General features: G+C 39.6%; 4 protein-coding genes and 1 long non-coding RNA gene across 6 annotated transcripts; 1 reads left to right on the forward strand and 4 right to left on the reverse strand.

Annotated features, from left to right (window-relative positions):
- Positions 1 to 1,529: 1,529 nt before the first annotated feature.
- TRMU (tRNA 5-methylaminomethyl-2-thiouridylate methyltransferase) lies at positions 1,530 to 10,706 on the reverse strand. The gene is made up of 11 exons (XM_027640023.1): positions 10,616 to 10,706; positions 10,081 to 10,246; positions 7,785 to 7,891; positions 7,100 to 7,222; positions 5,750 to 5,922; positions 5,012 to 5,065; positions 4,431 to 4,497; positions 3,519 to 3,619; positions 2,313 to 2,457; positions 2,012 to 2,094; positions 1,530 to 1,759 (listed from the first exon to the last, which is right to left on the reverse strand). The coding sequence occupies exons 1-11, from the start codon at positions 10,704 to 10,706 to the stop codon at positions 1,613 to 1,615; spliced, it is 1,257 nt and encodes a 418-aa protein (XP_027495824.1). The 3' UTR covers positions 1,530 to 1,612.
- Positions 10,707 to 11,174: 468 nt separating this feature from the next.
- LOC113945631 lies at positions 11,175 to 30,623 on the reverse strand. Its single transcript, XR_003527143.1, has 3 exons — positions 29,460 to 30,623; positions 12,007 to 12,015; positions 11,175 to 11,184 (listed from the first exon to the last, which is right to left on the reverse strand). It is a non-coding gene; the product is annotated as an uncharacterized LOC113945631 (long non-coding RNA).
- GTSE1 (G2 and S-phase expressed 1) lies at positions 12,526 to 23,703 on the reverse strand. The gene is made up of 11 exons (XM_027640017.1): positions 23,643 to 23,703; positions 22,563 to 22,626; positions 21,879 to 22,482; positions 20,492 to 20,662; positions 18,975 to 19,140; positions 17,421 to 17,786; positions 17,156 to 17,228; positions 16,511 to 16,759; positions 15,212 to 15,392; positions 13,955 to 14,080; positions 12,526 to 12,942 (listed from the first exon to the last, which is right to left on the reverse strand). The coding sequence occupies exons 1-11, from the start codon at positions 23,650 to 23,652 to the stop codon at positions 12,859 to 12,861; spliced, it is 2,094 nt and encodes a 697-aa protein (XP_027495818.1). The 5' UTR covers positions 23,653 to 23,703; the 3' UTR covers positions 12,526 to 12,858.
- Positions 30,624 to 31,416: 793 nt separating the features above from the next.
- Positions 31,417 to 34,214, reverse strand: TPRKB (TP53RK binding protein). 2 transcript variants are annotated; one of them, XM_027640026.1, is made up of 4 exons: positions 33,922 to 34,213; positions 33,069 to 33,191; positions 32,608 to 32,781; positions 31,417 to 31,798 (listed from the first exon to the last, which is right to left on the reverse strand). In XM_027640026.1, the coding sequence occupies exons 1-4, from the start codon at positions 34,060 to 34,062 to the stop codon at positions 31,712 to 31,714; spliced, it is 525 nt and encodes a 174-aa protein (XP_027495827.1). In that variant the 5' UTR covers positions 34,063 to 34,213; the 3' UTR covers positions 31,417 to 31,711. The 2 variants fall into 2 exon arrangements, with proteins under 2 accessions (XP_027495827.1, XP_027495828.1); XM_027640027.1 differs by lacking the exon at positions 31,417 to 31,798 and adding an exon at positions 31,942 to 31,995 and having other exon boundaries at positions 33,922 to 34,214.
- A 26-nt stretch (positions 34,215 to 34,240) lies between these two features.
- Positions 34,241 to 39,706, forward strand: LOC113945624 (putative Dol-P-Glc:Glc(2)Man(9)GlcNAc(2)-PP-Dol alpha-1,2-glucosyltransferase). Its single transcript, XM_027640022.1, has 3 exons — positions 34,241 to 34,464; positions 34,774 to 34,971; positions 37,508 to 39,706. The coding sequence occupies exons 1-3, from the start codon at positions 34,300 to 34,302 to the stop codon at positions 38,561 to 38,563; spliced, it is 1,419 nt and encodes a 472-aa protein (XP_027495823.1). The 5' UTR covers positions 34,241 to 34,299; the 3' UTR covers positions 38,564 to 39,706.
- The last annotated feature ends 31,201 nt before the right edge of the window (positions 39,707 to 70,907 follow it).

The following is a 70,907-nucleotide window of genomic DNA, read 5'->3' on the forward strand; positions in this document are numbered from 1 at the left end:
AGTCACAGGTGGCTATGTCCTTTTTCATGTCCTCACAGTTGAACATATCTCTACCAAAGCAGATTGTGAGATGACATAGTAGTATAAACCACACTAGCATAACACAAAACATTTGTTAAGATTTTAATTGGGACATTTGCGGCAAAACTCAGGTGAGGACAACATGGAGCATTAACTCCTTAAGTAATTAATTCTACATTTTGCAATGTAACCACATAAAACCACATAAAAGTCATGACCAGGACAACTAACCTAATACAAATCAGGAGTTCACATGAAGCATAAATTGTCCTTACTGTTAACCTGCACATGGATGGACAGTAGATCTAAAGACAGACTTTAAATTTAATTTATTTTAGCACCAGTGAAAAAGATGGTTTTCCCCTCTCAAGTAGATTTACTGTAATGCTAAGTAAGATTTTAACTGTCTAGATTTTTTCCATAGGGTTCCCTGAACTGTATTTAACTTTGCCAGATCAGGAGGTAGACACTGAAAAGTCTTCTCCCGTTTTTACTTTTCTTAGCAGAGGAAACAAAAGGAATTCTTAGAAGACACCAAGACAACAGAAAAGGATGTATGTGTAATCCAAGCCTTCAGATCTGCTGAAAAGATCTATTCATGCTACAGTTTTCCTACTGCCCAGAGTGCATGTAAATCTCAAAATTCTATACTCACCTGGAAAGTCCTGCTCCTGCAGAGCTGTACTTTGGAGACAGTTAGGAATTCATTTTTGTTGACTTGCTGTAATAAAGTTTTATTATAAGCTTAGGGTGTCCTCAATATGCACCCAATCCTTATAAACATAGATAATTTGGTGGGATATTCAGCTCTTCCTAATTTTGAGACATGACAAGATCCAGTTATTATCAGGTCTATATTAAGCTAGATACACAGCAAGGAAATTCCTACAAATTTGCATTTTTCTGAAGCACAACAATGCACTCTTTTCTCCAGGGGACAAACCAAACAGCCCCAGCCCTCAGCAGTCAGCAGTCAGTTGCGTGAAAACATTTAAAATTCCAGACTATTTTTAAGTCCCTAAGATTTGTAATTCTGATTTATGTAAACATGGGAAACCACTACTTAATACAGTTTAAGAATCCACAGCATTTTTTATAAAACTATATAAAATTAAAGATAAATATCTCTTGCTTGCAGTTAATTCAAAATGCTGAATTTGAACACCTTTCACTCCTTTTCCTCAGTACAAAGCACAAAGATACATTTAGAGTAAAACAACATATGTACTGTACTAGGGATAGGCACCTTTAAATAAGGGAGAAAAAAAGGCATTTCATTTCCACATAAGAGATATTTATGATTTCAGACATGATTTTTATCTTAAAATTCTTGCATGTGTAGCTACTATTACAGTTAACAATTTAAGACATCCCTTGATATGTATTAACATAAATAGCACCACACAGTCCAGCAAAATTGCACTGCACTGGCTTTAGTTTTAAACTCATTCAGTGCTAAGAGTCAAGAGCTGGGACTCTACGGTCAACTGGCCTTAAGAACATAGAGATCAACAGGAGCCACATTTATTACAGTTTTTATTATTCTCAGGCAGCAAATTCTTCAAAGTCCTTCAATAAACAATGCCACGTGTTACGTTGCTGGTTCTATTTTGTCAATCTCTTCCTTCTTTGGATTTTCCCCTCGGTTTTTGCCCTGTTGCATGGTATACACAGATGGGCCCAACCTCAGGATCTTCCCGCTGCCCAGGCACTCGTCACCCTTGTAGAACACGGCAAACTAGGAGACAAACACAGGGAGAGTCTTTTCAGCACCTGCAAACAGCATGGTGACCAACTCAAGGCTCTGCAAGACCTGTTGGATAGTGAGTACATTCATTTATTCTGACTAAATCTTAAAAAAAACCCAAAACACACAAAATAGCATTAAATAATAAATTAATTACTCCAGCTAATAAAAAAGCTACTCTGTTTCATTAGCCAGATCAGCTAAAACACAAAAAAGGACAAAAAACTACTTCTAATAACTTACCTGTCCAGGAGTGATAGCTCTTGCTGGTTTCACTAGCGTTACCCACACACTCCCATCTTGGTTTAGAGTCAGGACACAAGGCACTAGGCAGAAAATGACCAAACACCTGACAGTTAATCCCTATGTTCACATTAAAAAACCTTCATAACTAGGCTAAACAGATCTAAGTCAAGATACCGTTTTATAAGACACTACAGAAAGACAAGCCAAAACATTTCAACAATTCCTGCAAAACTGCATTAACACACTACCAGAGTTTAACAAATCAAGCAAAAGAAAAAATAAAACAAGGTTTGATTACCCAGTGCCATCTGGTGCCGAAACCTGAAATGACAGTCCATCATCTTCTCTCTAACAAGCTCTGCTGGAGGTTCCTCTGCTATCCAGTGCACTCGGTTTGTCCGCAGGAGGTCTCTGTACAGAGCAGGGTGGTCTCTTGATGGTGCCTTAAAACATGTTTATTTAATGCTGGTGTTTTTGCCAGAGTGTATAACTTGTAAAGCATGAAATAAAGAGGAAGCATCATGCCATATCAAAATGAAGGCAAAATGAGTAAGAAAGCAAGCATTTATTATCACTTAAATAGGCTAAAGTAAGCCTGAATTATTTGTCAGTCCTCTGCATTTCAAAGTCATGTCACTTCTTGTATTCTTTTCCCTCCAACCATGTTTCTGCCTTCTTCAGGTTGTGTTCAGAAGTCTACTGTCCTCCTTTCTCCTATCTCAACAAGATGCTACCTCCCTCTTCTCCAATTTTCCAAATGAACACATCCCCAACAAGTGTTGCACACACGCAACCTTACTGTAGGGCATAAAAAAATTTTCTTGGTGCTCCTGTCTGTTTCTTCTCAATTCTCATTTGTTTATGGTCTCCCACCACCACTGGCACATCAACAAGTAGCAGAACACCTTCACTATAATCACATCAGTATCAAATAAGAATAACAACTGCATGAACAGCAAGAAACACTAACAATGCTAGCAAGTTGCAGAACTCCAAGTCATCTCATATGATTATATTATCTGCACACCAATTATCTGCAGTATTATATATATTCTGCCTGAGTTTTCAAAATGGTAAAACTGTATTACTGGCTACTAATTCTTTTACTAGAAAAACAAAGCAGCAATACATAAACAAAGATATTACACCTTTTATAAACCCTATTATAACAACTTTTATAATTTTATAAAAGTTATTATCATATTAACTATGACAAAACCCTCATGCTTTAGAGTAGAAAATAAGAGCTCAGTAGACCAGCTGATTCTCTTCAGTATTTGCCCTTTGTTTGGAAAAGTTCTATGACAAAATCTAAACCAACTTGCTTCTCAAGAAAAGCCCCTTTGGATAAGATGTTTCATGTCGGCTGATGCTACACTAGTTGGTTCTTGTTTCCTCCAAGAGAAAAGCCAAGAATTCTGCCCAGCTTAGGATCACATTCCATACAGCAGCAGACACAAAATTGCTTGCATGAGTCATTTGCAACACCAGTGTTTTAACTCACCACGTAGACATCTCTAGTGCTGACATCTTTGTCTACAACAAACCAAGCTTCCTGGAGGCCTGCCAGCCGAGCCCTCTGGCCTATTGTGTAGAGGAACCAACCTAAGGAAAGATGAAAATGGAAAGCTGCTAGCAACTTTTAATCTTTTACTTTCAGAAAAATAACACTAAAATCATTTTCCCCAAACTTTACCACTAAACAAAGAATAACAAACCAAGCTGTCTTAGAGAAGGGGGCCAATTATGAACTAAACTAACATCTACTTGAAAGTTTTCATCCGCACCTGAAGCACATGATTTCACACTAGTCCATTTCAACTATGGCATTCATAGGTTTTATAAAATAAAAACATTTATTTCAGCTTCAGTTTGTGGTTTTGCTACCATTCAGTCTTGCCAGTTTCCCTGACTTTTATGTACCAGTGCAACAACCTACTACCATAAATTACTTGGGAGAGGAGCTCAGTTATGGCAGCTCAAACTGAGGACAGCAAAGGAAGGATACATGGGAGAAAAGGAAAGTTAAGCTGCCCATGTTTGGTGATGTCCTGCTGAGCATCACTGAGGTTCATGGTGCATTTTTTCTAAAAGTTTAGGTACTAAAGAACCTGGAAGCACAGTCATTTTGAAAGAATTAAGTGAACAATGGTCTCTTGGTATTAAAATAACAATCAGTATCAACAGAGCAACTCTAATAATTATCATTTACTTTCTTGCAACATGGAATAATCAATCAATAATCAGTTGTAGTTCAAAGCTCTATATTGTGTAAAGCAAGTTTCCACGATTCAACAAAAACTTGGGGAAAACCTGTAGACTTCTCTGGAATTTCACAAAATTGGTGCCTCTAAATATAAGCAGTATTGTTCCATTTACCTAAAAGCAAGCTATCAAGGTGGGTTAGCCAATTTACCTTTGTGTGTTCCCATCACCTTCTTATCTTCAATGGAAACAAAGTTACCTGGTTGAGGTTCCAAATACTACCAAAGAGGAAGAGATAAGTCACAAGATGGCCCAAGAAAACCTCACAGTATATTTTAGATTTCATCACTATATTCTCTTGAAGCTGAAAAATAGCTTTTCAAGAAGCAAACTCTGCCCAAGCAACTTTTCCTTGATGCTGCTCTAGAGAGAAAAGTAGGAAGAGCAATCCTTTTAAGAAATAATTTTAGGCTTCACTCCACCATTCTCACACATGCCAGGGGACAGCAGGATTCCGCCATTTGCCCCACTCACATCCCAACCACTTGTCAGAGCCTGGCACACAAAGAAGTGCATGTTCACTCCTTTTGCTACAGAAAGTGAGTGACTGACTGCTGGTGGAGAGGCATGATACTTCCTACAAGCTGTTGGTGTGAGCTTCTGCCTAGGCCTGGCACTTCAAAGGGAGATGGGACATCACTATGCATTGTGGGCCACAAACTGCTCGGGATTTTTTATAAAACCTGAACACCAGAACAAAACAAAGATTGTCACAGATTTAGTGCTGCTCACCTCAAGAAGGAAATTTTCGAAGTTTCTTTCACCAATGAAACAGACTCCCATACTCTGAAAAGGAAACATGGAATTGAATCCATAAAAGCACAGAAAAACATCTGAAATAATATCTACTAATAATTGCTTGAAAAAAAACTTTCAAAAACAAATAAGTTTTCTTTTTCCTTTCAGTTACTGCCTACATTCTTCAAATACCCATTTACAGAGGATGAATATAAACATGAAAAGCAATCAAGACAGCATCAGCAATACAACTACTGCCTCCACTACATTTTTTAAGATCAACTCATGAGGTGTTATTTCTCAGAGAAACATAACTTTTTTTTGTTAAAAGTAACTGTGGAAAACCAGGATGAACCAATTTCTAAAGACATACTAAAAAACAATTATAGTGAGGAAGTCTTTAAAAGATATGAAGAGTAAAGACCAAAGGCTTCTCCACTGCTGTGACAGAGGATGCTTTCCTTCAGGCTCACAGCATCCTACACATTCACCTTCACCTTAGTTCTTCAGAGGTACAATAGCAGACAAAATATCTGCAAGCTAAAATACACAACTAACCACAAACTCATAAAAGTATTTTTAAGGAAGTAGACAGCAAAGAAAAATGTTTCCCAACCTATTCTATTATGGTGCTCAGAAGCAGACAAGTTGTCACAGATCAAAGTTCAAAAAGTTCGGGAAAGTCTGATTTAGAGAGAAATACAAATCAAAAGAGTTTAAGTGTTACCATGCCTCTTTTTTCTTTAGCACATGATGAAGGTCATGTTCTGCTGCTATCTTCTTTACAAAACTTTTTGTTAAATCCCCTAAAGGGAAAATGGTTTTCCTCAAAGCATCCTGTGAGATCTGACTTAGAAAGAAGGTCTGGTCCTTAAAGAGGTCAGCCCCTTGAAGGAGTTTCACAGCTGTGAAGTGAAACACATAAGGCATCTCAACATAACTACCATTAATAGCTCAACTTCCTTTAGTATTTTGACAAACAACATTTTAGTTTTATTATTTCCAAATATATGTTAAAGACAGTATTTTACTAGTTTTTCAAAATCTAACTGAAAATGTTTGGGTATTTTCTCACCACTAAAAAGATCTAGAAATATTCAGATTTTGTACTGTGCAGAATCTTACAAAGTCTTACACTGTCTCATCTATTGCAAGAGTGCATATGTCACTGGAAAGGACATCAACAACACAAAAAAATGAAAACAATTTTCACATTTTATGTGAAAGAGAGAATGAAGATTAAAACACCTTAGAGTATACTGTTCCTCAAAAACACACTGTTTTGCCCTGAAATCTCCCTGATATAAATCAATGATTTGAACAATCAGTGGAATTATTCCCAACGCTGAGATGAGAGTTTGACTTTTTTCTTTAAAACAGATGCAATCTTCTGATTGCCCTGCTCAAATAAAATTAGAGTTTTTCAGTCACCTTCTGTCCACTCCCTTTAAAAACAAATAGCTCTGCTGTTGTACAAACACTACTTATGTGTTTCTTGATACAAATGAACACAAACCACAGGCCAATAGTTCAGTCACAACTAGTAATACAAAATCTCAGTAAAAAGGTAAAGAAGACTGTTTAGAATATCATGAAATACTACAACTGTGAATCATAGTCTGTCACATGTATAGTTGGTTCACACATATAGTTGTATATGTTAGTTCTGCTGGGGCCATTTCAACTTTCCAGAAATAAAATTAAAACAAAGAAAAAAATAAACTTCTTTAAGTCCAGAACAAACAAATGGAAGTGGGGAACCTGTAACGCAAAAACATCACCATGGCAGCTTTGCATAGTGATAGTTTGCAAGTTTCTTTCCCTTTGGGTATGGCATGCTTCTCACTATAGATCAGACATTCATCTGGCTCTTAAAACAGAAAATGTAATACTGGACAAGTCAGGGTCATTTTCAGTTATGTAAATATGCTGTTTTGCACAACCAACCTACTACAAAGGCTGGGGTTTAACTGGTTATCATTTTGTGTAAGGTAACAAACATCCTTGATTCTGTGACATCAAATATAGTTTAAATTTCTTCTTTGTATCTAGGACAAAACATGAAATGAAGACACCACTTACTATTTCTAACTTCAAAACGGTTTCTGAAAAGCCTCTGTGGTCTTTTAACATGTTTCTGTTGAAACACTTCCTCATCCTCTAAGGAGGTCCTAGCATAATGCCCAGTAGCAATTGCATCTGCTCCTATCAAGGGAAACACAAGCCAAACAAAATACAAAGGCATGTACTTGAAATTCACAGTTCAAAACAGGATTGCAAACATCCAGTAAGAAAGGCAGAAAGCAAGGAAAGAAGAAAACCTATAGAGGAGTCTTACATTGACAATAGTCGTACTCCTGCTATTTAAATAATGTAAACTATTCACCAGCATGCCAGTACTTGTGCTTCTGTGCTTTAAGGACCACCTAAGAATGTAAAACTTAATGGTCAGGTCAATGCACGTCCCTGAATTAAATCTGTTCCTACACATGAGCAACCTAATCCAGTGGAAGATGTCCCTGCCTAGGGCTGAGGGATTGGACTAGATGACCTTTAAAGGTCCCTTCCAACCTGAACCATGCTATGATTCTATTTGTAAAAGCAAACCTAAACCAAATTACTTTGCAATTATTGAAATACTGCCACAGAGACATGTGAGTTAGGCATGCACACAAACTCATGTTTTTCCCCACTTTTTAAAGAGTTTGTATCCTGTAAGCGTTTCCAGGGCACGCACTCTGTATTGACACAGTTCAAAATTCCTTACCAAGGTTATCCATAGCATAATGCAGAAAGTAGTTGAATTTGATGTGCTTGTTACACACAATATCAGGATTAGGTGTCCTTCCCAATTCATACTCTTTTAAGAGGTCACTGTAAAATAAAGATTCAAAGTCTATCAACATCATTAATATGCATAATACTATCTGAGACTGGACAATCTGTTTAAACATGAGAAGCTGAGTTCCCATCATACTAAGCATTTTATGTCAGAAATAAAATACCCGTTGGATTTTAACCTGCAAAAAAACAATGCTTGGAAGATTTTCTCCAAAGTGCGCTGAGAACAGGGTCAAATGATCATTTATAATCTTGTGACCTTGCTTTGTTAAATTAATACTCCCTCAGGGCAGATGTGGCTGTCCACTGTGCATATCCCACTCATCTCTTATGAAATACTTACTTTTAGAATTAAATGACCCTATTTAATTCTTCAAAGGGCAATGTGGTGCAGTACACACCAGGAGTTACTGTGTCACAGTGGAACAGACAGTAACTTCATCTGCAATAATGTCATCATAACCAATTAGTCATGGGCCTTAATTTTACATACTTTTTCCTGACCTTTTTCTTTCCTTCCAGAAATTCAAAGTTTCTCAAAGTTATGTTGTAGTTTTACACCGTTGCATAATTAAAGTACTTAGCATTACCTGCTTGAAAACATTGAAATAATAACTAATGCAATTAAACCAGCATACAGCAATGCCCTGAGATACCAAAAGCCTAATCATTGTATTATTTTGCTTGTCCTCAGTAGCCAGTGAAGTCAAGAGGAAATGAGGGCACAGACTGGATTTAAAAGAACAACAGCAATCCTAGTATTCAGTTTTACTTTTCACCACCTGGAATAGAATCAATTGCTTCTTCTTTACCATGTTATACATTACATCAATAAACAGGAAATAAAGTAATGTGTTCTTTATTTTGTCCAACTCCTTTTTCAGAAGTTCTGAATTTGACAACTCATACTAATAATTAAATCATCTGGGTCTACCCAGAGCTGACTCCCTCTTGTTCGCTCAGCACCACACTCTTATGGTACACTGGAAGTTTTATATAGGGCTCAACACAAAGCCAGGTTCACATTAGTTCAGAGCTTCTAGTAAAGCACAGAACTAGAGAAAGGGCAATGGAGGATGCCTACTGGATCTCTCTCTGATGTAAAGATCTGAAAAAGGCTTTGCACAAACCATGGAAAAGACAATAGTTCTGGAATAGTTCTCATGATAAAAGCTGTTTTATGATGATTAACCCTTTAAAGAGAGATCCAGAGGAGTAAGGTTAAGGTCATTGATGACAGTAAAGAAAAAGGATTCTGAAACAAAGAAAGACATTTGTAACAGAATGTTTGAAACACTGTATTAATAAATGGCGGGAAGCAAAAGCAAAGCTGAACTTCTGTGGACTTTGGTTCATTTATGGACACCCCATACACCTCAAGAAGCTTGATAACACTTATTCATTCTCTCACACCGAAAGGGAAAAATCGAGTGAACTTTCTCAGAACAAGGCTGTCCTGTTATTTTCTTCAGACTGCTCAAAGGTTTGGTGCTCAGTTTGATGTCATTTCAACATGCAGTAGAAGTAGCAGGTTATTCCTCAGTAATAACAGTACTACTTAAAGGGGAATGACGAAGATCAGGGAACAACTTCTATGTACTTATGTTCAGTGCATAAAGATCAATTATGCTGTTATACTAATGTGTCCCTTCTTATCCTTTCCCTCACAAAAAACTCTCAGCCTTTCCAATGCAGAACTTCCCCTAAAGTGCAACAAATTCACAGAAAATCTGAGCACTCCCTTTAGAGTCTAAACAATTTCAAATTTGTCATAGTTTAAAGAAGCAAGGCTAGCTCATGATCGTTTTGTGGTAAGCTGGATTCAGTACACATTATGTAAAATGCACTGCCTAAGTTATGCACACAGACAATAATAAATGATAGCACCCTATTAAATGGGGTTTTTTCGGGTTGCAATAAGGTTGGGCCAGTACATGGGTAGCTGAAGACATGAGCTGCAACAAACCAATTGCTACACACGCACAACTAGGGAGAAATCCTCTACTGATTTAAAAAATAACATACTAAAACAAGGATATAAATTCTGACCTAAAAACAAATCAGAGAGAAAATAATTACTCCAATATTTAACAGGCTTCAGGACTTCCTCTTAGCACTGATAATATTGCAGTGCATTGCCATTGCCCATTCTTGCTTTTCATCATAACACAGTACCACACTAATATACTGAAATTATATATCTACTGCAAATGTGTTTCTACCTGAATACTTCATTCCAGTATTCCTTCACGTAGGAAACCTGGTGAAATGGAATATCGAGCTTCTGGCAAACCCGGTAAGCATCCTCGCAATCTCTGTCAATGGAGCAAGCTCCCTGTTCATCCAGGGGGTCCCAGTTCTTCATAAACACGCCTGTCACCTGGTAGCCTATGAAACGAAGGTAAGAATCACTTAAAAAGTTAAATTCTTACAGCCTGGACCCAAAACCTGTGTTTTTCAAGACTTTCTTGACTAACTGCTTCCTTGAGAAGACGCGATTAGCCTGTGCTAAGCAAACATCTTACTAAGCTTTACAGTACAGTTATTGTATGGCTGTGTTCTTTCCTGTAGCTAACAACTAACTTAAACCAAGCTCTTCTGGTAGTCTAATAGGACGATATGTCGTATTAGCACCCGGTTCCCCGCGGTGCCCTGCCCGAGGCGAGGACCGGCCCAGAGGGGACGGGGAGGGGAACCGAGGCCCCCACAGCGCGGCGGGTGCGAGTCGGGGCTCTCCCACCCCCGGACACCCCGCACCTCGGCGGCGCAGCAGCAGCGCGGCCACGGCGCTGTCCACGCCGCCGGACACGGCGCAGGCCACGCGTCGCCCCGCGGCCGCCGCCAGCATCTCCCCCGCCGCCGCCGCTTCCGCCCGCCCGGGCCCGCCCCGACACCGCCGCGCGGGGAACGCGCCTGCGCGCTGGGCGGGGCGGGCACAGGCACCGCCGTGCCCTCAGCGCCGGCTGCGGCAGCGCGAGCGCGGGCCTATCGTGCCCGCACGGTGAGGGAGGAACGTACCCGGCCCAGAGCCGGCGGTTTCCCCGTTCGCTCCTTCACTCAGTGGAAAAAGCCGAAGAGCTCTCTCTGGCCCACAACCCGCCCCACATCAGGCCAACCAGAACCCTCACACACAGGCTCCCACTGCCCCTGAGCCCCAGGACCCAGCCCACTGAATGGGATAAAGGAAGACCCAGAAGAAAACATTACATCTCTCTTTGACTGCTTGATGTCCAATATCACTGTATAAGCCAAAGTTCATTGCAGCTGGCTACAGCCAATACTACAGAGCAGCTCTACCACCATTCATCTGCACAGGCAGACCTGTGCTAACCACGCTCCTGCTGTTTGAGCAACTGATTCGTACCTTGAAGATTGGAATTTGGCTCTTATATGAAGACACATCAGCGTGTTAACTCAGTGTTTGAGCCTCTGTGAAGAGTTGGGTTAGTCCAGAGAGGTGGTGAACCCTGGAAGTATTCAGCCAGCCAAGCGACCCCCTTGCTACCCAAGTTTCAGCTGGCAGAGGACTCATGGCATTCGTAAATTGTCATGGCCACACTCAAAAACAGGATTTACGGCTGCTGCCCACAAAACCATACATACACAAAAATGTAGTTCTCCATGGGTACAGAGTGCTTGACTCTCCTGCAAGTCCTTGAAATTTAGGGCATAAACCCATTTACCTCTTTTCAAAAAATAAATCACATCACTTATTTTAAAAAATTGTGGGTTTTTTCTTACTTCTCCCTCTGATTGAGTTTAGAAATATGCAACTAAACTAATTTCTCCCCTCCATTTAAAGACTTGTTCAATTATTGCTTTTAACTGCACAGCACTGTCTCAAATAGTTTTAATAAATGCTCTAGTTGAAAAAGCTCTCTTGCTCATCACAGAAGGAAAGCAAGAATAACCAAAGCAAGTATACAAATTCCATATTTTTATGGTTCCTACTTGGCAGGAGCAGGTAAGCATGGTTGTTTCATCTAAGAATCTTCAACATCTCACCAAAGGCCTTCATTGAGAACAGACTCTGACACCGCAGTAGCCCCTGAACAGGCAGATGTGTCGAGGGAGGCAAGTGCCTTCAGATAAAGCCAAGGCAGATGACTTTTTCAGCATCAAAATGTTTGACAAACTCTTCTGAACACCTCTTCCTACTTAAATCCTTTGTCTCCAATTTCCACTTCTTGAATTAATACCAACAACTGGTATTAATTGTCAAGAGATTTCCATCTTCTGACAAACTTTCATAAATATATTAAAGCTAGTATATACACAGCAGAAGTCTCTAGTCTGCAAGACAGGCTTGTCACTTCAACATTTATGAGATACTACTGTGTGCATTTTCATTTCTGTTCACTTCCCTGTATGTAAAGTCTCCAGATGTAGTAAATTCAAGTAAGAAAGTATTTTTCTATTCTTTTCAGAATGCGAAAGTTCGTCTAACCTGCAACTATTAAGACTAAACCATTTGGCAGTAACATGCTGTTACTTTCTCCTTTGCATCACAAATTCAGGTGGTGCTGTTGATTTACTTCACTGGCATTCAATAATGAAATGTTTGTTTTCAAACTTGCTACACCACTCTGAAGTCCACTAGGCTTTACCTACACATTAACATTTGTTCGTGAAACACTACAATTGAAGTCTGTAATAAAACACTGCTATTTTGTACAACAGTTTGGTAAACAACTCATTTATTTTAAATTAAAACTTCATTGTACATAGGGGATAAGGAATCAAAGGACAATTGGTAGGAAATAAAGAGACAGGTTTCCAATATTTTGCCTTAGAGCAACATAGTTTAAATATATGCATTGCAGCACATCCACGAACAAAATCGTTATCAGACTCTGACTATATCATGACTACTGGAATTCTACTGTGTTAATGCAGTTCATCAGATAATCTATAGCCATCTTCAAAAAAACCTGTATGAATGAAGAGTAACACCTAAGTAAAGATCACAGTTGCCAAGAATTCTTCATTTCAGTTCAAGTTCAGAACTTGAGTAGAGGGGAATCCAGATTTTCTTTGTTTACATCAGGACTCAGAGTGATAAGAGGCGAACTCAAATCAATTAACTGAAAGAAAAACAATAAAATTTAGCTAGTGTAGTCAGTTTTTGTACATGGCTACCATCAGCTATAATCTCTATTAACAGTCTTCTTGGGCACTTTTTTTTGTTTAGGGTTCCTATTGGAATTCCTATTCAGAATACAAGCACAACAATACAAGCACGACACTCAAGCTTTTATGTTCAGGTTTTTAAACATAAGCTCAGTCCTAGGCAAGCAAAAGGTTCTCACAAGGTGGTTATTGCCCATACTCACCGTAAAAGCCTAAAAGACTTTTCTGAGTTTTACTGCTATGCATATTCAAGTGACATTGCCATCCAAGTCAGGGCAGAGCACTTCTGAACTCCTCTGAACATGCCCCCAGAAGTCAGACTTCTGCAAGCCTCTTCTTTTGACATACTTTGAAGGACTTGATATTAAATTGATCCCAATTACATCTATTGTCAAAGACCACATCCTCATAGTTACCACCATTCATCTCACAATATCTGAAGGCATCTGCCTTCAAGCCACTAATGTACAAAACACACTCGCCCAGAAATGCTTGTGAAATTTAGAGTAGATTCCAACAGACATCTTCCAAATGAAGAGGGGATTAGGAGAGGAGCTAAACAGTAGGGACAACCCTTCTTTTTTGATTAAAATGAGCTGCTGCCAAGAACTGAAGATGTGCAAAAAGAGAGAAACAACAGTAAGCATGCCCACTCTCCTGAAGACAACATTCACTTTCTGCTTCAGAACAGTTTAATTCTATGACAACTGCTTTAAGTGTTAAGTTCTTTCTACATCCTACTCCTTTTCCTATTTGCAGATTGCTCACTGAGCTCTACTTAGGACACATTGTTTGATTTTAAACATTACTTTCTCTTTACTTAGAACACCTTAGTATGTATATCATATTGAACTAATATTAAATAGTTCTTACAGTATTGTGGAGCTGCTCTGCCGACAAGGGTATGCAGCCAGCTGACATTTTTCTGCTAACATATTTGCACCCGAAGATTTATTCAAATCTTACCTTTATCTGCCCAGAGAATACAGGTTTATTCACTTCAGGAGTGTTGGAAAGGTCAATCAGAGGTCTGCTTTCACATTCCAAAGTGTGTGAGAGACATTTGTCTACTCCAATGTCTACCAGTAAGGCCTTTAAAAGAAAAAATAGTTCGGGTTTTCCACTCTATTCACCATGCTTCCTCCATAAACATTGAGGGAGTCAATTTAGCTTATACAGATGTAATAATCACAGGACAGCCTTCATTTACAGCTTGGTTGTTTTTCATGCAGGATTGTTTGCACACAGTGCAAAAACCTTAGCTCTTGCTCTGCCAGCAATGGGGAAAATGCAGTGAGACAAAGAAAAAGAGCTCATTGGGGCATAAATCTGATTTTAAGTGAAAAATTGTTTTAACTCAAATTTAAAACAGAAGATTAATAACTCTTAATATTTAAATGACTTAACTCCAATTATTGTGCAATGTTATTTAGCCATATAAACTGTTCTGTAGAGCTTCACATTTCAGTTATGCTTTTGTCCAGTTTAACTACCCTATACATGTACTGAGCAATTCTCTAACAGATACTTTGTGTCACCAAGTAAGCTAACCAGGAATATACTAATGCAATAACATCAAGTAATCAATCTACAGATTATTCTACACCTGAGTATTTGTAAATCAATAACCACTCTGACAGTTTAATATTTCAGAACTACCAGTTCACGCCTTTCTCCTTAATGCCTGTGGAGTGCCAGCTTTCAACATGAAGCCAGTACATTCCTGAGAGAGGGGAAAAGTGTTCACTGAAAGAATTACTTAACACTTACCTAAGTTTACTGCTATGTGGACTTTGGGGTTTAATTCTCCCTTGTTGTATGCAGATTTGCACTCCTGTTAGGAGACTGAATATAGCTACAGCAGTGTTCGGGGTTATTGGGATTTTTTTATCCCCAAAAGGGCTTTACAGCTGCAACAGGATCTGCCCACTGACACTGTGTTTCTAATCAAATCCACAAGGATTTCACAGTACTTTTTCCAACGTGGAAATTCAATATAAAATCTGCAAGTATTTGACTTTTCAGCTTTGAGATGGAAACATAGTGGAAACACTGAACACATGTTCAGTGTTAAAAATAGGCACTAGAGGGTGCACACAGTTACAGCTAATCCGTTTTAACTTCATGTGTATCAAAGTGGGTTTTCTACTTGAAAATAATAGTTCAAATAATTTGGTTTCAAGCAGTTAACTTCGTTTTGTAGAAAAATGTATTGTCATTTACCTCAGGTTGTTTCTCTTCAGCCAGCTGATTTTGTACTTCAGCCTCTTTTAATTCATTTTCTACTACTTCTGTAGCAGATTTTTCTGGTGAGAAGGTAAGAGCAAGAGGTAACACAGGTGGAGGAGATACATCATCTTCTGAAGAAGATATCTGTGTCTTACTCTCTTCTTTCTGTTTAGAACTAGGGAAAAAGAACATCAGCAATAGTTGAGGTCTTTAATCAACATGAATTACTTAAGCCAATGCCCTAATCTCATTTTCTCCATTTTTTAACCACAAGTTTTAATCATCAAAAAGATTTCCATATTTCAGCCAATAGAATGCTAGTTACCTGCAAAATACAAAATATTTCATGCTGCAATAAGTGTATAGCCTACCCATGCAAAAGAAGAAGAGTTAATGACTTCAGGATGATGAAGAATTTAATCTTAATTGACATATCCATGCAGCCTAAACTTCACACATGCAGTCATTGATATTGCATATCACTGAGCAACCCCTTTCAGCCCCTGCTTGAAAGGAAGTACTGACACCAGCTGGAAGACCAGAGGCTGTAATCTAATTAGTATGATAAAGTCAATGTAGACAGACTAATTGATTCCTTGAGAGAAAAGATATTTGGGACATTTGGCCTAAGTAACATAATACAGAGTTTTCTAGCCATGAATCATTCCTGCTTTAATACAGTTCCTCTGCAGCAGCCACAGAACAAGCCTGCACACATATATATGGTCCTTGTCAGAAGATGCTGAGCTGATAATATGAAAAAGGCAATATTACTCTCACAGAAAACAAATATAATTAACAAAAACACAGGTAAACCTGCTCAGAAACTAACGTTCAGTCAACTAAATCCTTGGCTTTTTGACTGATGCTTTAAAAAAGTGTAATTTTAGAGACCATTGGTAACAGTATAAAACAAAAGTTAAAGTAATATGCATTTCAATCAGCTACTTTCCTTCATCAGAAGGTGATAGCAAAGTAGTACAAACACCAAATCTGCTTTCAGACAGAGCATCAGATACAAGTTTTAGTTGTTCCCTAGCTCAAGAAATACAAATAAATTCCTATTAAAATTATAATTCTTTAATGTTAGATATTGACTCACCTCAGTAAGGCTTACAGCATTTTACTAGTCACAAGATATAAATTTTTATTAGGCCTATACAGCATCTATGCTCAAATGCTTCATTATAAACATTTAGCAGAGGTCCTTGAAACCCAAAAGTCATCATTAAAATTAATTTAGAGGCAGTGTGCCTACAATAGTCATTTAATATATGAGGGATTCTGAATTACCCAGCTGCAAGTGTCTTTTTGGTAGAAAAGCTGAAACTTCGGTGAAGAGATGCAGCATGTGGAGAAAATGCCATTCTTGGTACAGTCTTAGGGGTCGCTGCTGGGAATGCTGAGGTCCGACGGACAGGTGTAGGTAAGCCAGATGGTTTCAGACTGGCAGGAGTCATGGAGGCAGGCCTCTCAGGAAAACAAAAATTCTGAAAGACCTTATCTTCTGAGGCTTTCATAGGAGTGCTGACTGCCATGGCACTAGAAAAGGAACATGCATTAGCCAAAACCTTCTGGAAACAGTTGGAATAAAACTATTCCTCCAAACAATAGAAATCTATTTCCCTTGTCAGTAACAGAACAGCAATCAGCTTAAAGGTGATAATCACAGCATAGTAAGGGCTTTACTTCTTAGAAGTCTTCCATGAATGACTCTAGTCTATTTAGCACTGCTAAGAAAACCGTCAGAGGGTTGTTTGGTTTAGTTGTGGGGTTTAGTTTGTTTTAAATCAGTTCCAATAGGCACTAACACATCTAACCTGGAGGGTCTCAAGGATTGACAATGAAGTTCAAACTTTTAAAGACTGTTGCAACACCCAACCACATTGCATTCTAAGAATTATGCCCCAGTGAATTTAGTTTTCAGTTAAGCCCTACCTTCCAGGTGTACCACAAAATGTTAATCCAAGAGATGATGTTGCTTTTGGTGCCATTTTGTTTGGTGTTGCATCTAAAGAGAAAAGTTTTGTTAACTGCTATGAGATTCATATTTATTTCTTTTATAAAAAATATGTTTCAGTTAAAATACTAATTCCTTCTAAAAGGCAGACAGAAGTGTAATGAAACAAATAACAAGCATTCAAGGTAGCATTTTCTTTTAATAAGCAAGTTAGAAGAGAGGACACATAAAGTATGTGCTTACCTTGAGTCTTCACAGGAACCTTAGTTTGACTTGTGGAAACAGACAAAACTCCAGCCTTGGGCTTTGGACATAGGCTTCCTTTTGCTGCACTTCCATCTTTATTCTGCTGACATATCTGCTGCAGACTGGGAACAGAGCTCAGTCTCTGAATTCCACTGCCTGCAGCCTCAGTTGATGTTGCAGAAGATGAAGATTTAGCCAAGGTTACAGCACTAGATATTTTGGGAGTACTAGCTGATCTCACTTGCTTCCTGGATTTCTCAGTATTGGCAGCCTGCAGAGATGACACTCTGGTAGGTCTGACAAGGGCCAGCCTGCTTGTACTAGAGCTACTCACACTAACTTTTGATGACATGCTTGATTTTCCTGAAATAGAAACTTAAGTTGTACTTCTGAATCATCGCTTATCGCTAAGTTTTTGACTAAGCAGAATAATTACATTCACACAGGAAAGAAAAATGGCAATTTACAGCATTTAAATTTACGTTCAAACAACTTAAGTTTATGGGAACACAACCAACTACTGAAAACTTACTCCCCAAATTTTCCCGCAATTTTATTTTAAAGTCTTCTCACCAAATTCCTGAATTACTGCAATCAAGCGAAAGAATATTCACAGAATGACAATACAGCTTGCAGATTCAAGTTACACTTCCAGCACTCTCTCCCAGCATAGCTGACTCTGTTCTCTTAAGCAGCCTTTCAAGAAGGTAGTAGTTTGAGTTACAGTGAGTAATGCCACAGGCTAAACTACCCCACAAGGGTTTTTTCCAGTTTTCTGTACAGTTCTTACTTTTGAGACTGTAGGTTACTTTCATTAATAGGATGAATCTTGACAGTTATATTGCATAAAAGAGTTCTTATTAAGCTTTTAGTAATATATTATTATTCTCCCAGAAGCAAAGTACAAAACACAAATTTGCTGTAACTTGGTATCTTGAGAGATGTACAAGAATTGTGATGCTTACAACCTGTCAGTACTTTTAGGAGACTGTTTTCCTGATCCTTTAAGACTTACTGAAAGGGTCAAATTGATTGCCTCATTATAGTATTAGCTTCTTGGCTGTATTCACTTATCTCCCCAAGAGTGTTTTTTCCAATCAGCTTGAGTAAAGCTTATCCTTTTATTAGGCCTACAGAAACTTGCAGCAAGGCCTTCCCCCTTCTTTCCAAATTTCAGTTGTTTTGGTGTTGTTCGGTTGTTTTTTCCCCTTTAATACCAGTTAGACAAGCTTAGAGCATTCAGAAGCTCACATTCTTGGTTATAATAGAGAAGATTATGTATAAAATTTTCTGAGTTTATTTTTCTAGCTGTGTCAGACCCTCACATGTAGGCATCAGGCTTTCATCAATCTAGTTTTTACAAATTATAGATGTCTAACATTTATCTTTAGTCCACAGGGATTTACAGGGCTAGCGCAGAAAATTTTATTCTCCATTCAAAACATTTCTCACTGCTCTTATATATTGGACACCATTAAAACATTCCCAAACCCACATGCTTAAATACTTCAAAATTGATTTGTGGCACAAATCTGTAGTAGGAATTATTACCTTTTTTTACTATGGGAGAAATGGGTAAGCTCAAATTCAGACTTGAATTCACACTGGAAAGTGAGGACAAAGATGATGATGTAGTCCTTCTTGTGAGACCACTGGTAACACCAGGAAGTTTCAGATATGTCATCTTCCTTAAGCCAGGCTGAACCAAAGAACATAGCTTATTCAAAAGCAAAAAACCATCTATTTAACACATTATTTTGCCATTATTTTTCTTGGTATTATAAAACTTTTCATTTGTGAATTTTAGAGGAGCTTCCTACTCAGATACAGTTTAAAAAGTGAGTTTTCTTAGAAACAGATCATTGTATCTGGATTATTATACAGACCTAGAATATCAGATCTATTTTTATTCCTGCCAGAAATTGAGTATAGACTTAAAGGGATTAAAGAATAAAAGGAGTCAGCGCAGGCAGCAGTATATGCTGGGCACCAACCAGTTGGAAAACAGCTTTGCAGACAAGGCCTTTGGGGGCGCTAGTGGACAAGTTGAACATGAGCCAGCACTGCACCCTTGCAGCAGACAGCACTGACAGTATCCTGGGCTGCACAAAGGAGAAGCATTGCCAGCAGGTGAATGGAGGGGATCCTGCCCTCTGCTCAGCACTGGGAAGTCCACACCTGAAGATCTATGTCCGGTTCCAGGCTCCCCCATATGAGAGATTTGGAGCTACTGGAAAGAGTCCAACAAAGGGCCACTGAGATGATTAAAGGACTGGAACTGGAGCACCTCTCATCTGAGGAAGGCTGAGAACTGGGACTGCTCAGCTTGGGGAAGGCTCAATGTGGATCTCAATATATAAAAATGTCCACAAGGACAGTGTCCCAGTGGTGCCCAGTGACAGGACTAGAGGCAATGGGCAGAGTGGAACGCAGGAGGTTTTACCTCTGATCATCAGGAAATAATTTTTTTACTGCCAAGCACTGGCACAGGCTGCCCTGAGAGGTTGCCAAGACTCCATGCTTGGAGATATTCAAAAGCTGCCTGGTCCTGGACAAATGACTCCAGGTGGTCCTGCTTAAGCAGAGTGTTGGGCCAGATGACCTCAAGAGGTCCCTTCCTTCCAGCCTCGATCATTCTGTGATTCAGTGAAGCAGCATACAGCATTAAAGTAGGCTCCTAAAGCTTCAAAACAACTGACAGCTGTAGGTATACTACCTTCATACAAGTTATGGCAACCTTTTCATATGGTATAGTTAACTACACACATCAAAAACTTTGTGTCTTACAGAAAACCGTTGATCACTTACCTGCAAGCTAATACTTTAAAAATAAAGGCAACTCGTGTTAATCTAACACAGTTACAGTTGCTCTTAAGTACATTTCCCTGTGTTACAGAGTTAGAGCACACACTCAAGAATGGTAATTATAAAGCATAGATTACTTTTCTTTAAAACTATTTTACACAACAGTGTAGCTTTAAATTAAATTAAAAAGTAAACTATATTAATTTTTCTTTCTATCAGAATATTACAGAAGTTATTTTCATATTAAGAATACTTGTCATTACCTTACTTAGTGCAGGAAGGGCTTTTGTGTCTTGCACTGAGGAACTGCCGCTGAACGAGGACTCGAAAACATCTGAAGCGACACTAGATTTATCAGAAATTAGATCTTCAGATGATCCCTTGCTGCTCAAGTCTCTTTTTGTAGAAATACTAGTATTTTTTCCTGATTTGAGCTGCAAATTTCAATGCAACATTTTAAAAGCTACTATTGTTTCTATTGATTTTGTTAAGAAACAAAGACAACCATCATTGAAGAAGCCTCTGAACCCAGTGAAGTCCTTGGTGTTTAGACAAATACAGTGTGAAGTTAGTCTAGTGAGTGTATTTGTGAGAACATGTTTGGACCAAGACATTGGACACTTCTGCAACAATTCATCAGCACAAATCTCATATAATCATGTTCACCAACATCCTGTTCCATACTGTAACAGCTGTTCCTTACAACAATATTAGACTCTCTATTTAATATTCCTCTGCTTTACTCTGGCTTCCAAGGGATGAACATTACATGGCAGACTGCATCATGCAGACTGTTCAGAGAGTGGGGTACAATTTGGCTAGTTAAAGCATTAAGACTGTGCCTTTTCTTATAGTGCCCAAAATCAAGAAGAGATTTATAGCACAAAGGAATCAAAGGGTCCCCTACTTTCTATAGGTGATGGTTCTTAATAAGCCAATATCACATTTCAGTAGAATCTGCAGTACATACTGGAACCTAAGACATAAAGGTGTACAGCAATAAAATCCAAAAGATATTCTACCTAGAGACTGGGATTTGTGCACACAAGGTCACTAACACAGCTGTTTCCTTGCTATCTTAGAATACATTTGCATTTGGTCACATAGCCATATGTGTGGTTATATGTAAGTATAATACCAGTAATCAGTGCTTTTCATGATTGAGACAAGTTGTGGGCAAAACTGGACCTAAAAGATTTCCCTGTCTAAATAATTGTGGGGTTTCCCACCCCTGCCTCACCTCCATTGACAAGGGTTAACAGCAAATAAAGCCATTTTTACACAGTCAGAGTAAAATTAAGTGTAAATGAAGTATACATTAGGTGTAACAGTGCGGTAATTTTACCAGGAACAAAGCAGTGTTAGAAGCCAGTTAGAACAGAACCCAGGAATTACAATATTCTCAAAACCAGAATACAACAGAAATTTGGCCTCAGATGCTCTACATTGTCGTAATAAATAAGCTAGTTGGCTACTATACCAGTGTCTGCCCTACTTTTCCTTTTTTTATATATGTTTCCTGACTAAGGACCTTATAAGGTAGAGAAGAATTAGAAGATTAAAATTCACTTTTGACGACTGTAGATTAAACATTCCTAAAGCACATAAAGGCCACGTTTAAAGAAAACATTGCCCAGAAGCTGACTTTACCTTTTCAACAGTCAACAAATTGCTTCTTCCAAGAGTACACAAAGGTTTTGCCATTGCCAGTTTGCCAGTTGCCTTTATATTTGTTTCCTCAGATTTCTGTTCTTGTGTCAGAGGCAAATTGGCAGTTTTTGTAGGAGACACACAAATTTTAACAGGGCTTCTGTTTGGAGGAGCAGGAATAACATGTATTTTGCCATCTGACAAAAGTTTATTTGATGCCTTCTGAAAACAAGGTGGCAGCAAACATGCTGGGCTATCCTGCACATTGTATGTCTCCCGTTTAACAGCTCTGGGACTTTTTTCTATCCTTTTGTTTCTCAGTATTTTCAGCTTTGACTCTGAGTCCTCCACAAATGTTTCTATAATCTTATTTTTCTGTTCTTCTGATTGGCTTGTGTTAGTCTCTTCATTCTTGCTTCCAGTCTTTATTTGCTTTGCCAACAAATGAGCTTCTTTGAAAATTTCCACAAATTTCTCTTCTTGAAGTGGGCTCCACATGAGTTTATCATCAAAAGCAGGCATGCTCTTGTTTGCTTCCATACAAGCAGCAATACATCTTTCTTTGTGTCCCACAGCTCCAACAAAAACCTCATCTTCATTTCCACTACAAAGAAAAATAATTTAGCCTGGCATCTTTCATGTGTCCATTTTGAAGGTTTTATAGGCAAATATACCTTTACTTACCTTGTTGAAGAGAGTGAAAGGTCAAAATCAAACTTTTCATCACTCAGAAGAGGAAAGTCTGAAACTATAACAAGGATTTTGTCACATTTTTTGCAATAAAAATAGTTGCATTATGCTTTGACAATTTGGTGAAGTTGATGTTCGATGGCAAAAAAAAAAAATTTAGCTACCAAGTTTAAAAAATTAAAACATGTTTTAGGTCCAGGAAATTTAAGGTACTGTTGTGCATGTCACAGAATCCATTAGGTTGGCAAAGATCTCTGAGATCATCAAGTCCAACCTATGACCAATCACCATCACATCAACTAGACCATGGCACTGAGTGCCACATCCAGTCTTTCCTTAAACACCTCCAGGGACAGTGACGCCATGACCTCCTTGGACATCCCATTCCAATGTCTAATCAACCTTTCTGTGAAGAAATTCTTCCTAATATCCAATCTAAACATCTCCTGCCACAGCTGGAGACTGTGTCCTCTGGTCCCTGTTTGCTTGGGGAAAGAGACTGACCTCCACCTGGCTATACCCTCCTGTCAGGGAGTTGTAGAGAGCAATAAGTTCACCCCACTGCAGAATATGACAATTGTGAGATGCCCAATTACCATGAAATAGCTCAATGCTAATTTTTAAGCATCCATAAGATAGAATATATCTTATCAGCAGCCTCCAATCAAGATAAATGAGAATATATAATCTACAGCTATGTGACAATGCAGTTGTCCCATCAGTCAGTTCTTTTCTGGTTCAGGCCATCACAGGTCAGTAGCAGGAGCCAGTGAGAAAGATTAGTTTTCTTGTTAGTTATTACATACCCTACATATTAATTGAATCAGCAGCAGACAGATAAGGAAGAGGGAGGAGCTCAGATGAGATATACAGAAGAAATGTTGATGACATCAGTCACTGATACACAAGCTCTAGGAGCCGTGCTACACAAGCTCCTCAGGAGGCTTCTACGTCTGAGACTGCCAACAGCTGCCCATCCAAGGAAACAAGTACACAGAACATGACACAAAGCAGATACAGGATGTCTACTGATATAATAAGGTATAAACCAAGTAGAGAATGTTGTCCACCTACCACTGCTCATGCAATGCAGTTTTTCTTCAGGCACATGACTCGAACACACTGGCGTTTCTTTTCCTTCCTCCATTGTGTCTGGAAAATACAGAATTAGCCATGCAATATGTTAAATAAAAAAACCCAAACAAAACCAACAGGGTCATGGACTTTGATGATACTGCCAAATTAGCGAGGGGGTAAACAATCCCTTTGAAAACTGTCATACTTAGGGTCTGCCACACAGAATAGTTAGGGTTGGAAGGGACCTCTGGAGATCACCCCGTCCAACCCCCCTGCCAAGGCAGGGTCACGTGGAGTGTATTACACAGGAACGCGTCCACGTAGGTTTGGAATGTCTCCGGAGAGATTCCACGACCTCCCTGGGCAGCCTGTTCCGGTACTCTGCCACCCTCGACGTAAAGTTCTCCCTCGTGTTGAGGTGAAACTTCTTGTATCTCAGTTTATGGCCATTGCTCCTCACCTTGTCGCTGGGGACCACCGGAAAGGTGGTTTATGGGATGTCACGCAGCTCACAGTCCCGCCAACCTCCCACCGCCCCACCTCAGGCAAGCTCGCACGGGTCGCCCCTTCCCCGACCGCAACGGCGCCTCGGCCGCCAAACCTCGGGGAAAAGCCTCTAGAATCCCCACCACCCCGCGGCACTGAGGAAGCAGCGGGGGCTGCCGGGGGTCGCCCCCCCACACTTACCGCTCTCACCGGGGCCGCCGCGCACCCGCCCGGCCGTTTGAAATGGCGCCCCGCTCACGTGACGCGCCCCGCGCGCTCTCATTGGCAGGTTCGAAGGATACACGAGCCCTCCCGGTGCATTCTGGGGCCTGTAGTTGGCAGGGGCTCCCCAACGGCCGCCCGGCCCGCGCCCTCAAAAATCAACACTCTCACACTTCTGAAATGAGGCTTGTACATACCTCCCTTTGCTTGCTTCAGTCAAAAAGTGAAAGCCATCAGTAAGATCTAGAAAACCAAGATGAAACTGATGGGGAAAAGGGCAAATATGTTGTAAGTGCTACTGATCTTAAGACTGAAGTAAGACAAATGTATCAAGAAAACTAAATACATACAGGGAAAACTCAGTGCATCTACCACCCTGTATATGTTACTTAAGAAAACAGAATCCAAAAGTTATAACTGCCTATATTCTCAGAATTGGGTCTGAAAAAGCTAGAACTGATTCAAGTCAGTAATTCTTTACTGATGTCCAAACTTCTTCCTCCAAGTCATTGTAATATTTATATTTTTCTGTATTTATTATACAACTAATAATTTAGAATGATTCTATGTCCTCAGTAGCTCCACTGGTTCAAGTGCCACAGTTTTGCTCACATGGGTGAACAAACTCAGTCTTAATTTTCTGGAGTGTAAAGTGATTTCCCAAGACATGTTTGGAAATTGCTAATTGTTTTAATAAAACTAAAGGAACTAGTTTTATTCATATAGAAACATAAATGCTACATGAAGGAAAGGCAAAAGCCTTTGGAAATGCACCAGAACTACAATTTCTGATTTATCTTAATAGCAATTCTATGTGACAATAAGCTGAAAGTAAAATTTAAAAGAGAAATGTGGTTATTTTAAATTTTTTTGATAGTTTAAAGATGATGTAAAAAAGTGTTTTGAGAAAGAAGGACTTTGGCCTGTCTTCACAAAGTACAAATTGAAGTGTGTTTGTTCACAAGCCCTGCATATAATTACGGGACCATTGGATTTAAGACCACCATTAACCCGTCTGATCATGCCACACCCAGCTATTGGGCACAGCCTCTTGTTAATTAATGGCTTTAGGTGGTCAGGTAATAATAGGATGTATATGATTCTTAATAACCCTAAATGTCAAAATGGGTTTTTTTGTGCTAATATATTGCTTATTGACTGCTTATTGAATGTGATCGTAAGTCAATAGTTTATAAAGAAGGCACCTACTTTTTCATAAAAGTGTTTGAATATTAGAGCATATGTAAGTGAGAGTGGCTTGAAATTTCACTCCAGCCAAGTTAAACCAAATTGCAGTTGTAGAAAGGAACTAAGTTTTACCCCAAAACAGCCTGTGATCTAATAGAAAATAATTTCCAGCAGCAGCACCCTCCATCTGTGCCTTACTTGTGGTGTTATAAATTTGGCCACACCTCAGCAGTGAGCTACTGTTTATAAGAAGAGATCCCAGCAGCTAAAAGAAGCCAGTCATTGGGATGACTCACTACTTGCCTTGTGAACTGCTCAAGGGAATTTCTTGAAGAACTATGTCAAAATCAGCTCTAGAAACCATTAATTTGAGATCTTTCATTGACACATATCAAGTGCTCCCAGATTATTGTTGGTCAAGTTCGTGGGCTTGGAAGGAAGATTCTTTTTGTCTGTACTGAGTGAAAATTTTCCCCTTTTGTGCAAGGCAATAAGAGGATAAAAAAGGCTTTTTTCCTCTCTGCAAGAAGAAATCTGACGCAGTGTGAACCCAATCATCAAGGCACCATGAACGCCTGCAGGAGGTAAGCTGCACATACTGCATTCCCCTCAGGTAGGAACAGAAAAGGAAATGACTGGCAAATTATTCCTCTCATGATCTTCACATGATGCTCCAGATGATCGTGAGCTGTGTTATATGATTTGCAGCTATACAAGCCAAATTGTTCTCATACAAGTGTTAAATGTCTATTTCTAATTCTGCAGTTACTTTATGTAAAATCTCAACTGCAGAACTTCTATTTTATTGATGAATTCCCTTTTGCATTTCCTAGTCTTTTATTTTTAACAAATCAGCTTTGACAGCTCTCTTCCAAGCATGCATAAGTATGTAATTTCTGGTTTAAAGTTCTTTTTTATTCATAAACTGTATCTGCACTAACATTTGTGGTAACCCCTACTCTTCTGCAGTAATAACAGCAGGAACATGCATGAACCAGAGCTGTAATACATCTAATACTTCTCAGACCCCTCCCTAAGCTATAGGATCACAAACTAATTCATCTCCTTTTAGCATTCCAGTTCAGATGGAGTTGTGAATATTAAGCCTTTTTTTCTCTTAAAAAAAAAAGAAAGAAAGGCAGCAGGAACAAGGACTTAGCAGTGGGGCTTAACAGGCAATTTTCAGTGGAGATAACAATAACTGGAGGTCTGTTGCCACAGGCTAACACTTCTAGCTTCAAACCATTTGGGAAAGGTGGCAAAGAAATGTCAAATGTTACTCCAGAGAATCCTGCGGATATGCTTAGTTACTCCTGATTGGTATCTTTGGCTAATGAATACCTTGACACTGCAGAGAGAAGTCCCCTCTGAAAAGCAGAGATAGAAAAACACATCAGAGCAGGATGGGAAGCTCACATAGCACATGCTGTGCTTATTGCCGTGGATGAAAGCTTTGGAAACTGGTAATTTTTTATTTGAATCCTGCCACTTTCATAATATTGCAAAATGAAAGGGTATGTTTTTTCTCATACAATGATCTGCATCAACAGTGAAGAGTAAGAGCACTGTGTGTCCTCTAACAAGCCCCTACCCAGTCTCTGCCTGTCAGTGGGAGAGAAATACCAAATGGCTGGTAAATGTTTTGCATTTCCAATTATGGAAATTATTTTATTAGCCTCATACAATTTGAAGAGCTCTTTCCCAAATCTAGTCAACAATACAATGCACACTCTGGATTTCATTACAAACACTGTTGAACTGTTAATAAAAAAGAATAATTTTTAATCTCAATCTTGCTTTCTTTTATATCAGGATACATTCTCTCCGTGCTCACAGGCAGAAAACCAACGGGAACAGAAGTGAGAACTGGCACAGCACCTCTGGGTTCAAGCACCAGCAAGATGATCTTGTTACGGTCCATACCCTTTACACAGTGATCATCGTGATCCTTCTAATGGCACTCTGGGGAGCCTGGTCAAGTAAGAATTCATCCTTATAGAAGCAATTTAGCAGCTTTCTTTGTCAAGTATTTAAATAAGTAATTCTGTTACTTATTTAAGAACAAAGAAGTACAAATAGTGGTCTCCGCGTATTTCAATGTACTTGAAACTGCTTAAATGGTTGCTACTTGTGGAAGTGAATTTAACAGGCCATGCACAGACCATGATTTGTGAATGACAGATACCTGTTTGGCCTGTACATGTGTATATTACCCTCAGCACGTATATGAAACTTTGAGGCACAATATTCTAGAAAGAAGAGTTCAACTTCTGTTTTATTGGTCAACATTTTGTACGTCCACCCCAGCTTTCCATTTATGAGCTTAAACTGTGGAGTCTCTACCTCTGCTAAGATTGCCTGTCCCAATCCATGATAAAATATACACCACAAGCAGGAAAATAATCTGCCATGTCATGACAACATAAGAAAAAAATCAATAAAACCGGCTATCCTGCAGGCAAAGAAGGGTCTCTGAACATGTGAAATTCATCTACATTGCTGAAGTGACTTTATGCAGGACTTGCATCCACATATTTTTAATTTATGGTAATGACTTTGTAAACTCAGGAATAAAACCATGAAATAAGCTGCATTTGTAAGCATCCCTTGTCACAGAACCAACTGGCTCAGTCTTCACTCTTGTGTATATTTAATTTATCTTCAACCATTGCTTCCTTTTCCGTAATTCATTAATGTCTCATGGCACCACCAGCCTCTGCATACACCAGCCTATTCTTGATGGGAAGTATTCCATACTCCCACTTTTTCAGGGAGGAGGAAGTAACCCCACTCAGACATCCTGCAAGCTTTCTGGAAGTACAGCCAGTTGGCAGTCTCTGTTAAACTCTTTGTTAGGTGTATGGTTGTCTACACCAGATGAGCGCAATTTAATGGACATGCAGTTCTGAGGGGCAGTGAGTGCTGCGGACAATAGTTCAAGCGTTGGGAGCTTAAACTCAGCTTAAACCCCAAATTTTTGCACTACCTAAACTAATAAACAGTATCCCTCCCCAAAAAAATCCTGTAAGACATTTTGAATACTCACATAGATACACATCTGTAATTATGTAGTACCTGTAGAGAACACAATTCTTACAAGTATCATGTACCCCATTTTGATATCCACCCATTGTCAGGAGGGGTACATAAACTGAAATGCCTCTCAGAAGACCTCCACGGCACAGCTCCAGGAGTGTGTACAAAGCACAGTGTAGCACCAGAGACACCCAGGCCAGCTCTCTGCAGGTGGCTGTAGGCACTGAAATTGGTGATCCTCCATTGATGCTGCACTCTACCAATGCTACCAGTGTTGCTCTACTTGGGTGTGCTACTGGATACCATCCTTGAAGGGAGGATAACCATCTCCATCATGACAGGTAGGAAGGTCTTCCTTGAGTATATAACCACATTCCTGCTTTATGCCCAGGGGTATACCTGCTCTGTGATGGACAGGCCAGCAGTTGGACATCTGTCAGATATACTTGGGCTGAAAGCTTTTAGCTCAAACAGCAACACCTGGCTTTACCACGTGTTCCAAAGTCATTGTAAAGGATGGCGTTGTAACATCTGTTTCTTGTTTGCCTTGTCTCCTCTTCCCCTTCATCCTCTCTCCCACAAGAAACTCATGTATTGCAAAGCCTTCAAGCAGGAAAGTGAATTTTGTGGTGGACAAGGTTTTAGGCATTGAATTTAGAAGTACAGACTGCTGGTTTTCCTCAGCTTTTGTCATATATGCAGTACTGAAAAGGCAGCAGAGGCAAAAAAACCCCAAATTCCAAAAACCACCCCACCTAGGAAAAAAAAAAAGCTAGAACAACTGACCACACATCATAATTTTGGATTTGTTGTATTTATAAATCCTGCAGATATGAACCTACCTTTAAAGCCCTGGAGATCTAGATGAAGTATTGAATATACTTCAGCTTCCTCTTTCACCTTGTGATAGTGGAGATCAGGTATGAAAGTTCAGAGGAGATAGCAGCACAACATTAAATGTTTTGAAAAACCTATCTTTTTTTCTTAAACTTTTGGTTTGCTAGAAAACTGCCTTGGCTGATTTAACAGTAACATTAGAGATTCAAATTTACTAATTTTTAGTGTGTTCAGAAATACAAGAGTAACTTTGCAGGGTGAACAAAATCTATGTTTATTACCAGTTTTTGTAAATAACTGGTTAACCTGAATAATGCAACTAGGACTAGGGGTAACCTGTGGTCTTGCAGAGCATAGTCTTCATTGCTAACAGACCCAAATCATCTGCCTGAGTTCTACTTTGGAGGCTTCAGTTCCCAAAATAATTTCCTGTAAATCCACCCATGAAAATACCTCATTTGGGTCTCACAGTAAATCAAAATTTCCTAAATTACCTTATGTCAACAGTAACAAACTATTTAATGTTTCTGCACCGGTGAAACAGACTAACGAGAAGTAGAAACTGTAACCCCAACTTCACAACTTGTGTGTCAAAACTTTTATGCAGTGATCATTTTATTACTATTTCTCCTGTATTAAAGAAACTGGACAGATATTTTACACATGTTCAAAAAAGGCTGTGGTTTAAGCAAAGCTGTCTGCTGTTATTTTAAGCTACCAAAACCATTGTAGTTCAGCCAGTAAATCTTATGATACGTTCCATGTACCAACTGGACTGTCAGAAAAGGAAAACAAGTCTTATTTTCCATGGTCATTCTCATATCCTGATGTTACACACATCTTTTTTAAAAGACGCAAGCCCTTCCAAGCTCCATTTTTTACTACTGCCTCACACTTCTCTTTAGAGGGGATGATGCATTCTGTAAAACCATCTTTAAAGCAAGAAGTCAGCACAGCAATTTCTCCCAAATCCTTTCTTTTGATAAATCTTGGAATTCCTTTGGTACTTGGGAACTAAATTTGCCATTGGTCTGGTTGGTAAGAAAAAAAATGATATTTGTACTTTTGGGTTTATACTGAGGGAAGACTTAACCAAAATCAAAATGCAAAACACAAGCTAGGGATTTCCATAATTAATACAGAAACACAGACAAAAGTAGGTCTATATGTCAGTTCACTGGTCTGTTTACTGTATTGGACAACATTTCAACTCTAGTTCAGACTTATCTGACAAAATATATTGTTTTTCCAAACACTACGTGTAAGAATGTGGGGCATACTCTTCCAAGTATCTTGTAAGTACACAAATCATAACAACTCAGAGAACGTTAGGAAAAAAAAATGCAGACAACTACAGAGTTTTAGCACATCCCAGAAAAACAACACAGTATAGCAATAACAAACTATGCATTTCTACCTAACTAGGACAGTAGTTTTACTTAAACAGGATGCCTGTGTGTGATTAAATGATACTCATGCAGGGCTCTTGCACCTCGTGACTACTGGAAAATCAATAGTCTTCCTACTTCCCTTTGATGGCCTTTCCTAACACTGGTTCAAAAAAACCCAAAAGTTCCATGATCTTTTCAGAATGCTGTGTAAGTTGTATTGACAATTTTTAAGTGAATAAATGTATGGTGCAAATTTGTCTGTGAATTCTGCACCTGGAACTAGGCCCTAGGAAGTCAGCATCACCGTGCATAATCCAGTGCTATAATGTAAAAGCACCACTCATTATCCTTTAACACCAACACTGAAGTGCTCTATACCATTAGCACAAGGAGGGAGATGCTGCTGATAGTTTATGAAAACTTTCCTTTTTCTAGTCCATCAGCAATACTTGGGCCATAAAGACACCTTTTCTGGCAGTAGTATCCTTAAAAGAGTATCATCCATCAGGTGTACCAATAAAACAAATCGGGGAGGGTTAATAAAAATTATTTAGAATGTTTGAATCCTGTCTGGGACTGGCAAAACATTGTTGATAAAAGAGAAAAGTAAGTAGAGATTTCCAATCCTTCTGTTTATGTTCAGCTTAGAGCACTGGCAATTTTCCCTTGCCAAGAAAAAGGACAGAAATACCAAAGGCAAATTCTGCTCTGCATGGCAGAATTGCTCTCTGTGCTTAGAACACAGATAAGATTACTAAGCTTGGTATCCAAGCTTGGTTAAAGATCAGATGTCATCAAACTACTCAGTACTATTCCACTTTCTCTGAAATGCAAGATGAACTGCAATGAAGTGTTTTTACACCTTAAAAAGTCCTTTTTCCTTTTAAAAAATGTATTTCCACATTTTCATAAGACATCTTTCGTTGACATTCTGCAAACAACACTATCCAATAAGGTGCTGATTTTTTCTTCTTGTGGAGTAACTTTGTATATCTGCAGAAAAAAAAAGAACAAGAAAAACAGAAAAGCTGTATAAGGAAGGAAAAAATTATCACATAGCTTCTAAAAATATATACATACATGAAAAAATTTTCCCCTCTCCGCCATTCTTACATTGGAAATTCCTATCTTCTTGTGACTGCAAGACAAAATCAGGACTGAGGAACCAAGCAAATTCTGAAACTGCAAGACTAAGGAAATCAAGAAACTGAATGAGAGCAGCACTTTTGGCTCCACATGTTAAATGCTATGATTTGTCCAATTTTATTCATGTGTCTCCTATCATTACTTTGATGGACACGATCAAGATGATTTAAGTTACTTGAATTTTATCATGTAGAACACACATGCTCCAAGATACCTATCTAATCTGTTAAGAGCACATATGCCCTAAGACAGCTCCTAACAGCTAATCAGCACGTTTTTATTTTAGCCACCCATACTGGGGCTATTTATGTGCCTAAGACTATGAAACTGTTCAGGACTGAAATTTTTAATTAAACAGATATTTGACTGAGAAAACAAGAAGCAAAAGTGCCTGACTGGTAGGCAGCAATCTGGAATTGATTTTTGTGACAATGTTAATAATTTGAAGACTTAAACTTTGTGATGTTGAAGTGTGACAACTAGAACTTGTTTCAAAAAAAAAAAATTTAAGAAATAACTAATCAAGGTTCACTGGAAACTAAAGAAATACAGATCCTAAGTTAAAGAAATACACATCCTAAGTTAATTATGTCCACTGATATTTAATCAGACAATTAAATAAACTATCCCTTTTCTCTTCTCTTTTGGCTACATACCTTTTTAACTCTGGCAGTGTCTGTTAGCTGGGGGAGTTCATCTAGAGAAACCTGTTGGCCTTCCACTTGTGATGCTATATCTTCCAGATTTACAGTTTTGTAGCTATCCAGCAGAACAATGAGTACTGCTGTGTCACTGTCTGAAATGCCAAACTTTTTAAATGCATCTGAAATCTGAGAAAAGATAAAAAACATAAAAATATTATGAGTCACTTTCTTGCTACGTATAAGCAATCCTTTTAGTTACTGGGTCAAACACACCAAGAGTATAACTTGACAAATGTTTTACATTAATGCAATTCTGACAAGCTACAAACAATAACAGCGTATTAGTGTTATTAAAAATAACAGTAACTTCTATTACTGTTATTATCTATTCAGTTAAACTCTGAATTTTAGTTTGGCTGTGTGGATCTTAGTAAGCTCTGGCAAAAAAAAGAAATGTATTCAGTAAATCTTACATTGTTGTTTGGTGAAAGGTTGAAAATAATTTCTGCATAGAGAGTTCTGGTCTTCATTTTATCTATCTGTTGTAGATGTACTGCTTTGTTGGCTGCCACGAGAACTTGAAAAGGATCTACAATCTGTAAAATATGACAGAAACCATTACACAGAAATTTAACATACTGTTTATGAAAATCTGAAAAAACTCCTGACCACCTAATTTTGATTGCCTAAGTCTGCAATCATAGAAGTGAACAAAACAGTATCCTCCTCGTTATTTTAGTAATTCTTGCTCTTCCGAAGTCAATGTGTTTATTTCCTGCATGAGGTAATACTTGTCATAAAAATAAAGATTACCCTCTCTCAATCAGGTTACTGAAATCTTCTGAAAAAAGAACCACGTTAATGAATCTTCTGTCAATAAATTGCCAGTTACTTTTCCCCCCTTCCCTAACTACTGCTTTACTAATTCTAACAAAAGAAAGACTAGATTCTGAAACTAGTTTAAATGAGAAAAAAGGGCCCAAATAGTACATATCTGACAGCATGAAGCAAGTACCATTACATTTTACACATGAAGTAGATTTAAACAGCTCCACCAAGTAGGATGTGAAATTAATCAAGGCCATTGATTTAGTAGGATGTGAAATTAATTGTTCTGGCCAATCCTGCCATGGCTCTTTGTTTTACACAGACGAACCCTTACGCTGTAGGACACAATAATGAGATCAAAGAAGGGTGTTTGAGCAGAGTGCGGAGGAAATGTAACGCAAATAAAGTCGTGTCACAGCGACTACAAGCACAGGTCATTTTTCCCTGAGCTCCCACGAGGATTTCCACGCAAACAGGACGGCACAAAGGCTCACTCACCATCGCAGGGTTTATCAGCGCTCCTTCGATGGATCCTTCCATGGCTTTTTTCCGTAGAGCAGCGGCGTTTTTCACGTGTCGGAAGAGAAGCAGCGTGACCGTGTAGTTAGGGAACAGCTCCAGCTGGTGCGTCCGCTCCATCCTGGGGACACGGAGAGGCGCCCGCTTGTCCCGCCGAAAACACGGCTCTACCAACACCCAGGCATTCCGACCGGGGGGTTTCAGCTCTTCCCACAGAGAACCCCCACGCGCGCGGGCCAGAGGCGGCCGCACCCCCGCACCCCTTCCCGCCCGGCAGCTGCCGCGGAAGGGACGCGCCGGCTCCTCCCGCCGTCCCTCCCCGGAAGGGCGGCCTTTCCCGGCCGGCGCGGCGGGAGCATGGAGCGCTCCGAGGCCTACGGCTTCTCCGGGGCCATGAGCGGCGTTTTCCTGCTGTCCTGCCTGCTCTTCGCGGCCATCAGCCGCCTCCAGCGCGGGCCCTACATGGACGAGGTGTTCCACGTCCCGCAGGCGCAGGCCTATTGCCACGGCCGCTTCCTGCAGGTCAGGATCCTCACAGCGTTCCTGCCGCAGCAGCGTAGCTGTCGCTCGGGGTCGGGGATGTCTGAACGCAGGGACTCACCTGCCGTCCTTGTTGCCCGAACACTCGTTTTGTCCCTTGGTGGGGCAGCAGCGCCAGGGCACACAGCGTTCAAAACCTTCAGTGTAATAATGCCAGAAGTCCGCTGAACAGCCGGGCTGACAGAGGGGGCCGTGGCGCGGGTGGTGTGCCCGAACCATCGCGCGTCTCTGGCCCCTTTTGTGGGAGCTGCTCCGTAACCTTCTCTGTCTCTCTCTCTCTCGGCCGTACAGTGGGACCCCATGATCACCACGCTGCCCGGCCTGTACCTGGTCTCGGTGGGAGTAGTGAAGCCCGCGGCGTGGCTCCTCGGATGGACCGGGAGCGTGGTGTGCTCTGTGGGAATGCTCAGGTTTATCAACCTCCTCTTCAGCGCTGGGAACTTCTATTTACTATATTTGCTTCTGTTCAAGATCCATCAGAAGAATAAGGTATGGTCAAAGTAAAATAGTTTTATGCAGTCGTACAAGCAACTTTGATGGCTCAGTATATGTCCCCTTCACTACATACTGTATACATGAGCTGTCCTCAGTTTTATATGACTGTAAGTGCTGCCACCAGTTTGGCCAAGGAGGGCCATTCCTTTTCTCTAGATTTTTTTTTAATTTCTATTTTTCTCACTCAAGGTGCAATCCTCTAAAAATTTACTCTTGCACATAACTGTAAGGAGTCCTATTGAGAGAAAAGTTAGTTAGTACGCATACAGACTTAATATCCAAATGTCTGAATGCTCATCTAGTTGGAATTGAATAAGACTTTTCATAAACCTTCAGCTGCAGAATCCTGCAGCCCTGTGGGCTGTGTTTAAACTAAGATCAGTTCTTTAGAACGATACCAGGCTTGATGTCAGTATTTAGAAATGGAGAAAAATTCAAGTTACAAAAAAATGGAGAATGATTGAGGGTGGAATGGACCTTAGGAAGGCCACCCTCTATCCCAGCACAGGCCAGTCTTGAGGTCAGATAGGTTGCTCAGGACTGGAGCCTGGAAAACTCTCCATGGATGACTGCACAACCTCTCTGGGCAATCTGCTTCATGACTGACTGGCCTCACGGTGAAAAAGATTGTCCGTAATTCCAGTCTGAACCTCTCATTTCAGTTTATTCCTGTTGCCTCTTGTCCTCTCACTGTGTACCACTTTGAGAGCCTGGCTCTCTTGATGACATCCTAGGTGTATTGGTAGGCTGCTGTTTGGTCCCCCCAGGCCATCTGTTTTCCAGACTGAACAAGGCCAGCTCCCTCAGCCTCTCCTCTCAGGGCAGGTTCTTCAGCCCCCAGCTGTCTTGGTGGCTCTCTGCCATTACAGTTTACAAGGGCTTTTTTTATCAGGGCACAAAATTGGACGTGGTATTCTAGGTGCAGCCTAATAAGTAGAGTAAAGAGGGATAATAACTTCACTTGATCTAGTCTCGTTAATGAAGTCCAGGAGACTGTTGCTCTTCCTTAGTGCCAGGACATGCTGCCACCTCATGTTCACCTCACTGTCTCTGAAGACCCTCAGGTCCCTTTCCACAGAGCAGCAGCCCCTCATTGTGGGGATTTCTTCCTTTTCAGCTGCAGGCATTTGGATTCGTCCTTGTTGAATTTCATAATATTTTTGTTGCCCCATTCCTCCAGCCTGTCCAGGTCAATCTGCGTGGCACCTCTGCTCTTTAGCAAATTACTTGGTCCCACCCAAGTGGGACCCAATAGTGTCAACTGCAGACTTGCTGACAGTGTACATTTGCTGCCTTCTAGTCATAGACATTAAACAGGACAGGTCCCAGTATAGATTCTGTGATACTCCGATTTGTTACTGTCCTTTGGGTACAGTGGGATAGTTATTACCTGTCTAGCTGTCCACACATCCAGACCATAACAGTTCAACTTGGATACAAAAATGCTGTATATTTAAGGTTCTGGAGAATACACCACTGCAGTAGGTAAATTGTTTCAGTGATTAACAGTCTATTCAAAAATCTTTAACTTTAGTAAAATTAGTGTTTGACTTTTAACCTTAAAAACACTTTTTTTCTATAAAGAAAATTTCTTTTGATGTATTTTCTTACAGGAGCCTCTTCATGTTTAAGCACATCCACTCTACAGAATTGGATCAGATCCAATAAATTGTTTCCATTTTCAGAACACTTAATTTTATACTTGGAAGTAGAAATATAAATGTAGAAAAAGGGTTTATGACAATAGGCTAAGCATTGGGAAATGTAGTGGTATTTTTGGCACTTCTTTGAGCTCAACATTTTGTCTGTTCCTCTTTTCTGTAGAGTGGTAAGTGGCTCTTTCACCCCATGCTACATCATTCAGAGACATCATGCAAAATTTTTTAATGTTGTGATTTATGTTGTATCATGTTGTGAGTGGGATAATTAGGAGGAGTTTTTAACTGCATGGTCTTCTATCTTTTTTAAAGTTTCTTTTCTAACTCATGAATTATAATGAGGATAAACAATAAAAGCTTCACTGTAGATTAGAAACTTGGAACTGGCCACTCATTTGCTGGGTTCAAAAGAGGTGATAGTAGAGGCATAGAACGGTGCTGTCTCACAGATAAGCAGAATCTGATGATGAGATTGCAGGGGCATAAAACATTGATTTTATTTCCGTTTGCCCATTAGTGTAGCTCTTTCATCCTAGATATGGGACAAATTATGCTCCCACCGTGATTTTAATGCCACAAATATGTGCACACCTGACATACGAAAGAAGCTGGTGTATTTTTGTTGCCATGTTTTTAACTCACCTGCAGTAATGTTCTGTACTTTCACTTGGATTTTAACATTGTGTAGTCCAATACTATGTTAACATAGCAGGAGGTTAACAAAACAGTATTTGTGCAGTAATGGAACCAAAGAGCATAGGAGATATTATATTGTGTTAACAGAATTTTCAAGAATGATACAAATTTTCTTCTAATTTGTTATTTTGTTTTGTTGGACATTGACTAACCGTATTTTTCTGCTTCTTCTCTAGGCTGTGTCTGGCTTCCAGAGAATCTTGTCTACATTAATTCTTGCAATGTTTCCCACCCTTTACTTTTTTACATTCCTTTATTATACGGATCCAGGTTCAGTATTTTTTACTCTCTTTGCCTATTTAATGTGCCTTTATGGTAATCATAAAACATCAGCTCTCCTGGGATTTTGTGGCTTCATGTTTCGTCAGACAAATATTGTGTGGACAGTTTTTTGTGCTGGAAATGTTGTGGCAGAAAAGCTAAATGAAACCTGGAAGACTGAATTACAGAAGAAGAAAGATGAAAAGATTTCTTCCAAGAAAGGATCATTTTCAGATTTGACCAGAATATTGCAGTTTCTTATTAAATATCTCATATCACCTAAAAACTTAGTTACACTTGCTGTTTTAACTTGGCCGTACATCATATTAGTAACTGTCTTCTTTGGTTTTGTTATCATCAATGGTGGAATAGTTGTTGGTGACAGAAGTAGCCATGAAGCCTGTTTGCACTTTCCTCAGCTGTTTTATTTTCTGTCCTTTACTGGTTTTTTTTCATTCCCTCATTTATTGACCCCTACTAAAATCAGGAAATTCCTTCTGTCATTGCGAAAGCACCCTGTGCAGTACAGCTTAATCACCATCATCTCTTTGTTCCTGATCTGGAAATTTACCTATGTTCATAAGTATTTACTAGCAGATAACAGACATTACACATTTTATGTCTGGAGAAAAGTGTTCCAAAGACACGAGCTTGTAAAATATGTATTGGTTCCATTCTATATATTTGCTGGCTGGACTTTTACTGATACACTAAAATCAAAATCGATATTCTGGATCTTGATGTATTTTGTGTGTTTATTAGCAGTCACAGTTCCTCAAAAATTACTAGAATTTCGTTACTTTATTTTGCCATTCTTAATATATAGGCTCAATATTCCATTTCCATCTATGTATAGACAACTTCTGGAGCTGGCTTTTTATATTGTAGTAAATGCTGTAACTTTTTATCTTTTTCTAAACAGAACATTCCGTTGGGAAAACAGTGATGAAATACAGAGGTTTATGTGGTAACTTTTTTTTTTTTTTTAATACTTTAACAGGTAGGAAAACCCAGTTCTATTTCAGGACTGGACTCTGGAGTGAAACAGTATGTTTTGCATCATGCGAGGGCTAATTTTCCCGGTTGGAATTGGGGAAGTAAGCTCTTTGCTTATATTCTTGCAGCTGAATGCAAGATCTGATATGTTGTAATGTGAAGATATTCCACACATTGAATTTATGAGAATTAACAAATTCAATATGAGGAGAAGTGTGAGAACACCTTTCTGTAATAGATGTAAAATGAGGGAGATGTTTACAATCATTTTTCATTATAATAAAATATTATATAACATGCCCTTGAAGGTATGACAGTTTATAAGTATGTTTCAGAGGTTTCCCTTTGAAAAAAGGATTTCAACCATTATGTTTATTTATCCGTGTGCATATTTATTCTTTGGATCAGGCCACTTCCTTCTAGGTTTCCTAATGGTCAAGGTATGAACCACTACTAAAGTACAATGTTTTCAAAACCTCCTACATCCCAGTGAATTTTCATTTCTTTTTTGTCAGTAAATGCTTACTTTAGTTTTGCAAACAGAATGTAGGCTCTTAAATCATTGGAGCATTTTGAACATTTTATTTCAAACTGATATTTATAAAACACAGCGGAGGCTGTGTGCGTGTACCTTCTTTGGGGAATAAATGTTACTGTACAACAAAAGAAAAATTGCAGTTGGTAATGTGACCTATTAGAAGCAGAGTCATTTACATATGTCAGATGAGTGGTTCCACAGTGGATTACAGCCCAGTGAATAGTCTCTTAAATAATCAGGCTCCTATGTCCTGTGGTTGTGTACTCAGAAGTTTGTACTGAAATTGGCTCTGAGTGAACTCCTAGGTTGAGCTGAGTGTTTCAAAGATCTTTGATGTGTAATCTTCAAGAAATACTAATGGCATTACTGAATTATTCTTTGAAATGTTTTCCATATTTATATAAATCTAATGGGACTTGGGTGTATATATTTTGTTTTACAAAGGTAAAATACAATGTGCGTGTATATCTCTCTTTATATCTCATATATATATTTAAAAGCATCTAGTGTGCATTATCATTAGAATAAATGAAGGCTGTAATGGTTCCTCTCAGTAAATAACTTTATTAAAACTCAAAAATATTTGAGTACTAAAATATGTGGCAGGGGAGGGTGGTGGCCAAAACTTCAGGTACTGTGTAGCCTCTTTAAATTCATTATTTTCCTGTAATGAAAATACTGCAGCCAAATCTATGCAAACATATCAGATTATTGCCACTCAAGTCACTCTGAAATGGTATTGTTTCTCGGAAGGTCAGTGCTGGGGAGTTACGGACTTGGATCGGTACTGTTATTCTTTTCTTTTACAATATGCAGATCAATGTCCTGGCTCAATTCCTTCCCTGTACTAATACTGTGATGAATGTGGTGAACTCAGATTATCCTGTCCAATGTATTTGCAACCCTGTTTCTTCTAAGGAAACCCTAAAGCCACTCTCCAATGAGTAGGTGTGTTTGTATTGAATTTGTTTGCGAGCTTACTGTTCACTTCTTGCCAGCCTGGTAATTTGTTGCCAATGTGTGTACCATAGGGAAAGCCATTTTCACTCACTCCCTATTTGCTTCATGAAGTTGAGGGGACAAGAGAAACCTGAAATGGGTTGCTTTTCAAGAATCCAGTGTGGTTCTTGCGGTGTCCATGATATTTTCTTGTAATTTTAGTATGATGGATTGGGAGGGGAAGTATTGTGTGCCTTCTGCTTCCAATTTTGTTTTTGGATACCATAGAAAAAAAAATCCTAAGCAACATTAAGAGCATTTGCCTCATAAGTACAACTTCATTTGTGCCCTGAAATACTACTACTGAGTTGGTATGGCAATGTCGGAAGTCGTGGGGGTCTGGCTAGCATTCTGAATTGTATTCTAGATCCAGAGGTTTTTTGTGGCTTTATGTAGAGGAGCAGGTGTTCATTCCCTTGGCAAAAAAAATTTCCTTGCAAAAATTCCTGTGCATATAGTCCACAGGTATTTTGTCCAGGATGTCTGTTGCTACTGTCTTCTGAATGCTTTTGCTCGTCAACACTGGTAAGAGATTGTTCACACTTCCTACTTTTGACAGAGATAGCAGCTATGTTTCAGGTGAAAAGAAATGAGTATAAATATTTTCAATTTTAAAGCATTTCTTTTGTAGAGAAAAGTGAGTGCAAAAAGTCCACCAAAATTTAGAGCACAATACCTTTCTAATGAGCTCCACATCACAAGACGTTAGAAAAATTACATGCAGAGAGATGTCTGTGACCTGTTGGGGCTTTTTAACCAATATTAGAAGATGGGATAACATTTTATTGTGGGATTTATTACTATACTTAATTTAGAAATACAATTATTCTTAATGTATTTTGCTAATTTAAAAGCAGGCTGAATTGATATAAGTTTAATTAAAGAGGAATGTCCATGAATTACTAAAGTTTGAAAGGAGAATATAGAGTAAAACTACATTCTCACTTTTGCTGATGAGCCTTAGAGTGTTTGCAGGTAATATTCAGTGTTAGCCAATTCAGTCCAGAAATCAAGGTGGTTGTATCGTGATTACTCATAAAGAAAGGTGTCCAAATTCCATCAGTATCTCCTAGGACTTTGACAAATAGCTGTAGCACTGTTTAAATCCATTCAAAAATGGATTTTAATATTTTGCTCCTGAAATATTTCCATTGTAGTTATTTGTGAATTATTAGCTGTTTTCCTTAAAGACAGACAGAAAGGACTCTGTTTATCCTGGTTTAAGTTGCCATGGTCTTCTAGATTCAATAGAACCATAATTGCTTACTTTAGGTTAATTCCTCAGCAGGTGTCATTTGGCAATGAAATGTCTTACAACAGCATTAAAATGATCATTTCTTGTAAATTCTATTAGTCAGTTATCCATTTGGAAGAAAATCACACTAATTTGTTGAAATATGCAAGGTAAAAACAAATAACATAGCAAACTTATCCATAATGGCTGTTTAAAAATAAAGGCTCAGGTTCAGTTTTTCTCAGAGAGAAAGAAGATTATTTTTCAATAACTGTGGGAATAATAAAAACAGCTGAACAGTCACAGCACGGCTGAATTGTGGGGAAAAAAAGACAAATAATTGGACAATTTTTTCTTTTAGTTATAAATAGGTTATAATTCGGGAAGATAGGAAGTTTGATAATAGTTTATGCCGTGAACTGTATTTTTTGCTATTGGTGAGCATTCTGTATTTCATTCCTTTTAAGTTCTTTGACAACACATGTTCATGTTCAAAATTAGCAGGAATTTTATACCATAAGCAATGCTGAAAGATTTTTTAATGTTAATTTTCTAGAGCGTTGATAGATGGATTACTTCTGTTAAAAAGTAGGGGAAGAGTATTGAGTAGTCTCTGAGGACAGTTGGTTTTTGTCCTGTTAATACAGCTCTGATGGGTTTTGTTTTTCACAAGGTGGCAGTCCTGTGCTGTCTCATTGAGGTGACCAGCTGCTTAGTGCAACGCTGCTTGAAATCATAACTTCAGGGTTTCCAGCAACACTCTTTCTGAGAACTAGGAAACTTAAAGTTCTCTCATGGCTGGTTGCTTGTTTTAGTAACTGGTTTAGCTATAATATCCTTGGGTTTTTTAAATATATATCGTATGTTGAGTTTTAGTAGAAGAACAAGTTTTGCTCGTCTTTAAATTGTCTTATTTTGACATTTTTTTCTGTTTGTTAAACTTTCATGTCTGGTCTGAGAGAGCAAAATGAAACTTGAAAGTTTACTGTTGAAAAGGTGTCATTGTTTTAAACAGTGTAGTTCCTTAGAAAGTTAGCAGATTTCCTTTCACTGCTTTATTATTAAATTGCACAGCATTCTTACTTTCTTCACATATTCATTCTATTTATTGCTGTCTAAAAAGAAAAAAAATGGAGGACAAATTGAGAAAAGCAAAGTAATTATGCTTTTGAGACTGACATATGATGATTTTCTGAAATATTCACTCTTCTTAGTTGGATGATGCACATATGAAATATAAATGCTCAAGTGTGTGTTGGCCCTGTAGTAGTCGACATACTGCATTTTAAATGCATCATCTAGTTTTGTGTAATGAAAAATTGTAAAGCCCAGTCTGTGAAAATTACTGCTTCCAGTTATCTCAAACTCTTTGTCTATATTCACCATCCTAATTTTTTTTCCTAAAAAACTTTACTTTCCTTGCTAATCCCTTCTTATATAGGACATGCTTTTTACTTTCAATCCAGTGACATCTATATGTCAGCTGAGGCATGTTTTATAGAAAAACATCCTTCTTAAAGTATGCTTTAGATGGATGCAGATAATTGGTTTTGCTAACAAACATCATTTAGCAAACAAAAATAATCTCTCCATGAAACAGAAGTGCATAGCCACGTGTAGCTAAAATGCCCATGATTTGCCAGTTTTTGTCACTTATTACCTGGGAGAAGAGACCAACCCTGATCTGGCTACAACCTTTCAGAGAGACCACTTGCAGAGACCACTTCAGATCTATAAGTTTAATATATGTAAATCACACATTTTCCTGCATTCCCATCAAATCCCAAACCTAGCATTGCCTGGCTTATTTTCAGATTGTCAGTTGCCCGGATACTCCAGTGGTTTTATAAAGCAACAATAGATGTATCTTAAAAAATAAACATTGTTAAAGCAATGTTTCCCACGGGCTTTATATCCTGATTTTAAGTAGATGAATATCCTATGCAGTTAATTAAAATTGGTTTGAACTCCTATTAATAATAGCAGTGTATGCCTTTTCAAAGATGTAATTGCAAAGGTTTGTGTCCTTAGCTACTTTCACATCTTCTGTAATGAGATTACATTTCCACATTTTTTTATCAACCCTCCTAAAGTATTGTCGTAGAAACAATCTTGTGAAAATGCAATGAAAAATGAATGGTTATGGTGATTATCATTGCCAAGGGTCTAATTTTAGGACACTTCTTCAGACCTTCAAATGTAATACACGTAAATCATACTGCATTTTCCTATGTTCCCATCAGATCTCAAACAAAGCATTGGCTGGCTGAATTGAAATTTAAGTGACAAGATTCAGAAGAACGAAGGAGACACAGTTGGAGCATCACCAATTTCAGCGATAGCGCTTCACCCTCTGGGTCAATGCTGATCAAATGCCACAACATAATACCATTGTTAGTGGGTGGGAGTAAGCACAGCATAACCACAGTCCTGGGGAAGGGCAGCAAGGGTGTTTTGTACCTCGTGTTCTCTGTGTTACATGTAGGATTCCTTACTAGCTGCTCTGTGCATTCCTGTCCTTCTCATTACTGAGAGGATTATTTTGCATTAGTAGCTCATTGAGATAGTTGTAGAAGTGGGAATTCATCTGCCAGGCTTCTAGTGTGATCTACTTACTACTGCACAGCCTGTTCAGGCACGGTACTCGTGAGCTGGGGAAGCCTCTCATCCAAGATTCAGACCAGAATGACCCGTGTTTGAGCTGATTTTCCTAGCAACTACTCTGCTAGCTACATTTGGAAAGTTTTGGCCCAATCCATTGTGTTAACTTGCTTTAAAGCTCAAGTAGTCCTCCAGCTCCCAGGGAAATAACCAGGAGCATGTCAAAGAAAAATGAATTTATTTGCTGTCTATAGTAAAGAGTTGTATGTATCCTTACTAAGTGGGATATATTGGGGCACATTTGGTACAATAACAGTGAGTTTTGTTCCCTGAATTATTACTGGGATGGAATTTTCTGTCTTCTTTTCTGAAACAGGGAAGAAGACTAGTTTTCTCAAAACCAAAAGGAAATTAGGTGGTTGATAGTTTTCTTAAGAATTAAGAAGAAATTCTGTTTGGGATTTTGGAAACCTCTGTTGTCTGAGAGAAGCTTTAAGTTTGCCTTCAAGATAGATAATAGTAATTTTCCTTCTCCCTTCTATACTGGTTATAAAATACACACTGCTTAAATTTTGAGGGGTGGAGGAGGAAGTAGCATTACAATGGCCTGATCTGGCTGTTTGCCTGACAGGAAGCCACAAAACTTATCTAAGAATTTCCGCTGAGGATGGGATTAGTTTCCACATTATGTAAGTGAATCCTGTAGAGTTTAATATTTTAAAGCTGAAAGGGAGCACATCTTCTGAAAATGCACTCTGTTTAAAGCCATAAAGTAGTGATGAATTTGCCATTTTATTGGACAAGCTTTTGCAGAGATTAATTACTTCTACTCCTAGGAAACTTTTCTCTCTAGTTACGAGCTTTTTGCTACATCTGTGCAAAGATGTAGCATTTTCCTCTTCTGTGTGTGCACTTACACACCATTTATGATGCTATATGCAGATCACAACACAACAGCCTCAACCTACTGATCTACAGACCTCTAGATTGGCTTTCTCTGGCTTTATTTTCAGCATATGAAAAGTATGATTGTTATAATTGAAGACTGCACAACAACTTTTGAGCTCTTCTTTTTTTATAAGAAAGAAATATCATCTGCCTAGACCTCTGCACCCTTCTCTGTTTAGCCAAAACAAACTCTGTGGCAACCTTGTATGTATGGATGCCCTTATTTTGAAGAGCATCCTGGCTACTTTGTATGTAAAGCATTAATTTTTTGACTTCTAAAGTCAAGCTAATGGAAAAATCAGTCCAAAATAAATATAATAACAATTCCTATAACAACCATTTTCATCTTTGTCAGTGAAGTGGCTAGAGATATACAAGACAGTTTGTAGCAGTAAACACGGAGAAGCAAACAGAGTTAGGGCATGTGAAGTTTCAGTTTGGCTGAGTAGTTTATGATTTAGCTGTTTTCTGTAGAGGTCCTTGAAGTTAAATGCTTGTGGAGGTAAATTTAGTTGTTTGACTATTGTCTTGGTCTGTAAAGCCAGGGCTAACTAAAATAGCTTGCTGTTGTTTGTGTTTGCCTTGAGATTTCTTATGAAGTTTGAGCACAACAAATTTCCTTCTCTATCTGGTTAGAAATAAAGGTATTCAGACTATGAGAATTGACTGGCTCTGGGAGGAGGCCTGCTTTTCTTATCCTCAGACTGCCAAAACCAAATTGCAGTTGCCCTGATGGGGCTCTATGTATTCTCTAACACATGGAATTGCTCCACTTGAGAGCTGGAGGGCCTTAGACATTTTTTTAAAAAAACTATCAGATCATCTAACTATGCAGGAAACCTTTGATTTCAAAAACCAAATCACCACCACCAATTGGTGGACTCATTCCTCTTGCACTTCCAAATCCTAGATTTATAAATAAGACTTGTGAATAGAGTCTTTCTGGAAAACAAATGTCAATACTACTAGCAATTAAGGCTTCTGTAAATCTTAGCATACAATTATAGCAAAGATCAGTTAAAGTTGTTTGTGACTGAATCTGAGTCAAAGATGTTAAACACCTGCAAAGATTCTACCTTGCTATGTAAGTCACTCGCAGTAGAACACGTGATGCTCTTGAATTTTCTTGCCCATCAATTTGTCAGAGAATAAGCAAGCAAGAAAAGCCTTTAAAGGTAGTTCTAACATCTTGATAGACTGCTGTTACTTGGCAAAAAAACTAGCATGTCAAAATCAGCTTGTAGTCTCTTTAGTAAAGAGCTTTAAAAGATTTATGGTGGATTTTTTGCTGTGATGGATCCTTTATCATGATAAATGTTCTTCAGCCCTTTGTGTGTTTGCTTTCACAATGTAAGATCCTATTCCCTGAACTTGGCTTTATTGGCTCTTAGATAAAAAATTGGTTTGGAGGTCTTTTTTAAGTTAAAGAAGTGTATGCATTAACATAAGTCATAAGTAGTACTTGGACCAAATGAATCTGTAGTCTGCAGTCAGAATGCAAACAATATGGTATGTATTGACAAAATACATTCAATACTTTATTTTCTCTAGCATAAAGTAGGCAGGATAATTTAGTATCAGATTTAATCTTTCAAGTTACTCTACAAGTGTATAGATATTGACAATTCCTTTGGTCCTTCCAAGGCAAAGTTGAAGAAGGTAATTACAATCCAAGTCTCTTTTCCATTCCAATACACTAATTTAATTGAAACTGTAGTACATACAACTTCATGAGATGGTTTTTTTTTCATTTCAATACTACATTCTCCAAGGATGCTATTTAGAGGATCTAAATCAACAGGAAATACACACTAAAGAAATAATAATGCCCTCTTGAAATGCTTCAGCTGCATGCTCTCAATCTTACAGCCTGAAAGAACAGGCATAAGCACCTTAAGGACTTGGTATATTCACTAGAATGCATAATGTTAAAAAATAAAATAAAAGTGAGCAGTGGCTATTTTTTTTTCAAAACTACCATTTGATATTTACAACAATGGAACAGTAGAAGGAAATTCAAAGCTGAAAAGATTTTTTTGCAACAGATTTTCTGTTGTGAGCTTATATAAGGTAGAAAGCAGCTGTGCACCGAGTCTGAAAAGGTGGATCTAGTTGTGCAGGTGGTCATTTGCATTTTTATCCTAAATACGTTTATAAATCTGATGTTTTTCTTTGAACCTTCGCTAAGACTTCTGTATTTTGATAACAAATAAAAGAACAAACTGAGAGGTGTTCCTGGTGGGTTGCATGGAGAATAAAGATAAAAAGTAATGCTGTGTGCATTTGCAGGAAGCTTAGGTCAGAAATAAATTCCATGGTCATGGTACCTCAGCCTCTGCTTTCATCCCTCTCTAGGGTGGATGAACATATTCCTTTCACCATATGCTGTACCTCTTCTTGCTTGGCTGTTCTTCCTTTTGTGCCACCCTCTCTTCTTCATGTGAGCACGTGCCACAGACTGTCCACAGTTCTGACTGCCTTTATCCCAGCCACCCTGGCATGCTGAGACTGTTTCTTTGTCTCATTCTTTCTGCTGGAAAACAAGACTCAATGCTCATATGGGCAAGGATTTCAAGAGATTTAAATGTAGGCTGTACTTATCATCAGCTTGATGGGATGGGATCAAAAAGACTGCCCTGGGAAAAGAAAGACACTGTGATAATCTTACCCTGGCTGTCAGAAGCAAAATTTGCAGTGTGGGAGTTTTGCTTGTCTTGATTTTCCTAGCTGTATTAGGGCCTCTCCAGGTGATTGATCTTTTTTAGCTGGAGTGAGCTAACAGCCCTTTTGCCTTGTCCTGAGATAATGGTTACAAAGCATCTGAACTCAGCAGGCTGTGTTGCTCCACCTTCAAGAAGCACTAAAGGCAGGCATAAAACTACATGTCTGTTGTTAGCCCAGCCTGGCTTCCTCCTGTGAGATGCAGTATCAGCATTTGCTCAGCCTGGGAATGGATTTTAACAACCCAAAAGCCAAAGGTGCTTTTTGATGTTTCCTGAACTTATAAACTATTTGGCTCTTGTTTGAGTTAATATAAATTGTGTCACAAATTCACCTACGGAACATGTTTTCAAAGGCACAAATGCAGACCTGCACTTAAGTCTTCTGATTCAGGCTCCAAAAATCCTGAGATTTTACAATCAAAAGGAAGGGACAATTTCTATTATGTTTTCTTAATTTCTTGTAGTCAAAAGTACACTAACTGTAGCTTTGGATAGGGAAAATGGATAGGGAAAACTGAAGTATCGAAGTTCACTTTGTAACGCTCTTGCTTTGTTCTGTACTTTTTGTCAGGTGGTTTCCCATTGAATGTAGTGGAGAGTGGATGAGATAATATATAAAAGAATATTTTTTATTTGACGTGACTACTGAATAATATTCACTTTTCACTGTTTTCCATGTGTCCATGTAAAAGACCAAAAGACCTTAGACTGGTTTCCGCTGGTGAGACAGGTTCTCTAGTGGCCTGTGATACTTGATGTCCTTCCAAATGCATGAGAGTAGCTGATGTGGTCAAGTGGCACTTGTGAATGGCTTTTTCCTTTAATTTCCAATCATTTTCTTCTTTTGGCATTTTATCTGTGATGTTAGACAAACTGGTGTAATTGGGTTTCCTCTTATTCGATAAGGATATTTGTCCAATTTTGTATGTGTTGCCTTTATTTTTTCCCTGAATCTTATGGCAACTAAGCTTTTTTATAAACAGAAGATGAGCTAATTACATAGAACCAGTCTTGGTCTCTCATTCTATAATTTATTTATTTTGCAATACTTAAAAATTGCTTTGGATAAATATATTCACAATACACATAACCCAAAAAAGAATTACAACCAGTGTTTTTTGAGGGAAATGTACTGGATAGTCTCCTTTCTTTGTAAATTTTTAAAAAATACACATCCTCATGGAAGGAAAAACAATAAACTGAAGATTAATCTTTTATCATTAATGATAAAGAAATTTTGCTTTAAAATAGAGTTCTAAAAATTAACCTTTGCATTTTGGCTTCAATCATAAAGCACAATTTGAATTAATTCCCCTCTTGAACAGTGAGAGTCAATATGCTCTAATTCCTACTGTTACTATTAAACATTCCCTTTATTGTTAAATTAAAAAAAAATAATTTGCAAATAAAACATAAATAAGAATATATTTTCTGGAGAAAGAAAAACCCAAAGTGGGTAACTGAAGAGGAGAAGCCTGAGTACTATGTATTTAACAACAGCAGTCTTTCAGTTTCCAAATTTTTAGTAAGATGGCTTCCTCCTTCTCTCCGAAGTGCTTCTTCACAGGAGTGAGCAGTGGTGCCATGATGGTGCTCAAGAAGTCAAGGCAACTTTGCAATACTTTCTGTATTTTTTGAAGAGTTGAGCTCCCATCAGCTTTTGCTCTCCTGGCGATATGCCAAACTTGCTCCCTTTTCTTCATGGAAACTTAAAATAATTGCTGACAGTTTTAAACCTGAGAGCAGGTAGGTGACCTACTGATGAAAGCCACAGGGCTGAGAGCTCCTGATTCAAACAATGACATTTTTCGTTCTTCACCTCACCTATTACTGTACAACATGGGTAATAAGGAAAAAGCTGAGACCTTAGCACCAACTGTCATTTCAATTTTTCAGTTCATTGCAAATAGGACTGTGTTGCTCTTAAATACCCAACATTTCTCAAATATCTTACTATTAGAAACTTACTGGATTTGATTTATAGCATCTCTCTAACACAAAGCATTTCTACCTCAAAAAGTAATCACTTTCTGTCCAAATGAAAATAAAATGCTGGTATGCTTGTAATTAGGCATTGCTTAAGCAGAACATCTTGAAAGATGTTCCTTTGTGAACATCTGTTGCTTATTTCTTTTTTCCCTTTCTTGGAGAGTGTGAGATTTCCATTACAACTGGCACATGTTGTAATAACTCATAACTCATATCTGCTCTGCAAGTATCTATGCTAACCATAAACATGACCCAAAGCATATTAGTCAGCCAGAAAGAAGCACTTGTTGAATAAAGCTTGTCTGCAGGAGGACAGAAGATGTTTATTGGAATTCAGTGAGTGTCAGGGGTGGTCCCTGCTGCCACTGCCATTGCTCCTCTAAAGGCATATTAATTAAAGAAGATGCAAAGAAAATAAGTCTGTAATGTTCTTATGGTCAGAATCCAGGGAGAGGTAACAGATGATGACTTAACTTGTTTTCAAAAGCTTTTGTTTATTTTTGTTTTTAAATATATTGTTCAATAGATACCAGGTTCCTTGAAATTAATCTGAAAGGGTATTTTATCTTTCTCCTTTCTCTTTGTATGGAAAGTTAGAGTCGACCTTCCTGATAAATATCCTTTCAAATCCCCATCCGTAGGATTCATGAATAAAATTTTACATCCCGACACTGACGAAGCGTCAGGAACTGTATGTCTAGTTGTAATCAATCAAACCTGGACAGCTCTCTGATCTCACCAACATTTTCGAGTCGTTTCCGTTTCAGTTCCTCCTTTATTACTGTAGAAGCGCAGTAGATAAGGATATCTAATGTGTATGTCTCAAACAGCGACAGACGGATGTGTGCTTATCCTAGAATATAAAGGACTAACTTATACCGGTTTCCATGTCAAGTGTGTAGTTTACTAATAAAACTCTGCAAGCTTTGTGGATCCTCTGACTTTTGTCGTTCCTGTTCAACTGAGCATCTACAAATCTCAGGTGTTCCCTTCTCCTTAGGAGTGGGATGTCACATGATATTAGACACATCAATGTATCAGGGGCTACTCCAAATATGTCCATCTCTCACAAATAATTACGACTATGCAGTTCAGGGAAAAAGAGCTTTTTGATCCTAATGGATTTCAAACAGTATACCCTTACTCTAACTTTGGTTACTAAAGTCACTCAGATTTTGATCCATTGGACCAGATACGAATTATTGTAATTGAAGCTGGTAGTGACACTGTGATCAGCAAAGTCTTAGAGTTTCACCATTGATGTTATGAGCATCCATTAGAATCACTTTGCTGAAGCCTCACCTGTAAGGATTCAAAGAAAATGAGTGTATCAGGCTCAAACCTGATATGTTGACCCTTAAATCTAGTACCAATCGTAGTACAAACATAAACTATTTACTATAATTAAAAAAAATGGTATTTTCATTCTTATTTATCTTTCAAAACTATAACTTCTCTTTACTATAGTGTATGCTAAACTTTGCCAAAGTATCCTTTTTCTGCAGAACACACCTTCCCCAAAATAATAAAAAAAATTTTCCTCAGCATCAGGATCCCAAAGGAAGACTTTGGTAACTCTAAAAATTGTATTTCTAATATAAAATAACAAATACTTGCAAGAAATATGAATTCACATATGCGTGCTGCCGAGTAACTCTGATTCTATATATATATATACAGTAAATAAGCCTGACTGGGTTAGAAGATTGCAAAGTTATCAATGACTCTCATACGTCTGCAAATTGATTCACTATTTTAGTAACAAAGCCTGTAATTCACTTTGGGGGAAGAGAGACAGATAGTCTTTGCGTGGGAGATTAACATTATAGTAAGTAGTACTTTGGATCTTCTATTTTAATCATCCACAAAACAGTGAAAAAAGTACCCTGTGTTATATTGTGTCGTCATCTCTAAAACACTTAAAAACCACATTCCCAGAGCTATTTTTAAAAGCGTGAAGTGGAGGAAAACATCGTGTTTGATGAGAATGCATAATTAAGGTCAGGAGTTTATCAGGGAGACCTGATTTTTTATCTCCATTTCCTCATCTTTGCAATAAGGATGAAGAGAGGAGTTTGCTTTCATTTTATTATTCTTGCTAGCGAGCACTTATCTGCTGAGCATTCTGGTTTCCCGCCAGGTGCAGGAGGTGCAACCCATTGCTACTGTACTGGGGCTCCTGCCCTGGGGGTGTCTCCTGCGAGGGCCTGACTGGGATGGGGGAAGGCACTGTCCTCTCCTCTGGCGTGAACTGACAGTCCCTCCTGGCCTTCATCCCACTACTCTGAGGACCATGTTGGCTTTGCTGCATGGAGACACAGGAACAATACGAAGCCTTTCCTGGAACAGGATTTCTGGGTGAAAGAGGGAGAACAGAGAAGAGAAGGTGTCCTTTTAAATTACTTCCCCTTGCCAGTGTGTCTGTTGTCCATAGGTCTTGCCAAAATGAGCTTTAAATAGAATCAGACTGCACCTGGGATAGGGCAACCCCAGATGTCTGTACAGACTGGAGAATGAGATGCTGGAAAGCAGTGCTGTGGAAAGTGATCTCAGGGATGGCAAGTTGAATATGAGTGAGCAGTGCTCTGGCAGCCAGGAGGGCCAACCATGTCCTGGGGGGCATCAGGCACAGCATTGCCAGCCAAGTCGAGGGAGGGGATTGTCCCGCTCTGCTCTGCACTGGCGCGGCCTCACCTTGAATATTGTGGCAGTTTGGGGCACCACAGTATAAGAAAGATACTAAGCTGTTAGAGAGTGTCCAAAGGAGGGCAGCAAAGATGGTGAAGGGCCCTGAGGGGAAGCCATATGAGGAGTGGCTCAGGTCACTCAGTCTATTCAGCCTGGAGAAGAGGAGACTGAGGGGAGACCTCACTGCAGTTACAACTTCCTTGTGAAGAGAAGAGGAGGGACAGGCACTGATCTCTTCTCTGTGGTGAGCAGTGACAGGACCCAAGGGAGTGGCCTGAAGTTGTGCCAGGGGAGGTTTAGGTTGGATATTAGAAAAAGGTATTTCACCCAGAGGGTGGTTGAGTGCTGGAACAGGCTCCCCAGGGAAGCAATCACAACACCAAGCCCGAAAGAGTTCAAGAAGCATTTGGATGATACTCCATACGTGGTGTGACTCTTGGGGATGGCCCTGTGCAGGGCTAAGAGTTGGACTCAATGATCCTTGTGGGTCCCTTCCAACTCAGCACATCCTGTGATCCTGTGAAATAAGTCTGTGTTGATGTTGACACTTGAGCCACTTTGAGAAGGTTGATCGCTGAGAAGGGAGAAGTACAGCCACGACCCCAAATGCTGGCTTGAAACTATGATGATAGAAGTAAAGTGACAGGAGAAATAGGTCAGGAAGAACATGTAGCTGGGAAAATAAGTCAAGACCTTGTCTCAGTCTATAGCACAGCTGGATGGGTTTCACACTCTCTGTCTTGAAGGCCCCAAGACAGGGAAGGAGGTGGAAAGCTGGTCTTGATGGGATCTGGTGTGGCCACCAGCAACAGGTGAGCTCTCCTCAGGGGCATTTGGGACACTCAGGTCAGTGAGTGCATTTCTGGATTATTAGAAAATCTAAAAGTTTTTTACAGTTAAAGTTTGATGAAAAAGAGGAGAAAGGTATCCTGAAGGGCAGTCTGATTTTGAAAATGACAATCTTTCTCCTGCAAGCCTAAGAAATCACATCAGCTTTGGCCAGGGACTTAGTTACCCTTCTTTAAATGAACTCCAACAGATTCCGTGTTTTTGAAGGTGTGCCCAAATATACATTTATATATGTACATATATAAATATACATATATATATGTGTATATACCCTATACAAATATAGGAGTTTTTTTCTAAGACCACCTATATGGGTCACTGTGAACTTTTGGCTGCCCTTATTCTAGTGGTAGTATGTGTCACCCAATTTTGATGCTCATCTGAATGCTCTTGACAAGATCCGTACTACAAGGCTGGCCAAAAGCCACTCATCCTGCTCTTGGTTTGCTCTAGTTGAGCCTGTGGTTGCAAATCTAAAATAAGTACTTTGAAACCATCTTTTCTTTGATCTATAGTGAAGTGCATCTCTTCCAGTTAGAGTCAAAGACTGCATGTCATCTTGTAAGACACAAACAAATTGAAGGGTGGCATCAGATTTCTAAGTAATGTGGGGGAAGGAAGGCTGAATATACCAACAGGCCATCTGCTATTATTCTAGTAAGGTCTTCCATTAAGAAGACCAGAACAACTTATTTCTGCTGATGTTAGTACTTGGTGTTGTTTATTTGCATGCAGCAGCCACAGTGTTGTAGAGCCATCTGCTTACAAATCACAGTTTTTAAACATGGATTTAATCACTCAACTCAAGACTGCCATAACAAACTATTTATGTCTTTTGTGTCTGACAGAAATGCGTGCCCCTTCCATTCCCTCACATTCCCTCCCTTCTTGCTCAGCATCTCTTCCTAAGAGCTTGTTCTACTAAAAATGTTTTAAAGCAGATCACTTAGTGCTTGACTTGTGGACTTTGGAGCAAGGTGTTTGCTCCTGAAAGGATGTCATTTTCCACTGGCAACTGTCAGGTTTACCAGATCCTTCTGAAGTGTGGTTTCTGAGCTGACTCGAGTATTCTGGCATTGCAGATCTTGCAGAGCACACAGCTACAGTGCCGATGTTTCACCCTGCTCATTTAGTGCTTTTGAAACCTCTGTGTGCTACATTTTTCACGTTTCTCTGCGTAGCTGCACTTGGTGCATATTCTTACAAATATCTGGCTGCCTCTGGATGTACAAGAGGAGAGTCATGGCAATTACTGCATTCTGATCCCTGTGGTGAATTTTCTCCCAGAGAACCACAGAGAGCTTGGACCACTTGGGGCTCTCACTGACAATGTGAGCAGCTGCTGGCTTCACATCCCACACTCTACTTGTTCCAAGGTTTTCTGAATTTCTTTTTTACAAGTACTTTTTAGACTAGCCAGTGGACATCTAACACTACAAGCAAGTTTCTGTGAAAGAAAAGAATTCCTTTTAGCATGTTTGTAGAGAATGCGAAGATTTCATGAACTTTAGACTGTGTGCCTTGTGATAAAACAAATTCAAAAAACTGTCTATGTGATCTGTCCAAGAAATCTTAAAATTATATCTGGATTTCGTTCTGGAACATGCAACAAGGTGGAATAGTTTAACTGGATTTGACCCATTGTCCTAAAAGTGCCACTGACAATAAGCATTTTGATAGTAGGTCCTTTCCTTGTATTGATTTTCCTCTTCTCTTTTTATTTTCCTTTGCCTTTAATTTCCTTCTTTTTTATTGAAACTCTGAAAGCAATTTTTTGTTGAAATAGGTTATGAACAGATTACCAGGGAGATGTGTCTTAACATTCAGATGGAATCATCTAGTCCAAGGGCAGTCTAGTCTGGCTGTCTCTAAAACCTGCTTTAGATCTCTTGATATTAGTAGTATTAGAGTTTAGTCACACCTGCATTTAAATTATGTTAACAGTAATACTATTGTACAGCTCTTTTACCATAGCTATCACACCTCTTAACATGTGGAACGTCTCTGCAATTTAATGAAAAGCAAGTTTGAAGTCTCAACAATCATCATTCTCTGAGAATATGAAATATTTTGTCAGAAATTTTGTTTGTCAGCTCAGCCTATGACAAGAGACTTCCAAGCTCCCTTCTGTGTTTCTCTTGACACTAATTGCTGGTGAGTACAGCGTGATTTGTGCAATGTCTGTGGTGTGATGGCACTGAATCACCAATCTGGCTGATTGGGTGAGCAGTGACATTGGCTTGGAGGGAAAATGCACCAATGTTTTCACAGACACAAGCCAAAATGGCGTTCAGTCAAACAACTCATTAAAAAGAAAAAAAAAAAAAGAGAGAGAGAAAGCAAAGAAAAACTGCAGGTGGAATGAAGCATAATGCAAAAAGTAAGACCTCCATATTTCTGGGCTCACCCAGTCTAGCAAGTATTATTCATTTGCGACAGAATCCATGTAGAAGCTGTGTAGGTGAAAAGACCAGAAAATATACACTGTGCATGTCAGTGTTTGCACCATTCAGTGTTGTTCCACTACGACAGACATGGTAATGGGATGTATTATTTGTGTCCTCCACAGCCCTGCTCCCAGCAAAACAAATGCCAGCCTTGGGTAATCAGAATATTTGTACTGTAGGTCCTTGCTAAGGATATAATGGGAGTTTAGTGTTTTACTGAACATTTGAGCTTTTGAGCGCAGAATTTCTTTAAACATTTTATAGTAAAAATAATTGTTTTCTTATGCCTCAGGCCATTAGTTAGTTTTTTTAAAAAAATCTTCTGTCTAGATTAATTTATTTCACATTGGACAAAACAAGGGAAATGTCACCAAGAAAAATATCTGGTAATTAAATCAGTGATTTCATTGTATGAAGAATCCTCTACTTTCTCTGCTGTTTATTAATGTTTTTCTTCTCTAAGCTTTGGCTTCTCCCAGAGTCATTGTCAATGTCTTGAGAAACTATTTTGGAGCAGAAGGACTGGCCTGCCTGGGCTGTCTGGTCTCTTCTCAAAAGCCGCAGAAGCAATGTGTGGCTTTCAAGTCTTGTTGTTTTTCCAGGTAGGAAATGGCTTAGGATTAGTAAGTGTTTGTCATGGTTTGAGATAGCCCCAAAATCTAATTCTCTAGCTCCATCCCCCCTCCCACATCTCAATCTAATGTGAGATGGGTTTTTCCAGACAAAACACAACCAGACTCAGAATGGGGAAAGGGAATATATTACAATGACTGTACAAATAAATACTATAACGCATTATACACACGATCACAACTATCTCTACCATGACATATAGTATTTACAATGGATCAGATCTCTTCTCCCCTCCAAATAAAAGTCCAGGAGGGAAAGAAGGACAGATCCCTTCCAGTCCCAAAGCAGGAGTCTCTTCTAAGGCAGCAGGTCTCCTCATCTCATGCATGCAGCAGCTGATAGCTGGATCTCTGCCAGCACTCACGAGGGGGGTATCCCCCTTGGCCCCTTGACGCAGGCAAATGGGTCTCCCATGGGCTTCGTAACCCCAGACAAAGGCTGTTTCACCACGTCATATCACAAAGATACAGGGGGTCTTCGTGACGGTCTGGTATCTCCAGGAGATTCAAGCTCCTTGCAGGGCCTCTGTGCCCTGTCTCAGGCTGCGAGCTTCTTTGTAGCTTGCAGCAAGGGAGGGCCCCAAAGGCCAACCTCCCACACCGTCCTGGCTCAGCTCTCAGGACGACTGAGCTTCTCAGCTCCTCTCTGCAAGTGCTGTAGCACTCCAAGGCTCCTCTCCTTAGTAGGAGTCCATGTCCCTCCTTTCCTGGAGGTCTCAAAGGAGTTTTGGGGGGTTTGGTACAGTTCTTACCCCCAGAACTCCATAGTTCTGCTGCTAGCTTCTGCTGCTTCCTCCGGTTCAGTTCTTATCTGTCCTGGCTCTTGTCCAGAGTCTCTGGACACTGCCGCCGCTTCTGCTCTGTCTCTGCTCACTCAAGATGGAAAACATCTCCCAGCTCACAGCTACAGACACATAGTCCAGCTTAACACTGTTCCAAGTCTCTGTAGCCCCCAACTGGGGCTGGGGGGCCTCAGAGGCCCCGAGGGGCTCCGGGCCCCTTTCCTCATTGCTCCTACAACAACATGGCTACTTCTTCTACCAACCAAACTACAACTCTTCTCTTCCGGTGCTTGTGATATGTTTACATTTCTGCAGGAGCGCTCATTGGACAGAACTTCAAAACTTCCAGGGGTTTCCACCCCTGGGGGTTACCACTTTTCAGCCTCTGGGGGAAAACAAGGTTCAAACCACTACAGTATTATACACCTCTGGAAAAGCAACAGACAAAAAATCCTTCTGAAATAGACTAACAAACAAAGAAAAAAACAAACAGCTTACAGGGATGAATAAAGCCTGGGGACGACTTTCTGTGAGCAGACTTCTAACTCAGATGCTACAAAGGACTCTCTTGTTTGAACTATGAGAGAAATGGATCAAACAGCACAGCCAGAAGGAAGAAAAGAAACAGTGGAGCACATGGAAGATCAGATTTAGGCAAGAATGGAATTGTTATGATGCATCAATGAAAAGTAGTAACTTAAAAAGGGATTGACTGGTGAAGGAAAATAGAGGTAACCAGGTAGCATCACTGCAAAATCCTCCATAAGCCTGTATGCTTTTCTATGTCCTGGACATAAGGAAGAGCACTGCTAACTGTGTAGTAAAGGCAGAAGATTATGTTTTCTCTTCCATTTTTATAATCTGTGACAGGTAAGGTCTTCAAGAAAGTGTCACAGTCCCAAGGGCACTTATGTCTCTGCCTGCCCTGCCCACAGACTGGGACCCCATTTCAGCACAGTCCAGGGCCACCAGTCCCTCCTCTGTCAGGGACTGCTCTCCAGCACTGCCACAGCCCTGCCTGAACAAGAAAATGTTTTGGGGTTTTTTTCTGGTTCACTGACTGAATTGCACAACTCCTCTAGACTTTGAGAGGGTCAGGATGTGGCCCATGGCATAGTTCCAGTCATCTGCTCTGTGGTGTAGCAGGTGATCAATTTAGCTCAAAACTAATGAAGTTTTTTGAGCATCTTTTTTCCATAATGCATTCTTATTTTTTAAAAAGATGTTCTCTTGAAACAGACACAGCCTCTAACATTTATCAGATATGTTTTTCCAGTTAATCTTCAGCCTATAACATTGCCAATACTCTCAAAGATGATCCAATATATATTAGTTGTCTTTTTGATATGCCATGGTAGAAGAGTTTTGTGATCTTTCCTGTATACCCAAAAGGGGTATGTTTTTCACTGCTGATTGAAATGGTCCCTGAATGCCAGAAATGCACTCATCAGCATTTCAAGTGATGTATTTATCTGAAGTAGTTTCCTTCTGATAATTTGATGAATGGAAAGTGCAGCTTTCTAATCGCTGTAAATCAAGACAAGAATTTTTGGAGAACATTTATAAAAGCAATATTGGGGTCAGATATGGTTCCTAGTTCCTTGTTCCTTGTAGCCTTGGTTCCTAGTAGATGTTTTATTTTCTTGTGATGTTGCCACCTTACAGCAGCACATTCAAATCCAACATCAACTTATAACAGTTCACTACTCAGCAGAAGATACAGCTGTGATGCTTGTGTGAAGAATATGGCCATTTAATTCAGCTGGCTTCAGCACACAGGGACCTGCATCAAGATTACATGAAGGCACAAATCTCTCAAAGCTTTTACCACTAAATTGTCAGCAAGATATTTCTGGTTTGGTTTTTTTTTTTTTTTTTTGGTTGGTTTGTTTTGAGGTTTCTTTGCCACGGGGAGCCAGTTATTTGAGCAAACTTCAGTCTTTCTCCTTCCCCATGCTCTCAGTGTTTTGCTTCCTCTCCCCCACTTTGCTTCTGCTCTGCTACATTTCCAAAAGCAGCTTCTAGCATTCCCCACAGACTTTATTATCCTAAAAGGAGGAAAATAAACATTTCATCTAAGATATTTGATAAGTGGAGATAGATCTGTGAACTTATTTGAAGTTTCCAGCAAAAAAGAAAATGTTTTGGATGGATAATGAGCAATTGAAGAGAGTAATCTTAGAATATTAAGCTAGAAATCTGAATTTACAGCCCAGCTTTCTGTAGACACAATTACTGAGATATGTGGGTTGATTTTATTCACTCCCAAATAACTCCAAGAGATGAAAGTAAAAAGTAAGTGCCATCAATTATTCCAGGAATTTTTTCATTTAAAATTACATAAAAACCCAAGGAGGCCCCAGCAACTAAACTGTACTTAGAAAACGTTGCAATACTCTCGTGATGCTGAAAAACCTTGGAATGATTAACTGCTCAGAGACTTTTGTATCTTTTAGCAGCAAGGTATTTGTTTATTCAATGTTGGGAACAAGCCAGCTTGCACTGGACAAACTTGTTCGAAGGTATCACACAAAATCAAGGTTTTTATACAGTTTTCATACATGATTTTTATACATATTCATATGATTGCAACATCTATCTATACATATTGATAACAGGCAGAGTCTAGGCGGAGCTTAGGGCAGTGCTTCTTTTGGCACTCAATTTCGGGGGTACATCCGGCCTTCGGCCTCAAGTCAAGGGTCTTTTTCTCATCTTTCTTGCTGTGACCTCTCTACCTTTCTATTGTTCTTGTCCCAATTACTGAAGCTTGGACAAAGCCTTGTCTCTAGGCCTGTTTCTCCTATTCAAATGTCTACCTTATCCTACCTTATCCTAATTTATTACCCCTAGGCTTATTGTATACTGCTTCTAGTATTATTCTACATTTTTGGTCCAGTGAACAGAGGAGAATGAGTCTTAGCAGCACAGGCAAGGTAGAAGTTAGGGGGGGTTAGATGTTCTCATCAGGCCTAGATATCTCAGTTAACTCTTTTAGGCCTGACCCTCGTTTCACTCATTAGTTGCTTTGTCAAAATAGATTTCAAGTTGCCAGGAAAGATAGCTGTTACCCTTCCCACATACTCTGCTGTGCTTTCATGTGCTGAAAACCAAAGGAATCCTACGTTTTTCTTGATTAGAAGGAGCTCCAATAACAGCACTGTAGAGAAATTGGAGGAGCCCTCCAAATTGATGCTTTTTGTTACGAATTCTTCTGTCTCCAGCGTAGTCCTGTGCTAAAATTATGCCTTTTTTTTTCACCACCAACTCAACCACGGGCAGAATGCCATATACACAGCCTGTCTGTCAGTGGTGAGGCATGTCTGTGCTGTGCTTTCATGTGTAGCATTTCGATGCTGTCTTGCCACAGGCTGCTGGATTCAGCTGTGCTGCCAGCCCAAGGGTTTACATTTCTCTCGCTGCCTCTGCCAGTTCGCCTGGACTCTCCCACAGCAGATCAGAGAATGAGGTGGTTGCCTGTACCCCTTCATGGTCAGTGGCAGGTGGGACCTCAGGGCACGTTGGACTTGTGGTGCCTGCTGACCCATCAGCCTCTCCAGCCCACCTCCATGTACATGCAATGTCGCATCATCTGAATGGGCCTTTTGCACTTCAGGATACAACCTCTTCCAAAAAATGCAACCATTTCCTGTTAGAGACCAGGGCAAGAACTGAGTAACCCCATTGGTGCCAGTAATGTTAGCAAAGGATGCCACCACCATAGGTCTGCCAGCAACATGGGTCTTCCACCATGAGCTGACACACCACCAGCTCCCATCCTACCTCCCCCTGGCGACCACAGCAGCACTGGCGACTGCGTCAAACTAGGGATGCCAGAAGGCATATTTAGTTAGAAAAGCATCTGGGAACTAGAAACATTCGTGTACAAGAAAAAGCATTGTTTACTGCTGCAAATCCTTCTGGAGGTCTGCACTCCTGCTGTGCAGGGACAGTTCTGTCATAAGCCTGGAAATAATTTGTGGTGTTATTTTTGGTAATGTCCAATTGTCTTATTATGCCAAGATTAAATGGGATAACAGTTGCAGTAATTAAAAATGAAAAAGTGACAGTTATTTTTGGCCCAAACAGTTACTATTAACTGACACGGTAGATGGGCTTTTAAAGCCAAAAATACATGCAACAGCAGTCAGAATAGCTGTTATTTCCCTGCTGTTTGTGAAAGGCTTATGAATCATGATCTACACCCAGCCAACAGCATACCTTTATTTCAGATGCTATTTAAATTACACTTAATTTAAATGAAGAGGTGGAACTAAGGAAATATCTTAATGTTCTTTGCAGGCTTTGTCTGGCATCAAAAATGAGATGACTGTGTATCTTGATTTCCAGAAACTAATTAATAAACAGGAAAGGTACCCCATGTTGACCTATAAAAAGACTATGTTGAATTATTCTGGATATTTAAAGGTAAATGAAATCTATACAAATACACCATTTGCTTACTTTATTTCGAAAGCTTGCACTCGTTTTAAGTCTTATTTACTGTTCAAAAAAAATTCAGAGAAACAAGCTGTGAAGAGTAGATGAATACTAACCAAGAAACAGAAAACAAGAAATAATGATGCCTAGCACTCCTCATATTAAAACAAAATCACAGCCAGGGTGCTGTTTTATTCCTAGTTAGCCCCAGGACTCATTTTTGTATTAGGATCTTATCACGGTCCTTCATTGGTAAAATAAGGTTTTCAGAGACGAGTACACTGTCAGTATTCAACATATAGTAAGTAAAAAAATCTGCTCTTTCTTTTGGTACACAGAGCTGCTATGTCTTTTTGTTTGTGTATGATCTAACAGAACCTGGAAGACATTCGGATATTTTGGTAGATCATGTGCTTGCCAGTTGAGTATCCTACAATCTGCTTTATCAGTGTTTACTCAGATACTTACCTATCCACAGTAACAACATTGCATACATATGCACATTTATTTGTAATTATGTACCTCTCTGTATATGCACACATATATAGTTAAATATTTTACAACATTAAAAGGAATTGAAAGCTTTAAAACTAATAAAAAATTTAACATTTAAATAACTTAAATATGTTAGACTTTAAACACAGTTATTTAGGATGTATATTATTTATATGTAGGCAGTATTTATATGTAGGTAGAAAATGAAATATCCTCAGAATCATCCTCTGCCTTTGATGCCAACTGATTGGCATAAAGATGAGCACTGTCTCTCCATCAACCATGTTCCTTAACCTGCTGTCCTGCTCCCTGATGCTTTTTTGGACTATTCGGCCATCTCTTTCCTGGTCAACCTTCTTAAATCCTGCAGGAAATGCTTCCTGGAGGCAAAGTGAATAAGATTAATTCCCATTACACTTGTGTTTTTTCCAGTGCTGTCTGTGGAATCTGCAACCTTAAATGCCCCAGGTCTCATTGCATGCAGTATGTATTCATGGGGCTGAGCTATAGCAACATGAGTGCGGCTGGCAGCAGCACAAGTCTGACATTATTTCAGAGCCTTTGAACTGAAAAAAACACAAACACAAAAGAATAATGATATTTTAGGTTCATTTTAATTTACTTAAAATCAAGTTAAATTCATCAGGATCAGCCCCAGTATTGATGAGGTCTAAATGTGGTTGCTAGTTGGTAAAACAGGTAGGCAATGACCAATAACTTTAACTTTCGCCTTAATCCTCCATTGGAAGAATGGATAGCCACTAGTATACAGTGCTATTCCTGCACCCAGACAGATATTATGAATGTCTTGCAGGGTATAATAGCCCTTAAACTTCTCCTGGTTTCCTTAAGCCACCTTAAAAAAGTTATGAAAATGTGTGGTGAAAACCACTTCAGAATTTATAACTGCAATGTCAGAGTTAATTTGTATTCCCACAAGATCAGTACTGAGACTGTACTTGTTTTGCTTGTTAATATTATGTGGAAGAAACCAGTCCCTTCTTATCAACCCATCGTTTCCATAGGCTTGTATTAACATATATCAGTAGTAGCTGCTCCATATGTTTTCTCACTTAAAATGAGAACAGTAGGATTTGATTCTACTTCTTACATACTCCTATATACAGCCCTGGAAATAAAAATAATTTAAAAAACTCACAACTGTTAAGGCATATCCTATGACTAGAACATTCCTTACCTATAAGGACTGGACCGAGAACTGTGTATCTCTGAGTTCATTTGCACTAGACTCACCGCGAGCCTTAGATAACTTATTAGCTTTAAAAAAGGTAATCATGATATTAATTTATCTCCGTTTTCTATAATGTCAGGTAAAGTATTTTGACAAGCATCACTTATAACTAGAATTATTCTCCCCTGGGTAGATCCAAATGACTCCTCTTCATCCTGTGTGCACAGAGATGCTCAGGCTATCTTCCAACTTAAATCAATATTATGATCAACACTGAATCAAATTAAAGCATATTTGCTTGGCATTTCAGATGATTAAGTAATGATCTTTCCCAATTCCAGCAAGACACCAGGGAGTTGCAGAAGACAGCTGGGTAGACTGCAGAGCCCCTCCCCAGCGCTGTTGGGATCATTTCATCTTGCACTCAAGCGCGGTGGGTGATGCCCATTTTGGCTGTCAGAGGACCAGCTGAGTCAGGTGAAAGCCTCCCTTGCATTGGCATGGAGAGTGTTGCAGCACTGCAGATTTCTCCTTGGGCACAGACGCAGGCAGGCAATAGAAGTTTATTGCAGTGCCTTTGCAGCCTCTTCTGAGGGAGATCTGCTGCAGATGAAGCCCTTGACATCCCTGGTCATCCTCTGTTCTCACAGCTCCACTGGGGTACAGAAGCTGCTTCTGTTCCTGCAGCGACTGCTTCCTCTGCCCATTTCTTGACAGGGCTGCTTGGCTTAATTTTAAATATTTGGCCTAATGCCCACTACTTGGAAAGTGTCTTATATGATGTGTATAAAAGCAAAGGCCAACTTTTTCTGCAAGAGACTGACCTACAAAAAAGCAATCTCCAACTGCTCGTTGTTGGGAACACACATCTGTGCCATTCCCCTCAGAGTGACATTTCTGCGGTGCTTTATTTTAGTGAGGTGTATCCTTCAGAACCTGCAGAGTAGCTCTGTCAATTAGCTTTGAAAAGTGAGAATTTGTTCTTGATGAATTTTATATCTGGACTGAATACTTGTGACACAAGAACAAATATTTGATGCCTCCTTCAGGATCAATTGGAGAAGCCCAGTTAGAAAGTTTTCAGAGAAATCAATCACTTCCAATTCCACATAAACACCATTCACACAAATTCTGTGCTCTACAAAATCAGGGGAGTGAGCATATTTGTTACCATTCCTTACACACATGGTGCTCTGCAATATTATCTCTGATTCTTTGAGCCAGAGCAATAGCTTCCATCTCAAAATGCAGATCACGCACCACAGATTTTATTTATGGCCTTTATCCCCACTTCCTTGCAAACAGCAGGGCTGGACGAACAAAATGTTGAGAAGAAGCATCAGAAATCTCTGGAAGGCTTAGGAGAGCAGCTAGAGTCTTTTATGTGGAAATCCTCTCATGCCTAGGTTTCTACATTTTAATGCTACTTATTTAAAAGTTTCTGAAGTCCATTTTTCAGGTCTAAGTGGTTGGAGTAGGTTATCGTACAGCTGTACTAGCAGCATACTCTGAGCAAGTCCCAAAGTGTATGCAGCAAAAGGCAGTAGGGAGGCATTTCAGTGTCATATGCTGAAGGACTGCCTGGCACTTAACATTTTATCTCTGCTATCTGCCCCATCTCTATAGCTCACCTTCAATAAACACCTTATAGTGGAGAAAAAAGTGGCCCTGATAATTTAAACAGTCAAAGCTTGATTTTCTACCATTTTGTATGTCTTGTGATGATTTATGGCTGTCTAGAAGGAGAGCAAAGTTGCTCTGAAATGTGACTTTTCTTGATCAGTTTTGTTTCCCCAGTGTAGAACATAAATCACTGCATAATCTACAAGGCGAGCTCTCCAAGCAGGTTTGTCCTCTCTTTCTGCCATTCTGTTTAGAGCCCATTTCACAGTTTAAGCTGTGAATTAAATCAGGGTCAGGACTGCTGGAGAAGGTGAATGTCTTGAGGAGCTGAACCACAATCGTGTTCTGCAGGGTGTCCCCAGCTCCTGGTGTACACACAGCACTTCACCAGCCACTCAAAGGGGCCACACATTCAGCTGCTTGTGCCCCCTGAGAGCACAAATTATAATGATGTTTTTTGAAGACATCTGTGTCTCTAGACATTGCCTACATAGCTTTTCTTACAATTATAGACCTGTAATTATGTACTTAATGATGACACCCCCTCCGTCTGATGATAAATATATTTTTCCATAATAACACTTAAGCACTGCATATTTACTAATCAAAAAGAGATTCGCACTGCAAGTGAAGAATTACAAAGTAATTATACCATACCTTTAATTATACCATAAATAATCTGGATCATTTCCCAAGAAAGTATATTAGAGCTCTGGTAAGGCACTTAGGCTGGGTGCCTGAGATGGTCCACCTCTCACATTTACTGTGCCAGTGTAAGAAATCCAAAGTTTTAAGTTTTCATTACTACTGCCTCTGGAGTAACTGCAGTGCACTGAAAATAGATGTACAACTCAGGAAAATGAATCATTAAAAGGGATTGAGTTGAATTGTGCCTGGCAGATGTTGTCACAAACATTGCTGAAATACTTAAACACTCCTTCCAGCAAGTGACGATGGGATGCTTGGCAGCAAAATTATGCCATAGCTAGAGAAGTAATGCTTTTCATGCTAATGCAAGGAGGGCTTCATGAGCAACCTCGTGGAGCTCTACTGCACAGTTATGAGTGTGAGGAGAGGCGGCGGGTCTGCTGAGCCCCTAGAAGTTGACGAGCTTAAAATATTGGATGGTATAAGGCCAGTCCCATGAGAACAGTGAAGTCAATTAACCGTTCCCATAAACAGAACAGCCTTGAAAAGCTGGGAGTTGACTGGAAAGATGATATGCAGGATGGAATGTGCAAGGGCAGAGATGTTGGCTGTGTTTCATGGTGCAGGTGTTAGTGCTATGGTGTTTTGTAGAAATTATGTTTACAGAAAGTGTGTGGGAAAATGTGGGTTAGCTGCCTCAATAAAGCAGGTTGCTGTGCTTATGCGGCAGACAACTCTTGTCTCAACTCTGTGCGTGTGTGTCTGCTTTTTTTATCGACCAAACCTAACCAATACGATAGATACCGCACAACATATGAGGATGCTCCTTCCTTATGTGTTCGATAGCTCTTGGCCAAGGTTACATCATCCTACCCATAGTGATTCCACACCTTAGCCCTGGAAACAAGAAGTTGCAAGCAGAAGGATGCAGAGGCCAGTCTGGCCTGAGCTGTTCTCCATCCCCAGGGCTCTGTGGGCAGCCCTCCCTACTCACCCATGGAGCGGGTGCAAGGGGCTCATCTGCTTCTCTGATCTAGCAGGGGCTTGATAGGGTTAATTTTTAGCCACACAAACCTGAGTGGACCAGAGAAGGAGGAAATCCTGGACAGCAGTCAAGCACTGGATTGTTTAAGCTGTACAATTCCCTGAAACTAAGGTTTTGAAAAACATGGTGATTTTCTGTGTCATTCCTGCTGGAGACATGGGTCAACCCCAAAAGTGATTTGGCAAGTATTGTGTTTTGCATGATCTGCAATGGCTGGTTTGCATTGCCTCCTTGGGTGCAGGTATTTTTGTTAAGAAGACTTAGGCAAACTTGCAGGGTGTCTGACACATGTCTATGAGTTTGATTGAACCTTATCTTCTGTGAGTTCATTTTGGTGTTTAAATATGGCGAGTCTACACCAGACTCTTCCTCATGTTACACATGGTAGATGTCCAGCCATCTTCCTGTGATCCAGGGAAAGCAGACTGATGGGCAATTCCTCTCACGTGATGCAAAAGTCTTTTTTTTTTCCCCCCAGTAATGTTTCGCCAAATAAGACTAGTGTATGAAGATATGAGTCCTTACTGGCAGGAAAACCTCTTGATTTGAGACTCATTTTAACTTCTGGAGGAAAAGGGCCTTATCAGATTCCTCAACAACTGGACATAGAATGCAGTCTCTCAGCTTATCTTGGATCTGAATAAGATCCATGTTAATGCTGATGGCTTCAAAGCACATAGCACCTAAACATACTTTGACAGATGATTTTTTTCAGTGTGTAATTAAAAAGAGTACATCCTGGCAGAGGAGTTTATCAGTTCTAGCCTAGCTAATGAGCTTAGTCTTCTTTCTGTACTGAAGTTATACAAGAGTGCCTACCTGAAGGAAGCATATTGATCTAATGTAGTTTCAGCTCTGAGCGCTGAGAAGCTCACTTCAGTCTCATACATGAAGGTTTCCTCACCTGCTCCAGAGTTTGCCTGAAGACCAGACTGTTTGCTGCTCTCAGTTCAGCTGTAAGCACCTGGTGATCTACAGCAGGCTGGTGGGTTAGATGGGGAAATAGTAAGTGATCAGACTACTTGAAACATTTTTACTCACATCATGCATGCATGAGGGGGAACTGGCCTCTGAATTGACCATCTGTCTTATGACAGATATTCTTTGTGGCTGGATCTCCCTGTGTTTGTGTCACTTCAAAGATGCAATTGTTCTTGCTATGATATGAGTCATTCCTACTACCTCTGGGCTAGTAAGCTTTCTGAGGACTTGGAAAGACTCCTCATTTGGGATTTTTTATTTTAGCAATTCAGAGTGTGGACAATCTACTCTGTAGTATTTTACACTACTAATTTCATGCATTTCTAGTGCACAAATGGTAAGAGACTTTCTATAGCACATCATCTCTAAGAAGCGTTATCGATGCTTCCCAAATCCTTTGCACTTTGTTTTTCCTTCTGATGAAAGCCTGTTCTGTTCCCTGGGTTATGAATCCCTGCAGAACCTCTCTTAGTAACTCCCTAAAGCTTTCTTCCTTCTCAGAGTTATTGCTTCTGTGCTCTTTTTACATAACACCATTCAAAAGCAGGTTTTTTTCTGCATGAGCACACAGTCATGTTTATAATTCCTCTGAAGCTGTGTCCCATCACCCTCCTCCATGCTTTCACCAGTATCCACCATCACGGTATTGCGTTTTGAAAGCTCTGTGGCACTTGGCATCTTGTGGCCAAATGAGATGGGTCTCTGGGCTCCTTGTAGATGCACATGGCTGATTGCCACAGGTGGTGGTGGGGCACATCTCTGGGTAAACCCAAGTCCCCCGAGTAAACTCATATCTAAGGGAGCAGCCAAGGCCTGTCATCAGGTTGGCATTTGGTTTCTCTCTTCTTACTTATGGCACATCTTGCATGAAGCCTCTTCTGAAGGTGAGAAGGAGAAATTGTGGCATCCTGAAAGCAATTTTAGAAGAAAAAGAAAATGAGAGAATGCAAAATGGCTCTTTCATCCTACTGCCGAGTACACATTAACCTCATTTAAAAATGCAAGTACTGGATGTGTCATGTATCCTAATATGGTTTTCCTTTTTAACTGAGAGCCCTTTGTTCCTTGTAAAGCTGTTGAAGGATTGGTTGGTGTCTTGAGTCTAAGCAACCCATCTATTTATGTTAAAAGATTGAAAAGTTCCTCTCATTATTGGAACTCTGCAACTGAGTTCCGCAGAGGACAAATGAATCAGAGAGCATTTGTGTTTTCCTGAACGTAACAAATAACAAAGCTTTCAGGATACAGCTTTCTTTTTCAGGAATGAAGCCATATTTTTAATAATTTTACTCAAGAAAATGCATGAAGGTCTTTGAGATTGCAGTCACTCCTGAAGGAATCTCTAGCTCTTCAGAGGGCTGGAACACAATGCAGTATCCTGGGAAATATCTTGGTTTGAGGAAAACTGGTGCTGGTTGCTGTTACCAGCACAAAAAGAGCCCTAAAGCATTGTTCCTCTGTCCTATGTAAAAGCACATGAAGTTTTGATTTGCAATTCAGAGTCCTCACTAATTGATATCAGTTGATAATACTACATTTTCATTTCCACGTGAGGGTGAATTTGAGATTCTTTACAATGTTATAGGAAAACTGACATCCCTGTTTTTCAATTGCACCATAATTTGCTTTTGATGGTATTCACCAGTATTTGAAGTACAGCTCCAAATTCCTGGTCCTTCTTGCCCAATACTTGAGAAGAGGCAAGTTCTCCCTATCAAGAGCCATAGCATACATGTGGCGTGGTCGGCATGTGGCTGCTGGCACCAGGAGGAACAAACCCCGCCACAGGGAGGAGAAGGACACATGAGGGCTGGAGACCCGTGGGCCAACCTGGTGGAGACCACATATTAGCCAAGCCTGCAAACACTTCAGAGCAGGAGCTGTGGTTTCATGACTTGTGTTAAGCCTAAAATCTAGTTACTGCTGAACAAAGAGAACTAACGATAACAATTGTACTCCTGTGCTGATACCTTTATGCTTCTCTTTGCGTTGTGTTGCACCATAGACCTTACCCTGATTTTAAACCACAAATCCTGATTATTGCAGTGTACAGAGAGGAATTATACCCCCCTACATAGTCTATGCTGCAAACAGGGTGACTGCCCGAGGTGCCTCGGTAATGGCATTGTGCAACACACAAATGCCTTTAATCATCCCTGCTCTGCTGGTGTCTTGTTTAGACTACTTAAAATAACATACCCAAATTATGAATCTTTGCATAAGAAACAATATGTGTTTCAAAACACAATGAGACACATTCTGCACAAAGGCTGGTTGAGAAGTGGGAGCGAGCCTCTGCCCAGAGAGGCAATTCAGTGGAGAACGCACATTGTCTTTAACACTGCAATTAAACTAAAACATTTTCCTTGAAAATAAAAAGATTTGCAGTGTGGCCACTGCTGTGGGAAGCTTTTGATGAAATATTTAGGACAGCACTTTCTGAATGCTACTAATTTTCAGGAAGCATAACAAAGTTTTATAGGGGCACTAATTTAATCACAGATGATGAATTATTTTATTTTTAGGTTGGGCTTTAACAAGGGTGGATGAATGTGAGGTGGCTCAGTGAGTGTGTGTGCCGAGGGCCACCTGAGTCACAGCTTTTGGAGAGCTGTTTCCCTCCAGCAGAGCACATCGTGTCAGCCTTAACAGGGCTCTGAGACCTCACGCTGGCTTCACAGCTGAACCCAAATGCAGGGAAACGTGCCAATTATGAGGGAACTTCACAATCAGTGGCACAGCCTTTGATTAAACCCTCATTAACCACCTCTACCCTGTTCCTGGCCTAGTCTCTCCAGACAGAGGCAAATAATGTTGAGATGGAAAAAAAAAGAAACAGGGAGTGTGTTTCTGTGAAGCACTGTTTGTCTGTTTTGTGTTTCTAGGTTGTCCTCACACTCTCCAAACCAGTTTAGCTGTGGTGAGAACTGCAGTGGTGGAAGTTTACAGGGTCAGGCCAAGGTGCAGGAGCAGCATAGCTGATGCTGACACCCCCCACTGCTCCTACATGTTCATTGCTCTGCTGCAAAAGATCTGCTCCTCTAACCTGATCTAAAAGTTCAGGAAAGTAGAAAAAAGTTGTCATGTGAAATTGCAAGAGAGACAGAGTGATGTAGGGCAATGTGCATATCAAGCCATTTAGAAGACAGTACAGTGGACCCAATTTCTTCTGATCAGATGAAGACTACAGGAAAAATTCAAGCATTTCTCCATCCAGTGAACAATGACAATTTAATCGTCATCCAACGTGAGTCGCTGGACCTCAACATAAGCCTATCCCCCAAACCTGAGCCCCAGAGCTGCCCGTGCTGCACAGCTGCATGGCAGTGGGGGCACAGAGCAAACCCCTGTCCTCTTTCTTCTGATCCCCTTCAGCAGGTGGAACCCTTTTTTTGCAGCAGAATCGTTAACCAGGAGATGCAAGCAGGCATCAGCATTGCACAGGGCACAATGAAGCCGGCCTCC

The sequence above is a fragment of the Corapipo altera genome, unplaced genomic scaffold, assembly GCF_003945725.1.
Source record: "Corapipo altera isolate COAL_440 unplaced genomic scaffold, ASM394572v1 1b, whole genome shotgun sequence".
NCBI classification, from domain to species: Eukaryota; Metazoa; Chordata; class Aves; order Passeriformes; family Pipridae; genus Corapipo; species Corapipo altera.

Excerpts from the sequence above, each read along its gene's own strand:
- GTSE1 (XM_027640017.1), bottom strand. Across the intron at positions 17,787-18,974 it reads TTCTCCCATAGTAAAAAAAG|GAAAATCAAGCATGTCATCA; the intron begins GTAATAATTCCT and ends TTTCTATTTCAG. Across the intron at positions 16,760-17,155 it reads TTTTGTGGTACACCTGGAAG|TGCCATGGCAGTCAGCACTC; the intron begins GTAGGGCTTAAC and ends TTCCTTTTCTAG.
- TPRKB (XM_027640026.1), bottom strand. The coding sequence starts at position 34,062 with ATGGAGCGGACGCACCAGCTGGAGCTGTTCCCTAACTACACGGTCACG. Across the intron at positions 33,192-33,921 it reads CGCTGATAAACCCTGCGATG|ATTGTAGATCCTTTTCAAGT; the intron begins GTGAGTGAGCCT and ends CATATTTTACAG. Across the intron at positions 32,782-33,068 it reads ACCTTTCACCAAACAACAAT|ATTTCAGATGCATTTAAAAA; the intron begins GTAAGATTTACT and ends ATCTTTTCTCAG.
- TRMU (XM_027640023.1), bottom strand. The coding sequence starts at position 10,706 with ATGCTGGCGGCGGCCGCGGGGCGACGCGTGGCCTGCGCCGTGTCCGGC. Across the intron at positions 5,923-7,099 it reads CCGTTTTGAAGTTAGAAATA|CTGTGAAACTCCTTCAAGGG; the intron begins GTAAGTGGTGTC and ends TTCACTTCACAG. Across the intron at positions 1,760-2,011 it reads GAGCTATCACTCCTGGACAG|TTTGCCGTGTTCTACAAGGG; the intron begins GTAAGTTATTAG and ends TTTGTCTCCTAG.
- LOC113945624 (XM_027640022.1), top strand. The coding sequence starts at position 34,300 with ATGGAGCGCTCCGAGGCCTACGGCTTCTCCGGGGCCATGAGCGGCGTT. Across the intron at positions 34,465-34,773 it reads GCCACGGCCGCTTCCTGCAG|TGGGACCCCATGATCACCAC; the intron begins GTCAGGATCCTC and ends TCGGCCGTACAG. Across the intron at positions 34,972-37,507 it reads AGATCCATCAGAAGAATAAG|GCTGTGTCTGGCTTCCAGAG; the intron begins GTATGGTCAAAG and ends CTTCTTCTCTAG.